This window comes from Primulina eburnea, chromosome 16, assembly GCF_022965805.1.
Source record: "Primulina eburnea isolate SZY01 chromosome 16, ASM2296580v1, whole genome shotgun sequence".
Classification (NCBI taxonomy): Eukaryota; Viridiplantae; Streptophyta; class Magnoliopsida; order Lamiales; family Gesneriaceae; genus Primulina; species Primulina eburnea.
In genome coordinates, this window is record NC_133116.1 from 27,348,902 (window position 1) to 27,420,990 (window position 72,089).

General features: G+C 37.9%; 2 protein-coding genes across 2 annotated transcripts; one reads left to right on the forward strand and one right to left on the reverse strand.

Annotated features, from left to right (window-relative positions):
* The first annotated feature begins 23,114 nt into the window (after positions 1–23,114).
* LOC140816386 (probable prolyl 4-hydroxylase 12) lies at positions 23,115–25,446 on the forward strand. The gene is made up of 7 exons (XM_073175614.1): positions 23,115–23,282; positions 23,655–23,774; positions 24,008–24,065; positions 24,154–24,216; positions 24,413–24,470; positions 24,594–24,766; positions 24,854–25,446. The coding sequence occupies exons 1-7, from the start codon at positions 23,212–23,214 to the stop codon at positions 25,199–25,201; spliced, it is 891 nt and encodes a 296-aa protein (XP_073031715.1). The 5' UTR covers positions 23,115–23,211; the 3' UTR covers positions 25,202–25,446.
* An 894-nt stretch (positions 25,447–26,340) lies between these two features.
* On the reverse strand, positions 26,341–26,850 carry LOC140816143 (uncharacterized). Its single transcript, XM_073175215.1, has one exon. The coding sequence runs from the start codon at positions 26,848–26,850 to the stop codon at positions 26,341–26,343; it is 510 nt and encodes a 169-aa protein (XP_073031316.1).
* Positions 26,851–72,089: the final 45,239 nt, after the last annotated feature.

Consider the following 72,089-nt stretch of genomic DNA (forward strand, 5'->3'; position numbering starts at 1 on the left):
AGCAAATGGAGAGTCTGTGACGATGATGGCTTTTGGTTGGACCAGATAATGGAGCCACTACCAGGTTAGATTTAAGTACTTGAAATTTGACTTGGAGATTTTTTGTTGGGTCCTTGAAAATTATTGAAGATTAGAGCCTGCATTGGAAGAAGAATAAGGAAAAAGCGGGATACAAGAATTTTGAATATGATTGTTTTTTCCTAATATCTGGACCCAATTTTGAAAGCAGCATGGGCTTCTCTCTTCATGGGCTTCCAGTTTTGTGGGCTTGACTTAAATAAAAAAAAAATTAATATGGATTAAGGATTTTTTAACAATAACCACGAACCATTGGTAATTTCTTAGAAAATCTACAAGTTTCAAAAGCATTCATATTCTTCATTACTAACTTATGACCCAAAGAGTATAACATCAGTATTTACTAACAAAAAAAATCAAAACAGTCAAATCATTATCAACCTTTTCTAAAGCCCAATAGCCAAATTCTTAATCACATCCAATTTCAAACATAGCCACCATGCAATCCAATCTATTTTTTAAAATATTTAATCTTCAAAACATAAAAACAGCTCAACATGTATTGTAAAATATATATCATGTAAACATGCAAGTGATAGCATTAGAAACATTTAAAACATGTAAACTTACAGACTTGAGGCTTGAAGACTGAGCTGCAGTAGCTGGCGGTGGCACAACCCTATACAGGAACCTGGCTCTGATACCAACTGAAACGTCTATTTATTTAAAATGCGGAAATATTTTTTTAAAAAAATCACATTTCGAAAATCCTATTTAATATTTTGAATGCATGCAACTCTACTGAAAATATATCATTTAAAAATAATAGTAAATATTTGAAAAAATAGAGCAGTTTAAAATGGCCCAGCCCATCCAAAAAAATATGCGTAAACATAAACGAGTAAAAATCCTAAAAATAAACTGAATATAAAACCAATGTATAAAAATGCTCATGCTCGCTCAAAACCCATAAAAACATCATGTGCGGAAGAAATGTGGTCCTCGGGTCGTGCATGCACATCTAGTCCTCCGATTCAGAGTTCTGCACCTCCAGTCCCCTCAAAAACATGCTCACCTGCATCACACACGCCTAGTGAGTCTAAAGACTCAACACACCTGTACCAGGAATAACAAGTACATATGCATAGCACACATCAGTGAAAATATACTGTAATTAACATACCTTTCATGCACTTAAAAAGCGTAAATGCAGACGTGCTATATGAAATCATTACATGTCAAAACACCTCGTCATTATCATCATTCATCATTATATATCATTCATTATTGTATATAATTCTTTTTGGTGAATTCAGTTCATTAGTTGGGATTCTCGTACATCATTCATCATTTACGATGGATCTATCATACATAGAACCGCGGTACCCAGCGGTTGTCGGACATCAGTGACAGTATTACCCATCTATTGTGCCTAGGCCTCATCATCATCATTTACATGTACATCTTAAGCATTTACAGATACATCGATAGCCACAAATAATTCTCATCCTTCAAAACATCATCATTTTCATCACTTATCAAAATCAAGAACATGCGTAACTTTTCTTAAAATCAAGCATGCAACATATATTTCATAAATTAATGAAAATCGTGATCATGATGCATAAACATTTAAAAAATGATAAAATGTGCTCAGGGTGCTGTCATGACAAAAATCTCGACTCGGGTGAAAAATGACCATTTTTCCCCTGGAAACCCAAAATGACCATTTTACCCCTAAACCTCTAAATTTCGACCAGAATCTTACCAAACTCCATAAATCATCCCAAAAAATTTATAAAAATGTTTCTTAGACGTAAACTCGAGCCCGACTTAAAATTTAATCGATTCGTTTTAAAACATGGACCGGAGTCCCGGTTTTACCCGAATCGAACCGAAACTTAACCAAATTTCTCTCAACTTAACCCATGCATAAAATACATCCTACCAGACTCTAAACCTCACGTTCCAACCCCATAAGACCCACGAAAATGAGGCCACAAGCTACTGAAATTTCCAGCAAGTGCCAAGTTCGAACCATAATGCAACCAAGCCGCGGTTTTATCGACTCTAGTTAAAAGCCAACATGTCCAGCACCTATCCAGCTTTTCTAGAACCAAGACCAAACTCAAGATACCCTACTTGAACCATCTTAGCTGACCCTAATGCCCAAACAACTAACTACATGTTGTATACCCAAAACCCTTCAACAAAACCAACCGAGCCACCCCTTCAATCAACTTCTGAACCAAGACCAGCAGCTCACGGCTCTCTCCCAGCCCCGTCAGGGACCCAAGAGGGTCAGCTTCTTGGCCAAGATTGAACCATGCACGGCTGCACCACCCATAGCCTTCGTACTAGCCAAACCCAAACCCCTCCTTGACAACAACTCACAGGCTACATCATAACTCACCAAGTCTCGACTCCAACCTAATTTTTACATAATCAACAATGTGTTATAGACCATTAATAACAGCAGACGACAGCGCCTTGCACAACCACACAAAAATTCATGAGTTGCAAAAGAAAAGCATGCGTGAGCCAAGAACCGTAGCTACAATGGAAATACATGCAGGGACCGAGATATCTACGTATAAAGCACACATAACAGCGGGTATATAGCGTGAATGATGCAAAAATAAGGCGTGCCTTAGCGTTTATAAGACCAAAAGCTTGAAGATACGCGTGTGGGACGTGAATGATCGTTTGTAGAGCACCTTGAGGTGCTATAGAAAAATATTCTCCAAGAGCTACAATAGCTCGTGTTCTAAGAATGTATACACTGATTAATTAGTTCGAGTTTGGTATAGAACCAAGCGGAAAACACTCGAAATGATCATTCGTTAAGAAACACTGATATATTTGTATATCTTGTGTAACTGAATAACCAAAAGACTATATTAGTTTTTGCATTCATTAGTTCAGTTATGGTGAGAACTGAACCGACGAATGCTCTAACTGGTTAAATCACTTTGAAAATAATAGTTAAACAGTTAAATATACAAGATATTTTTATGGATGTTCGGAGACTTCAACTGCTCCTACGTCACTCCTTCTACCACCTCGGGTAGGATTCATTAAAAGACTTTGATTTATACAACTACTTGTACAAACTCACCCAGCTTAGGACTTACACTACTGCCTAACTGAACTACTAAACTAGACTAAAAGCACCACCTTCCAGTCAACACTTCTTTAACGTCTATGTGAGAAAGACTACAGGCACAAGTTTATTGTCTTTGTGCAAGACTGTTTTTGAGTGGTGGTGGTGTGTGTGTGAGAACTAATAACTGAAAACTAACCGAAATTGTTCTCACACACTGAGAAAAATATGCTTCTAAACTAAGCTGATAACACGTTCAAGTGTTCCCTCTGGGCTGATTGCTTCTCTCTTGTAAGCTGATATGCAATATGCGTGCCCTTCTTCTTTTCACTTGACAATTTTGATCTCATTTTCTTCACTGAGCTTCGGCTTTTATTTATAGGCGTTTGGCTGAACGTACAGTGAGACTCAATTATTGTGACCGTTGCATTTTGAATCTGTTCCTCGAAATCCATTCCGGAACTTTTGGCGTTAAGCTCTGATGCAACGTCTCTTATTATACCTTGATACTACAATAGTTTTTGTACCTTTGTGCACATCTGAATTAAGCTTGTCGTATCTGAAAACTGGTTCGCTCCTAACTGATGGTTTGAACTGATCAGTTGAACTGGTCTTGAACTGGTGAGGTGAAATCAATTGACTCGTTAGCTGAACTGATTTCACTGATTCAGTTGAACACTTCATCAGCTAGCCGGGCTTCTGAAGGTCTTCTGCTGAACCACCTATCAACTGGATAATAAGTTGAACTGCTCTTGATACTTCAGTTGTACTGGTTCAGTTCGATCAATCAGTTGACACTTTCAGTTTGCGTCTTGATAGCTTTAGTTTAAGCTTGGTAACTGATCAGTTCGAAGTGTAAGGCCTGAGATAATAAAGATGATATTATTTTAACCCGAGAATATGTAATTGGAAACTTTTGGAGTGTTGAATTATATTCCAAGATGTTTGCAATTTTTTTAGGATTGAAATGGAATTATTTAGGATTGAATTGAATTTAAAAGATTGAGCGGGGGTTAATTTGCAATTAGTGAAAAGTTGAGGGACTAAAGTGCAAATATGGAAAATTGAGTGGGACACTTGTCTTGGTCACCCCATTAACGTGTCATTGTGCACTTTAAAATTCAGAATTGCATGAAGGAAAAAACCGAAAGCTTCCATGGAAATTCTCAAGCTTTTATTTTCTTTAAAATTTCGATTCGGCAAGATCCGTCTATCAGAATTTGAATCCGACTTCAGTTTTGAGCTCCTCTCACCAAGAGCTACACAAGGACGTAAGTTTTGTTACGTTTAGACATGATTTGAAAATATGATGTTGCTAGAATCGAATATGATTCAGATATGGTGTTTCTACTATCGTAGACATTGTAGAATTGAAGTCAGATTAAAGAACAGACTGTTTCTGTAATTGTTATGATTTTTGAAAGATATTGACTGAGATTCGATATCAGATTTATGTTATCAATGAGATTATGAGTTATATCAGTATTGATTATACGTTCTAGAATTATATCTGTGATGTTCAGTTTGACGGGGTTATTCAGATCATATTATTATGCCGTCGAAAACATCAGTTGATTGATATTGATCAGAGTCGGTATTGATTTAGATCGTATTATGATACTGTATGTCGACTGACATTGATCAGAGTATATTTTGATTTAAATATTGATCAGAGCATGTTCCGGATTGGGTTATTTATTGATATTGTGACTGTTCAATATTGTGATTACCATATTTGGGAATGGACCGAGATAGAGTCGGGAATTCTTCTTCATCTTCTGAACGAGAAAAGAAAGGTATAAGTCAATGTGGTATTGGGAGATCGACTTGAGTCAGTTTAGACTTGGGTTTCCCTAAATCACATACTTTACTTTATGCATTGATATTTGCATTGATTGATTGATATACTTGTTTTCTTGAGTTATAGATTACAGGTATTAGAAGAGTAATCTTATGACAGAAGTGCCGGTAGTGGTGGGATCACCACGGGCACATTGCACGATGTCATAAGATGGTGTATTGGCGGATGTGCCAAAGACGGTCACTGGATGTTGGTTATCGATGTGGATAGATTGATAGCTTCTTCTATTACTGTTAGTTGATATTATATCGATGTGGATAGATGTATAGCTTATTCTATTACTGTTGATTGATATTATATCGATGTGGTTAGATTCATCGTTCCTTCTATTACTGTTAATCGATGTTATATCGATGTGAATAGAATCGGACTTTGTTCTATTACTGGAAATCGATATCCTATCAATGTGGATAGAATCAAGGCTTGCTCTATTACTGTTAATCGATAATATATCAATGTGGATAGAATCAGGGCTTCGTCTATTACTGTTAATCGATACTGTATCGGTGTGGATAGAACTGGAGTCTTTTCTATTACTGTTAATCGATACTATATCGGCGTGGATAGAACTGGAGTCTTTTCTATTACTGTTAGTCGATATATGCATACCAACTTCTGGAATCGGGATCCCTAGACTAGGATTGAGTCTAGTCTGAATTATGTAGCTACGAGTATTATTGACAATGTTTCAGATTCGTTACATATGGTTGATACCTGATTACATGTTTTATATTTGTTTATATGATTGCATGTTTCATTGATTTATACTGGGAGTTATTCTCACCGGTTTATCCGGCTGTTGTCTTGTCTGTATGTGTACTTGACAACAGGTGGGACAAGATAAGGGTCAGGAAGAGAACGAGGCTGGACTAGATAGCGTGGAGATCCGGGCTTCAGAAGCAACTTAGGATTCAGTACTGATATGTAATTGAACCTAGTTGGATTATTGTAGATCATACAATAATTATATGTTATGTTTAATATGTAATTGGAATTTAATTACATTACGTTTCCGCTTTGCATTTAAAAAAAAATAAAATTTTTAGACCCTGTTTTCTAATAGATTAATTAGTCCCAAAGATGATTAAGAAGAAGATCAGCGTCCGGGTCCCCACAACAGGTGGTATCAGAGCCATAGTTCCTTTAGATTGAGATAGTCAGAGTTGATAGATTCTTGAGACTGAGATAGAAGAGGATGAGCGGGGTAGATTGAGTTTCTTTCCTTGCATGTGATTGCTAGCATGAGAATTATTTCTGTGTTGACTTACATTGTGTGTGCTAGCATGATTTATTGCTTTCCCTATTACATGTTGTTTGTTATCTGAGTATATTGCAGCATGTAATTGCCAAGCCTGAATCAGAACCGATTCTAGATCAGAGGTATATGATCAGAAGAGGGCTGAGACAGATTGTATAGATTGTGTACTGATTTGTTTGATATTCAGATATACCGCCTCGGAGAATTCCAGAAAGGGGTAGTACTTTGTATGATCAGACAGATATACCAGAAACTCAGATAGATAGATCAGAAAATCAGATAGAAACACAGATGAAGAAGTTTCAGTCGTACAAACCACCGATAAAGGGTACTGAGACGCCAGCAGATTGTGAGAATTGGCTTGAAGATATAGAAATGTTATTTGAATTCCTTGGCTTTACAGATGAGTGCAGAATTACACTGATTGGGAATCAGCTACAGGATATTGCAAAGAGTTTGTGGATGGTAACTAAGGAAAACTTAGAACGGCGTAGTTTAATGATTCTGTGGAAGACCTTTAGATTTGAATTTTATCAAAGATTCTTCCCTACATCATATAGACAGGACAGAAATGCAGAGTTTACAAACCTAAGACAGAATCAGGTGAGTATTGATGAGTACTTGGCACAGTTTTTCACCTTGTTACGTTTTGCCCCTCTTGTGGCTAGAAATGATGATGTTATTTCTAGTCAGTTCATTCAAGTATTGAATCCAGAAATACGTACATTGGTGAATGTGAAGCAATCAAGTAGTTTTGCTGATACCTTGAATAGGGCCAAAAGAGCAGAAACAGTTCTGACAGTACAACAGGAAGCATCGTATGATCTTCCAGCTCCGAATCCACAGCAACTGCCTTCTAGAGTCGAGATTGGCAACAGCAGTGATAAAAAGAAAGAACCATTGAAAGCTCAAAAGAAGCCGTTCAAGAAATTTGGAAGTGGTTCCTCTAGTTCCAGTGGTTCCAGCCCGAGCTATACAGGAGTATATTGCAGAAATTGTGGAGGGAGGCATTCCACAGAGAAATGCCAAGGAGTGCTGAGTAGATGCAATATCTGTAACCAACTGGGACATTTTGCTAAAGTTTGTTGTAGTGACCCGTTCCAGAATCACCTACTAATTGAAAACTAAGCATGCAATTAACTTAATAATTACTAATCAGAGATAAAAGCGGAAATAACTAACAAATGATAGTTATACAACCCAAACGAACTCTAGAACAACTCAAAATAAGGTAAAGAATATCTGGTACAACCATGTCGAATCAAATGATACCGAAACTAAACCAACCGGCTACTCAACGTCCTCCTCCTGCTCCTCCGGAACCATCCAACCTGAGACCTGCCCCGTGGGAATGGGGTGTCCAAGATAAACAAAACCGAGGACGTGAGCGATAAGAACGCCCAGTACAAAAGTATGAGTATACAGACCTATATGAAATGCACATGCTATGATCATGATACCGGGGTAGTCAAGAAACAGGAGTCACAAAAGGATCTCAACAATGCTCAGTCTAGAGGCGCCAAGTGGATAGTGCCGCGCGGTCCAACCTCTGGGTCACTGCATCCACTACAAGACAGACGTGGACCTAAAATGTCCCGGACCACCGAAGCCCTCCCGACCCGTCGGCCACTGTGTACTCTCGGTGTCCATGCGTCCACAAGACAGGGCTGAGCGGCCCCAAGATATAGCTTATCTCGAAAGAGATACAGCTCAACAGCAAAGGCTATCTCGAAGGAGATACGGCTCAACATGAAATGCAATATGCATCATAACTCGTGACATAATAGCATGCATCAAATGACATATATCAATGCACCACATAATCATGCAACACATATATGAATGTATACTCAACCAGGATATCTCGGATAGTACTTTCGTACCTCTATCACAGCAATCCTAATCCACTGGAACAACCAGACAACAGGTCTAATCCAAGCCTATTCATCAAGTGAAAACCATCACTAAACTTATCTACCAGACTTAACTAGATAATCCTGAGATAAATACTGATAAAATTCCAAACCTTCGTCCGTCGCTAGCCCGCTGATGCCGCTAGCTTCCAACTAGAGCACAGCTCTGCTACAAGACCAGCAGCTCCCCGCTAGTGCCCAAATCTCGGAACACGACTAGAACCTGTCAGAAACGACTGAAATGCTATGGAACTCTCTGAATTGGCGAGTCAAAATGAGGAAATCCGACCACTATTTATAGGCCATGTTCGGATCCTCCGAACACCACTTCGGAACGTCCGAACGCTACGTGTCCACTGGCTCTTGACAGCTCATGATCGGATCCTCCGATCATACACTTCGGACCGTCCGAACATGCACGTGTCCAGCTGCTCTTGACACCTCATGATCGGATCCTCCGATCATACACTTCGGAACGTCCGAACTCCCACGTGTCGATCAACTCTTGACACCTAATGATCGGATCCACCGAACTCACTTCGGACCTTACGAACTCTTCGGTGCTTCCGAACCATCTTCGGACCTTCCGATCATGATTAATCACCATTAATCCGTTAATTACCCAATTCGGCATTCGGGCTACTACATTCTCCCCCCCTTAAAAGATTTCGTCCTCGAAATCAGGCTTAGAGAATGAACAAAACGAAATAACAACATCGCTATTATATCTCAATTGTTGTTGAATACAACTGATCTCTCGATTACAATTGAAAAAACACAAACATATACAAAGCACAACTCAAAAGAGCTCTGGATGTTCTGAACGCATACGACTCTCTAACTCCCAAGTGGCTTCTTCAGTGCCTCTGCGCTGCCACTGTACTAAGACAAGAGGAATGATCTTATTCCGCAACACCTTGTCTTTGCGATCGAGAATCTGAACTGGTCGCTCCACGTAAGACAAATCTGATTCAAGTTGAACTTCAGAGGGATGCAAGATGTGAGACTCATCTGCTACGTATCGTCTCAACAAAGATACGTGGAACACATCATGAATACCGGACAAATACGGAGGTAATGCTAACCTGTAAGCTAAATCTCCCACACATTCTAGAATCTCAAAAGGACCAATGAATCTCGGAGATAGCTTACCCTTGAGACCAAATCTCAAAATCCTGCGAAAAGGCGAAACTCGGAGAAACACTTTCTCACCTGGCTGGAAATAAAGAGGTCGCCGCTTGGTGTTCGCATAACTAGCCTGTCGATCCTGGGCAATCTTAATCCTCTTCTTGATTACTGCAACTTTATCAATAGCCTGCTGGACTAACTCCGGTCCCTCAACATGTCGTTCACCAACTTCGTCCCAGAATAAAGGAGTACGAAAACGTCGCCCATACAACGCCTCAAATGGTGCCATACCAATACTACGATGGTAGCTGTTGTTGTACGCGAACTCAATCAAAGGCAAATGATCCTGCCAAGCGGGTCCGAAATCCATAACACAGGCTCGCAACATATCCTCAAGCGTACGGATAGTCCTCTCTGACTGACCGTCAGTCTCCGGATGATAAGCAGTACTCAGACTCAGTGTAGTACCCAAAACTGACTGGAAACTACCCCAAAACCGTGAGGTAAAACGAGGATCTCTGTCACTGACAATACTGACAGGCACTCCATGCAAACGTACAATCTCCTGAATGTACAATCGAGCCATACGATCGAAAGTGAAATCCCGGTTATAAGACAGAAAATGAGCAGACTTGGTGAGTCGATCCACCACTACCCAAATAGCGTCACTATTCCTCGACGATAATGGCAAGTGAGTAATGAAATCCATCGCGATATGCTCCCACTTCCATTCAGGAATAGGTAGATTCAACAATAATCCTCCAGGTCGACGGTGCTCTGCCTTAACCTGTTGACAAACAAGACACTTGGAAACAAACTGATAAACACTGCGCTTCATCCCTTTCCACCAAAATCGTGTCCTCAAGTCTTTATACATCTTATTACTTCCTGGATGAATACTCAACTTACTTCGATGAGCATGAGATAATATCTCCTCCCTCAAATTATCATCTTCTGGTACTACAACTCGATTAGACAAACACAGAAGACCATTAGACTGATAATGGAAACCGCTATCTCCACCCGCTAACCGAGCTAATCTCTGAGTCTTGAGATCAGACATCTGAGCATCTCGAATCCGAGCGAACAAGGCTGGCTCAGATAAAATGGTAGCAACACGAATGCTCTCCATACCTTTCCGATGTTTGAAATTAAATCCCAACGAACAACAATCCTGAATAGTACTAATCATAGCACTGGTCTGAAGTGCAGAAACTCTCACTTTGCGACTAAGAGCATCAGCTGTGAGATTTGCAGATCCTGGATGGTACTTGATCTCGCAGTCATAATCTTTCAGCAAATCCATCCAACGACGTTGCCTCATGTTCAACTCAGCCTGAGTGAACAGATATTTCAGACTCTTATGATCAGTAAAGATTTCAAACTTAACCCCGTACAAGTAATGACGCCAAATCTTCAGCGCGAACACAATAGCTGCCAACTCTAGATCATGAGTAGGATACTTCTCCTCGTGAGATTTCAGCTGTCTGGAAGCATAAGCAATCACATGACCGTTTTGCGTCAACACACACCCTAAACCTTGAGAAGAGGCATCGGTGTAAACACTGAAACCATCAGATCCTGACGGTAACGCCAAAACAGGTGCAGAAGTCAGAAGTCGACGAAGCTCTCTGAAACTATCTTCGCACTCAGATGACCACTCAAATGGAACATCCTTCCGAGTAAGTTGCGTCAAAGGTCTAGCTACCTGGGAGAAATTCACGATGAAGCGACGATAATACCCTGCTAGACCTAGAAAACTACGGATCTCAGCCACCGTCGTAGGTCGTGACCAATTTAGCACTGCCTCAATCTTGCTGGGATCCACAGAAATTCCTTCCTTGGAAATCACATGACCAAGGAATACTACACGATCAATCCAGAACTCGCACTTACTCAGCTTAGCATACAATTGCTTCTCGCGAAGAATCTGCAACACAATCCTCAAGTGCTGGACATGCTCTTCCACACTATGAGAATAGATCAAGATATCGTCAATGAAAACCACCACAAACTGATCCAGAAAATCTCGGAAGACTCGGTTCATCAGATTCATGAACACCGCTGGCGCATTCGTCAATCCGAATGGCATAACTAGAAACTCGTAATGCCCATAACGAGTACGAAATGCAGTCTTGGAATATCATCATCTCTGACTCTCATCTGATGATAACCTGATCGCAAGTCGATCTTGGAGTAAACAGAAGTACCCTGAAGCTGATCGAACAAGTCATCAATACGGGGTAATGGGTACTTGTTTTTGATCGTCACCCGATTCAGCTGGCGATAATCAATGCACAACCGCATCGATCCATCCTTCTTCTTGACAAACAAGACTGGAGCTCCCCAAGGCGAAACACTCGGGCGAATATAACCCTTATCAAGAAGATCCTGCAATTGCTGCTTCAGCTCTCTCATCTCTGACGGAGCCAGACGATAGGGGGCACGAGAAATCGGTGCAGTCCCTGGCATTAACTCAATGCCAAACTCCACCTCTCTAACCGGAGGAAAACCAGGAATCTCTTCTGGAAATACATCAGGAAATTCACAAACCACTGGAATATCCTCTATACCAACACTACCTGTGGACGTATCAATTGCATAGATGAGGTAGCCTTCCCCGCCCGCCTCTAAAGCACGACAGGCTTTCAGAGCAGATACTACTGGCATCGGAGGTCGCGCTCCCTCACCATAGAAAAACCAACTAGAGCTCTCAGTCGTACGAAACTGAACAAGCTTTTGGTAACAATCCACAGTAGCTCGGTAGGTAGTCAAAATGTCTATACCCAAAATACAATCAAAATCTTCCATCTCCAGAATCATAAGATTCGCAGTCAACTCGTTACCCTCAAAATCTAAAGGACAACCCATCACTAGACGCTTGGCTAAAACCGAATGACCCATCGGGGTAGAAACAGAAAGAATGACGTCTAGAGAAACATACGGTAACTTATGACGTTTAACGAATCGTGCAGAAATGAATGAATGAGATGCTCCGGTATCTATAAGAACAAAAGCAGGAATACCGCATAAACAAAAAGTACCTGCTATGACTCTCTCGGTCTCGTCTGCAGCCTGATCCTGGTTCAACGCAAAAACTTGACCTTGGGCACGAGGTCGAAGATTCGAACTACCCACTGCCTGACCCTGCCTCCTCTGCTGAACAGTCGCCTGAGATCCAGAACCAGATCCTGCTCCACCTCGCAACTGAGGACAATTCTTCTTAATATGCCCCATCTCTCCGCACTGATAACAAGCTCCTGCGGCTACTCGGCATTGCTCCGATGGATGGTTCTTCCCACAATGCGCACAAGACTCCTTCTTCTTACCAAAGCGGAAAACACCGCTAGATCGAGATCCAGATCCAGAAGAAGACGAACCAGATTTCTTGAACGACTGAGATCGAGGCCTCAAAGTACTCGGAGGTCTAGAAGAAAGAATAGCCCTACCACGCTGGAGACTGATCTCTGCTTGACGACACCGGTTCACCAACCCATCGTACGAAGTAGGATTATCACAGACAGTGACTCGATCAAAGATCTCCTGATTAAGGCCCTGGAGGAAATGATCATACTTGGCCTCAGAACTGCCACTGATATGAGGAGCGAAGGGTAACAACTCAAAGAATTTCTGCTGATACTCATCAACAGACATACTCCCCTGCTTAAGGTTCAGGAGCTCAATCGTCTTGGCCTGGCGAAGGGCTGGAGGAAAGTACAGCTGCATGAACGCTGCACGGAAATCGGCCCAAGTCGCTCTACCCTGAGACTGAACTATCGGCGCAGAAGTCGATCGCCACCACCTGCGAGCACGGCCCTCAAGAAAAAAACTAAGGGTCTCCATCTTCTGCTCATCGGTGCACTGGAATGCGCGGAAACAACTCTCCATGCGCTCTAACCAATCCTCCGCATCATCGGGAGTCTCACCGCCAACTAAAGGCTTAGGCCCCATCTGCATGAAACGATGCATATCGAAACGCCTAGGACCATCCCGACGATGACGATGCTCATGGTGACGCCTATGATCATCCTGGTCACCCCATCGACCTACACTCCCCTGACTACTCCCGTCATCAAAATGGTCAGCCATCGCTACAAGATAGAATAGGGAAAATGGTCAACGGAAATCCCAAAACAGAATCTATATCCCAAAATCATACGCATGCTCTGATACCATAAATGTAGTGACCCGTTCCAGAATCACCTACTAATTGAAAACTAAGCATGCAATTAACTTAATAATTACTAATCAGAGATAAAAGCGGAAATAACTAACAAATGATAGTTATACAACCCAAACGAACTCTAGAACAACTCAAAATAAGGTAAAGAATATCTGGTACAACCATGTCGAATCAAATGATACCGAAACTAAACCAACCGGCTACTCAACGTCCTCCTCCTGCTCCTCCGGAACCATCCAACCTGAGACCTGCCCCGTGGGAATGGGGTGTCCAAGATAAACAAAACCGAGGACGTGAGCGATAAGAACGCCCAGTACAAAAGTATGAGTATACAGACCTATATGAAATGCACATGCTATGATCATGATACCGGGGTAGTCAAGAAACAGGAGTCACAAAAGGATCTCAACAATGCTCAGTCTAGAGGCGCCAAGTGGATAGTGCCGCGCGGTCCAACCTCTGGGTCACTGCATCCACTACAAGACAGACGTGGACCTAAAATGTCCCGGACCACCGAAGCCCTCCCGACCCGTCGGCCACTGTGTACTCTCGGTGTCCATGCGTCCACAAGACAGGGCTGAGCGGCCCCAAGATATAGCTTATCTCGAAAGAGATACAGCTCAACAGCAAAGGCTATCTCGAAGGAGATACGGCTCAACATGAAATGCAATATGCATCATAACTCGTGACATAATAGCATGCATCAAATGACATATATCAATGCACCACATAATCATGCAACACATATATGAATGTATACTCAACCAGGATATCTCGGATAGTACTTTCGTACCTCTATCACAGCAATCCTAATCCACTGGAACAACCAGACAACAGGTCTAATCCAAGCCTATTCATCAAGTGAAAACCATCACTAAACTTATCTACCAGACTTAACTAGATAATCCTGAGATAAATACTGATAAAATTCCAAACCTTCGTCCGTCGCTAGCCCGCTGATGCCGCTAGCTTCCAACTAGAGCACAGCTCTGCTACAAGACCAGCAGCTCCCCGCTAGTGCCCAAATCTCGGAACACGACTAGAACCTGTCAGAAACGACTGAAATGCTATGGAACTCTCTGAATTGGCGAGTCAAAATGAGGAAATCCGACCACTATTTATAGGCCATGTTCGGATCCTCCGAACACCACTTCGGAACGTCCGAACGCTACGTGTCCACTGGCTCTTGACAGCTCATGATCGGATCCTCCGATCATACACTTCGGACCGTCCGAACATGCACGTGTCCAGCTGCTCTTGACACCTCATGATCGGATCCTCCGATCATACACTTCGGAACGTCCGAACTCCCACGTGTCGATCAACTCTTGACACCTAATGATCGGATCCACCGAACTCACTTCGGACCTTACGAACTCTTCGGTGCTTCCGAACCATCTTCGGACCTTCCGATCATGATTAATCACCATTAATCCGTTAATTACCCAATTCGGCATTCGGGCTACTACATTTGTCCCCAGAGATGGTCCCGAAGATCTTAGGGAACATCATTTAATTGAGAAACAGACCCAGAATCCACAACATGTACTATTCTTTATGATTTTATTGCATATGTATTGATATATACTAATGCATTTGTTAAGAATATCTTTGACTAAGTTGCATGGAGATATGCTGTATCTGTTGGGTCTGTAGGTACTGTAGTATTGATGTCCTTGCTTGTTGAGGAAATGTTAATATCAGAGATTTCTGTAACATCTTGTATACTACTGTAAGATGAGAAGGAAATAGAAATAGATTATGATGTACTTGTGTTTTCTGATTTGAACGCATTATTGATATGTATATGCTGAACAAGTACAGACATATTGTAGAATTTTTCCAGAAAGGGTAAGATTCAGACCAGAGATGATTGATCAGTGGAGAAACCACGATAAGGATTCTAGATTTAGAATTCCTTTGATATCGGTATTGTATATGACTCGATTAATACAGAAAGGAGCAGATTGCATCCCTATGTATTCAGTAGACCTACTGAGATCGAGCCTAACATTGACAGATATGTCAATGATGTATGAGTTGGCAGACATTAGCCAGATGAGATTTCAGATTGTGTGTTATATCAGAAAGATAGATTTCAGAAGTGAATTTAGATCAGATACTGATTGTGTTTTAGAATTTAGTACAAAATGATACTGAATGTATAGAATGATACAGAATGAATTGAAAGATCAGTAGAAGAGTACCAACCAGGAGTTACATCTGATTTAGTGTTTCTCTTTGTCATGTTTCAGTATGTTCAGAGATATTCTGATGATTTCATGCTCGTTGTATCTATGAGATTTTGATATATTTGCAGCATCTGATTGATTGAATCGAACATCTGAAGATTTTATTGAATATTCTGATAACTGTGATGATTGTATACAGAAATTATTCAGATAAGAATCCTGCTTGAAACAGATGGTATTCAGAGTATGCGTTATCTGAAGTCAGTATACCGATTGATCTTGACACAGTTGAGATTTCGATCAGTGGATGATAAGATACCGATATCAGAAATGTCAGAAATGTCAGAAATATCAGAAATGTAGTTTGTCTGATTTGGCAGATTATTTTCGACTGTTGCTTTATATCTGCTGAGTATTATTGTTCTAAATCAGTATTTGAGACATCTTATATTGTTTTGTGGAGCATATTTTATTGCAGATGGGATATAACAGTTGATCAGAATGACATGAAGATGTTTATCAGAAATCCTTGTTTTATGAGTTCACTGAACTCACTAGAGCTGTATAGGATATTGATATTTTGTATCTGATTTGATATTACTGTTATTTTGAATCCGTATATGCTACAGATTATTGTGAACAGTTGAGATTATATACAGTTCCAACTGAAACAGAGTTGAATTCAAGAGTTACAGTAATTCAAGACTGTGATCAGAATGTTCAGAACTTGATTGTAATAGTCAGATCAGAGTAACAGATATGTGATTTTGTATTTTATATGAGATTGAATATTCTGTGATGTCAGATGTGTCAGAATTGTACAGCAAAGCTTGATATCGATAGTCAAAGCCGAATACCAGGTAGGTATATTTTCTCTCATCTATGTTATTAACTGATTTGTTTATGTTAGTAGTTCGAAGTTGAAATCACAGATAATGGCAGAAATGCGCTGTAGTGACTTCAGTTGTTATGTTTGTGACTGAGCATGTATGATATTCGAACAGATAGTTTTGATATAAACAGATTTGATCAGTGATGACAGAAATTATATTGAAATGTTAGCAGAAATTATACTGATATGTCTGAATTGCTAACAGAAAAGACAGAAAAACAGAAATCAGAAGATTTATTACAGAATTGTATAATTTTAAATAGAAATGAGAGTACATTTCTATGACTTTCGTAATGACATTATTGTCATTTTCTATAGATTATGATATGATATGATTAAGATTGACAGATTGTTCAATCTATATCTAATAGTTTGTACCAGATAACGTACAAACATGACCAGATGACACAGATCGATGTCAGAGAAGTGGTCAGAAAGATCAGAATGTCACCGTAGATGATATCAGATTGTGATTTATTGTATACTTGTAATAGAATATATCATGAACTCTCTCTTAGATGATTTTACAGATTGACAGACCGTCAGAATGTATTAGCCAGGGATTGGAAGATTTTTGTACAGTTATAGAGTGCTGGATGTTAGCACTAATTGATATGACTTATTATCATGACATGACAATAGCTATCAGCTTATCAGATGGGTAATGAGATAGTTTTAGTCAGGACAATATACAGTGAATACTACAGATTTCTAATTCTTTTGAAGAAATTCGAAGGAAGATGAAGATAGTTCAGAAAAACAGATGTCATAAACCAACATCGGATGATGATGATTGGTATTTGAGGTCGAGGATTGAATATGTCCTAGATCGAGAGCAGCAGATTTAACGATGGTTGGCTGTACTGAATCATTATAGACTATGGAGTGGTTTATACGGATGTTGTATAACCCACATGGTGAGATTGATTCTGTCAGAAGGACTGGAGAAGTATTATGACATTATACTTAGTGAATTCTTATTCCAGACTGGAATCAGATATTTGAGTTTTGGTTTAAACTCTGTTATGCATTTCTTCTGATATCTCTGAATTGATTATTTATGAGTTCGAGGACGAACTCAAATTTCAGAGGGGGAGAAATGTAAGGCCTGAGATAATAAAGATGATATTATTTTAACCCGAGAATATGTAATTGGAAACTTTTGGAGTGTTGAATTATATTCCAAGATGTTTGCAATTTTTTTAGGATTGAAATGGAATTATTTAGGATTGAATTGAATTTAAAAGATTGAGCGGGGGCTAATTTGCAATTAGTGAAAAGTTGAGGGACTAAAGTGCAAATATGGAAAATTGAGTGGGACACGTGTCTTGGTCACCCCATTAACGTGTCATTGTGCACTTTAAAATTCAGAATTGCATGAAGGAAAAAACCGAAAGCTTCCATGGAAATTCTCAAGCTTTTATTTTCTTTAAAATTTCGATTCGGCAAGATCCGTCTATCAGAAATTGAATCCGACTTCAGTTTTGAGCTCCTCTCACCAAGAGCTACACAAGGACGTAAGTTTTGTTACGTTTAGACATGATTTGAAAATATGATGTTGCTAGAATCGAATATGATTCAGATATGGTGTTTCTACTATCGTAGACATTGTAGAATTGAAGTCAGATTAAAGAACAGACTGTTTCTGTAATTGTTATGATTTTTGAAAGATATTGACTGAGATTCGATATCAGATTTATGTTATCAATGAGATTATGAGTTATATCAGTATTGATTATACGTTCTAGAATTATATCTGTGATGTTCAGTTTGACGGGGTTATTCAGATCATATTATTATGCCGTCGAAAACATCAGTTGATTGATATTGATCAGAGTCGGTATTGATTTAGATTGTATTATGATACCGTATGTCGACTGACATTGATCAGAGTATATTTTGATTTAAATATTGATCAGAGCATGTTCCGGATTGGGTTATTTATTGATATTGTGACTGTTCAATATTGTGATTACCATATTTGGGAATGGACCGAGATAGAGTCGGGAATTCTTCTTCATCTTCTGAACGAGAAAAGAAAGGTATAAGTCAATGTGGTATTGGGAGATCGACTTGAGTCAGTTTAGACTTGGGTTTCCCTAAATCACATACTTTACTTTATGCATTGATATTTGCATTGATTGATTGATATACTTGTTTTCTTGAGTTATAGATTACAGGTATTAGAAGAGTAATCTTATGACAGAAGTGCCGGTAGTGGTGGGATCACCACGGGCACATTGCACGATGTCATAAGATGGTGTATTGGCGGATGTGCCAAAGACGGTCACTGGATGTTGGTTATCGATGTGGATAGATTGATAGCTTCTTCTATTACTGTTAGTTGATATTATATCGATGTGGATAGATGTATAGCTTATTCTATTACTGTTGATTGATATTATATCGATGTGGTTAGATTCATCGTTCCTTCTATTACTGTTAATCGATTATATCGATGTGAATAGAATCGGACTTTGTTCTATTACTGGTAATCGATATCCTATCAATGTGGATAGAATCAAGGCTTGCTCTATTACTGTTAATCGATAATATATCAATGTGGATAGAATCAGGGCTTCGTCTATTACTGTTAATCGATACTGTATCGGTGTGGATAGAACTGGAGTCTTTTCTATTACTGTTAATCGATACTATATCGGCGTGGATAGAACTGGAGTCTTTTCTATTACTGTTAGTCGATATATGCATACCAACTTCTGGAATCGGGATCCCTAGACTATGATTGAGTCTAGTCTGAATTATGTAGCTACGAGTATTATTGACAATGTTTCAGATTCGTTACATATGGTTGATACCTGATTACATGTTTTATATTTGTTTATATGATTGCATGTTTCATTGATTTATACTGGGAGTTATTCTCACCGGTTTATCCGGCTGTTGTCTTGTCTGTATGTGTACTTGACAACAGGTGGGACAGGATAAGGGTCAGGAAGAGAACGAGGCTGGACTAGATAGCGTGGAGATCCGGGCTTCAGAAGCAACTTAGGATTCAGTACTGATATGTAATTGAACCTAGTTGGATTATTGTAGATCATACAATAATTATATGTTATGTTTAATATGTAATTGGAATTTAATTACATTACGTTTCCGCTTTGCATTTAAAAAAAAAAATAAAATTTTTAGACCCTGTTTTCTAATAGATTAATTAGTCCCAAAGATGATTAATAAGAAGATCAGCGTCCGGGTCCCCACAGAAGCCTGATCAATTTCAGTTTCTGCGCACTTAGGTAAACACATTAGAAACAAATAAACAAGTTTTGTTAACATCAAAATCAAGATTGCGAACATAAAATGTTCCAACACCGAAGCTTGCTGGAATCTTTGCTGAATAAAAGGTGAGAGAAGCTGCTGAAAGGTGGGGGTGGGCTGCTGATGATGTAATTTAGGTTTAAGCTTTAGTTTAGGTGGTAATTAAGTGGATTATTATGCACCAATGGACCTTCTTTTAAAATTAAATGGTTTTAAAGGGTTTTGAATCATTAAGCAATAAAATAAACTCATCAAGCCCAAAAAAACCCCGAAAAATATTTCATTTAGGTACATTTTTGAAAATGTTGCACGAGCCCTCAAAAAGTCCACCGTATCGTTAAAATTTGCGTACCAGTTAAAAATATAACCCGGCGAGTAAAAATATCCAACCAAGGCCCATTTTTAAAAATCATACTTAAAAACACCTCATATTAAATAATTAAAATAATTATTCCATAAAAATATTTTTCCTGATAATTCCCTGATCTTCGTTCCTCATTCGAGCGCGAAATACATCTTAAAAGCCATTATGCATGAAATTTAAATAAACCATGAATTAAAACAAAAATTAATGAAATAAACATGCATTTAATGTTTTAAAAAATTTAATAAAATACCAAAGAAATTTAATAACTTACATACATGTGGTTTACGTGGACCTTCAAATTTTTGGGACGTTATATATTTTGCTCGTTGCATCAACCCTCCACTTAAAATATTTGGAATGACACGAATTCGACTATGCGAAGGAATAAATCCCTTTGCATATGGAATCTTCGCCATAATAATTCATGATCTCAATTCAGATACCTTATTTTATGTGTTCCGACGGAAGTTTTTTGAGCCAGCTCAAGTGGCATTTGTTATTATTGAATTATCAATGACAACATTTCCCCATCTGTACTATCTATCCACTCTTCTTTAAAGAATTATATCGATGGTGAAGTCATTTGTGCTTTCAGATATTTTGGAATAAAAAAATGAAGCAAAAAATCCTTGACAAATCAATGATGCACACCTCAGGCTCAGTTCGGTAAAACTGAGTATGGAATTGCTTCCCCATATCTTGCCAACTTATGATTGAGTTTCGGGGAGTGCGGCATACCACGAAAATGTCGTGCCAGTAAGAGTATTTGGGAACAATCTCTACTTCAAACTAGTAAAGTTTCCCAAGTTCACCATTTCTCCACACCTTATAGTGAACCTAGCAACGTGCTCAAGGCTAGATTGACTATCTTCTCCAGAAAATAGGCTGAAATTTGGTATTTTTAACCTCTGGGAAATGGATCGTTGACATCTATGTGGTTGGGGTATGGCTTGTGACACTCTGGGAGGCCAATTTGTCTCAAGGCCGGCCAGTACATTTCTGGCACAATTTCTCTCACCATATCACGATGGATCATTGCTGAATTTTTGGTGGGGAGTAGATGGTGATAATATTTTGCCCCCCGAGCCTGAGACTCTGAACTGTAACCAGCATTCCATCCTTGGAAATTTCCATCAAGTCCCTGATAACCCAAGTGTGGTATATCATCATACTTTCCTGTTTGATATAAATTATTAGTAATCGCATAGACTTGTTTGACAGGTTGTTTCGAACTCCCTGCCCCATCTGTACGTGGATATGACCGAAATCTTCCACCTAAAATTTCCTCCTTTTTACGTGGTGGTGTGTTCCTTCCTTCCTGTTGGTTTGGGAGTGCGAACTCTGAGCGGCGGGGATCACCAACCCCTGAGTTTCCTACTCCCTGGTCAAATTCATGGACTTGGTTTCTTCCGTGGTTCCCTTCTTTTTCACTTGCATTCTGCTCTTTGTTGGTTGATTGGTTTGGTTTATCCAATACTGTTCTCAAGCAATCAGACACAGCTTTGGACAGTGCTTGTGATATTCCTTCAATTTTCATCGTAGAACTTTTGAACCAAAGGATTTGAAATATGAGCATATACCTCTGGAACATAACTTGGAAGGAAATCCAACTCTCTGGTCGGCTCTTCAGCAGCCGGTTGTTCTGTCTGCCGAGCATAAATAAGTCTCTTCCTGGCTTGGTAGAGACTGCCCATTCCCTTGATTGACGTTTTTTTCCTAATTGGTGACATAATGGTGCCCTACCGGACGTGCCAAAAATTGTTTGCATAATATTGATATTTGTGGGCATGCCATGTGCGAAGTTGAACCAACTTGTGTGAAAAAAAATAAAATCTAACTTCTAAATATTCAAGTGACGTGAATTTTAAATTCGACCGTCGGTTCTAATCTCCTAAAACAAATGCAATGCCAAAAATGAAGAAAACTATTGGAAATTTATGGAAATAAATTCCTAACACAATTTTAAATTTACAAAAACTGTAGGAATTTATCAAAACATTAAAAATATACTAAATTATTGCTGAAATCTAAAACGAGAAGATCTAGAATGCTAGAACAACTACTGGAAAGCTTGAAAATTAATGCTTGAAGACTGAAAATTAGCAGAGAGCTTTTTGCAGATTTTGTGTGTGTAGAATTGTGTCTGTTCTATGTTTGTCGATGTCCCTTTTCTTCCCAGCGCCTGTGCGGTTTTTCTTCACTCTCCATGATCCACGTTCTTCCGTTTTTCATTCCACGATTCTCTCCCTCCTCCCACGATTTTCTACCTCTTCAGTGCCTTGTGATCAATTTGAATCGATGGAAATTGTCCGCCACGTTTGATGGACTTGTATAATTAAATTGAGCTTTATAATTAAATTGGGCTTCACTAATTGAACAATTTTTAACCCAAACAGATGGATTCAATGAAATGGCTATATTTTAGTTACTAAAAATATTTTTTGCAAAAAATTGTGATATTTGTTAATATTCTTCAACATTTCAGTAATTTATTTATCATCACCAAGATACAACATTTACTTCTTGATTTTCACTTCATGTTTTTTTGTAAATTTTCTTAATCAAATCAAATATTTTTTAAAAAAATTATTATGCATATATAAATCATGATATTTAAAATTTCATGCGTGTGATTTAATCACTAATAATAATAAATTGAGAGAAAAAAATGGTAGAATAATGTGGGCATTTTAGGATTTTAAATAATACAGGGTTATATGTAAGACATACTATTTTTAAAAGTAAAGATTTTAAATGAGTTAGTTTAACTAAATTATCTATAATAAATTCAACCACTTTAATTAAACGTATTATTAATTACTTTAATTATAAATAAAAAATATATTGTTTTTTTACATCTTTTTTAATTATATTTTAAACAACAAATCTATTTAAATTTTCATATAAGTAAATAAACAAGAGTAAAAACACGTGTAGATTCCTCTCCTACTACAGAAAAAAGAGAAATTGGTATTCCCAGGAGCTGATCGCTCTCTTTCGGTTTGCCGAGTCCATCAATGGCGACCCGCCTACCAATTCTCCTCGTACTTTTGGTGGCAACTTCTTTTGGTAGATCTTCATCTCAAACGTAAGAAAACCCTTTAAGCTGTCGACTTTATTTAGCTTGTTTTGATGCAAAATGCGCGATCTGGAGTTGCCTTCTGTAGTAAGCGGTTTGTACTCTCGCGGGTGCGTGATTTTTGTTTGAGTACGTTTCACCATTGTTGTTGCGAAGAATTTAAAGACGGAAGTAGTTTTTATTCACTGATTTTAATTGTAATTAGCGTCATATTCTTGGAGGGCAGTTGAATTATGGCTGGAGTTATATTTGTACGTGATTAACATGTTGAGTTTGGATGATTTTGTTGAATTTGTGGCACTTCTCTTCCAAATGAATGCTTTAGGAGATGTTTATTTTGCATTTTCCTTTCATGTATCTTTGTTTTGTTTGCAATTTCAGCGGTCTAAGAGAATTGAGATCCTTGGAGATTAACCAACAGAAAGGAGTTCAAATGAAAATTTCAATGCATCCAAAAAGTATCGACCCATCACAAGTCATTCAACTCTTACGGCAACCAAGGTCAGGCAATCCAAATAATTGGTGACTCCATTGACATGGTATTGCCACCATGTTCAGAAAATTTGATAAAATATGCATTTTATTGTTCGGAAAATGTTAAATATTATCTTGGTTTCGTGGTTTGGTTCTAATGGATATGGTTTGGAATTTTAATTAGGTGATTATGGCTTTATACTTTTATCTGTTCTGAAATTGAAATTTCTATTGGATTGATGACACTGTTCTGTGGACAGGTTTTTCCTCTATAAAAGCTTTCTATCCGATGACGAGTGTGATTACCTGATTTCTGGGGTAAATCCCACTTGTCTTACTTATGTTACCATTGTGATTTTTTGCTTTCTCGTTGTTCTTAAAGTACGCATGGGATTATACTGTACAGGGTGAATCAACATCGAAAGTTGACAAGATTAAGGTCAATTTGGATGTTTCGTCAAACTCAAATGTAAGTTTTTCATCTTTTGAGATCTAGGAAGTTATGGGCTGTTTATGCACTAAGAGATCTTATAACTTCTTTCCATGTAAATTATTCAGATGAGTTTGCCTCTTATCTGTTAAGATAATTTGCTGAAAGAAGTTTAAAATATTGTGCCGAGTTTTTGTCGCGTTCCTTCGAGCATTATCATTTGTATGGCTTGTAGGATGAAATTGTTTCAAGAGTTGAGGAAATGATCTCTGCTTGGACTTTCCTTCCTAAAGGTATATTCATATGCATGTTGGTGGACACTTTTTGTCTTGCAATCTTTTTTTGTTTGCTCTTTGTATGTCCACCTTTTCAACTGGTTTATGGTTTGCATAACAGGCTGTCTTTAATATTTTCAGAGAACAGTAAATCTTTGCAGATTCTGCACTTTGGGCCTGAAGACTCAAAACAAAGTTATAATTATTTTGATGTTAAATCTTCAGAGAAATTTGGTAATCTTTTATTTGCCACAGTTATATTGTATCTCTCAAATGTCGATCACGGAGGTCAGATAATTTTCCCTGAATCAGAGGTAAGAGAAAATTCCCAGTCACTTTCATTTTCACTATGTTGGGTTCTATTTTTTCCAGTTATGCAATCGGTTGTAAATTTTCTGCAGTACAAAATGTGGTCCGACTGTGTGAAGAGTAAAAATATTTTAAAACCTAGCAGAGGGGACGCCATCTTATTCTTCAATCGACATCTCAACACCACCCTTGATCGGAGTAGTTTCCATGCCAGATGTCCTGTCCTTAGTGGTGAAATGTGGTGTGCCACAAAATTATTTTATTTTAAAGGCATAACCCTTGAAAAGGATACGTTGCAATCTGACGATGCTGATTGCTCCGATGAAGATGAAAATTGTCCTCGGTGGGCTGCTGCAGGAGAGTGTGAAAGGAATTCGGTTTTCATGACCGGATCTCCTGATTACTATGGTACATGTAGGAAGAGCTGCAATGCATGCTGATGGTGATATTGAAATCAAGTATATAGATCTCATAATCACTTGCCATGTATCATGTTTGAAACTTTACTTTGATGTAGAGTAGAATTTTTCAGTTAACGATGATCTCTGTGTACATTCCTCACAGTATGGTTCACCTAAAGTTGACAGTTTTCTTGTTCTTGTAAATTTTGTTTATTTCTGTAACTACTAGCTCTGAAACAAGTTGCATATACTAAATAAAAAGTATGAACTAGTCTTCCCTATGATGCAAGGTGAAAAATTGTTCAAGGCATTATCTGGTTTTTCTTGAATTATATCGACATTTGTCAAGTTAGGATTAAATTCTGAAACTCTTGATGGTTGAAAGAATGGCAGCAAAATATTCTATTAATTTTTTGTGGGAAGCATTAAATGCTTATATGTAAGGTTGTGTGCATGACATAAAAAAGCTGACTGCGGTGAGATTAAAAGTTTACTTGCTAGAGGGAAACTTGCATTGCTTGCTCCTATTTCTTGGAAAATGACCAAAGCATGGTCAATGATACCATGATAGCACACATGGGAAACATAGAAATAAAGTTAGCTAAAGTATTGGTTTGTAAATTTCATGGGAGAGCTCTGAAGAACTCTGCAGAAGCCAAAAAAAAAAAAAAAGAAGCTTACTTGTGGACTCTTGTAGTTAGGCAAGACGATGAAATATGTTTTTACAGCTGATCAAGTACCAGCTTTTTGTTCATCTGTCAAGGAAGAGTAGATAAAAGCTAAATGGATTGTTATCACGCCATATTTGCATTTTTTACATTTTCTTTCTGTATAGAGGGTATGATCCCGGGACAACGATGAATATTGACAAAATCCAATATTCTTAAAGACCCAAGTCTTTAAGTTTTTAGCATGAAAGCAATAATAGAGACCCCCCGAGTCTTAAAATTTTTTCTCTTCCGTGAATCTTGCTGTGTCAATGGATTTCTTTACCCTGTTCAGATTATTTTTTTTTAATGAACATTCTCATTAAAATTGGGTAAAAATTTGAAGTACAGAAAAAGGCAGGCATCTCAAATGGGACTCATAAAAAGGTACTAGAAATAAACTACAAGTACGTCACCATCTTAGATACATCAATAGAACAAGAAACACAGCGAAAAACAGTAATCTTAACCCTACGGGACAATATCTTCAATTTGCGGCTTGACTTCATCAAACATCATCTTGTTCCTAGCGTTCCAAATGTAGTAAATCGTAGACGCAAGGGCAGTAATCCTCATCCGAGACAACGTCGAGTTCCCTCGGTAGTAAGATCTGAATGCTTTCAAAATAGCAGATGGTGATCCCATAATTTTCTGCATATCCAACCAATTACGAATCTCGTTCCAAATAGCTGCCGAGAAGCCGCATTTGAAGAACAGGTGTTGAACCGATTCATGCTGAATATTGCACAACACACACGATTTGTCATTGGCAAAGGGTAAACGATCTCTAGTGAGGAGTTTCGCATGGGCCGTGAGCCAAAGAGTAAATCTGTGCTTGGGGAGAATGAAAGAACGACTAAGTAGTGGTTTCCATGGCCATTTTCCGTTTGAATTACTAAACCAATCATAATCACGAGATAGCCCCTTATCATCCACGAACCAAGAGTGTAAGATGGCAGAAGCACCGGAGACTGAACCCATTTTCTGTAATAATGTATCTCTAATAGATATTATCTCCAATTCCAAACATCTCCGAAGTTACAATATTGATGGTTAACCCATTTGATCCATAAGTTGTCTTTCTTCAAGTGAATCTTCCAAAGTGTTTTCGCAATCAATGCCAAATTCCAAGCCCTTAGATTTTTCAATCCCAATCCACCGTCTGAAAGAGGCTTACAAAGAGTGTCCCAAGCAATCGGAGGCCGTTTAGATGGCCAAACAAACTTTCGGCACAAAGAGTTGATCGAGTCGATGACACAGTTTGGCACGGGTAGAATTGATAACCAAAAGCATTCAATACTTTGTACGACAGATCTAATCAACTCAAGCTTCCTAGCATAAGAAAGTGAGTGCCTTGGCCAAGAATTAATCCTAGCAGCAATGGCATCAACAAGTTTGCAGTAATCTGATGCTCTCATCTGTTTGGCAGCTAGTGGTATACCAAGATATCGAAAAGGTAATGTACTTTGACAGAAGCCAGTAATCTGCAGAATTTCCTGTCTGGTTCTATCTTCCATCCCAGCCATGTAAATGTTCGATTTCAACATGTTTACACATAACCCATCCATGTCCCCAAAAATGTTCAAGCAATTCATCACCGAAAGGAATAATTTATTCCTTTATTATTTTGCTAAATTGATAATATCAATTTAAGATTTTGCCTTTCTAGACTATAAGATATTTATTGATTTATTTCTAGATTATAAATTTGTTTGATTTATTTTTAGGTGATAAGATCGGGGTTGATTTATCTCTAGATATTATAAGATTTGTTTTTAATATTACTTTTATATCTAAGATATTTTATCTTTGTTTAAAAGAGTTTAATATCTAATCAAATCTTGTTTCCATATTTTTTGTAGGACTCTTTTATGGAATATCTTTTAGGTCAAGCCATGGATAAAAAGATATATAGCCCTACAGCTGTACTAGGGAGTTTCAAAGTGTGCTTCCAAAGACTTTTCAGAGAGTTGGTAGAGAGGAGGCTTTTGAGAGACAAGTGGGGTAGTAGAAAGAGAAAGGCTTTGGAGAGAGAAAATGTGTGGTAGAGGGAGAATTGGACAGAGAGTTTTTTGTTGAGAAGAAAATCATTTTGCTCTGTAGATTTTCTGTGATCGGTGATCACTTTTGTAGGAGCTTTTCATGTGAGCCTTTTGGTGTGACTCTTTCGTGAGGTCGGCAGAGGAGCGCATACACAGAAGAAAAATACGAAAGCCGAGCCTATTTTGATGAGACGCTTTTATTTTATGCATCTAGTTTTGAGTATTGGTTTATTTTGATGCATGTTAATTCCTTGGAGTATCAAGGAATTTAGTTTTGTTATTTTCACTAGTATTGTTTTTTTGTGTAAACGATTTACATATTTTTCTAGTGAAATTTTTGCCATGAGACATCGCACAAATATTCGTACTTGTGCATAATTTAAATCTGGTGTTAATTTATTAAATTTATATTTGTGTGTTAAATAATTAATTTCCGCTGCCGTGTTGTGTACAGTGTTGACAACACCGGACACAACACTAACTTCTGATACACACATTATAACATTTTAATTTATTTCATGTACAACAATTCCTTACAAGTGGTATCAGAGCCAACGCTTGATACACTAAGTGATTGATTCTGGTTTATTGTTTTTTTTTTTTCAGGAAATTTAACAGAATCCCGATGGACATATTATCCAAGAACACTGATGTTTTGAAGGAAAAATGCTGGCTGCAAGTCAACCCGCACGGTGTTGCCGCTGGTGTTGCAACACCAGGCCGCAACACCACTTCAAAATCCTTGTGTCTCAATGCTAAATCTCACGGTGACTCGGGTAATCATGAAATCCAGGATAATGATATCGATGAACTCACATTTGAATGTGTGCAGGCTATGTATGAGGAGCTATACGAAGATTGGATCAAACGAAATAAAATAAATTCAATCCCCTCTAAGGATAATGCTGATCTGAAAGAATCTGTGTCTCGACTTGAAGTTGTGCTTAGCAAGAAGGATCTTGAATTGTGCGAAGTCAAGGAGGAGCTTGAGAAGGCCTCAAAGACTCTTGCAAAATTCAACTCAAGTTCGTCAAAACTTGATTCAATGCTAACTATGGGAAAGGACAACAGAACTGGTCTTGGATATGGTGAAAGCACATATGAACATGGTGAAACTTCCAATTCTAAATCAAAATCAACTTTGTAAAGGCAAGCGAAGACTGCTCTGTCCCCTTAACAGTGAAACCTCCCATGAAGACTCTATCAATCTCAAAGCAAGCCTCGGAACAAATGTTGAAACAAAACAGAGCTTCCTCTTTTCATTTGAAAGTTGACCCACCAATGAAGATGTCACAAACCAAGAAGCAAGTGTCAACTTGTAAATCAAAGCAAAGAAAGCGACATTTTATTTGCCACTACTGTCATAAACCAGGTCACATCAAACCTTTCTGTTTTAAACTGAGAAATGACTATATGAATTGGCATGCAAATCTGGTGTTGCCCACTGTGTTGCCCACGGTGTTGCCCAACACCAGGCGCAACACAACAGTCAAGAAACCTCCTGTGAAAAAAGTTTGGGTACCTAAAACTGTTATTCGATGCAATATCATTTATACTTCTTTAAAAACTAACATTGCAGGTGCATGGTACTTCGACAGTGGGTGCTCACGCCACATGACCGGATCTAAAGAACACCTCACGGATTATGTAGAAATAAAAAGTGGGCGTGTAACCTATGGTGGTGGTTCTAAAGGAAGAATTGTAGGCAAAGGAACCCTGAACGTTGATGGGCTTCCTGAACTTCACAATGTTCTACATGTTGAAGGGCTTAACTCAAACTTAATAAGCATAAGTCAACTTTGTGATGATGATTTACATGTTAAGTTCAATAAAAATAATTGTGAAGTTTTTAATGATGCCAATGTTTGTGTAATGTCAGGTACTCGTTCAGCTGACAATTGTTATCAATTGGGAGAAGGTAATGGTTGCCGAAGTGCCAAGGTGAGTGAATTAGACGTATGACATCAAAAACTGGGACACGTGAGTATCAATACCTTGAGGAATATGCGTAAGTTTGATGCTGTGAGAGGTATGCCCAATTTAAATTTAGGTGTTGTAGAACCCGTAAATTGGACTGCGTATAAGCCATGCATAATCCTAGTATTTAAATTAAAATGATTTTTATTGTATGAGTATTTAAACTCTTTCTTTAAATTTATTTATTTATTTATTGTACGCAGTAGTTTAATCGTCATCTTTTCAGTATATAAGTGAGGCCAGACTGGAGATGGAGTATTGAGATAAGTTAATAAAGTCATGTTTAATTATTTTATGCATTTTATGCATAATTCATGCATGATAGGATTTGCTTCACGAAATTTTAAAAGTTCACGCATTAGGATTTCTAGGTGCATTTCACGTTCGAACGAGGATCGGAGACCGGGGAATTTTCAGAAAATTATTTTGTTACACGATTTATTTTTAAAATTTATTTAAATCATTTTTAAATATATATTTTTCGAAAATAGGAATTTTTGGGTGTTTTTACCCGTAAAATTTTATTTTTAATCGGTACGCAAATTTTATCGAATCGGGGGACTTTTTAATGGTTCGGCTATTATTTTCAAAATCTTTCCAACTCGAAATATTTTTCAGGAGTGCGTTTATAGTTAATGGGCCTACTTCTAAGGTCGTTGGGCTTAAAATCCTTTTAAACTCTTAATTATCAAAATTTGGCCCATTAATGGATGGTTAGCTATTTATTTATTGGCTAATTATCATCTTAACCTAAACCTAAACAATTGCCACAGCCGACACCCTCCTCCAACCAGAAATCTCCTCGTGAATTGCTGCAAATAAACCTTCGGTGTCACCGTTTCTCCCTTAAGCAAAAGCTTTTCCCTTCGGCCATGCATTCCTCGAGCGTTTGTTCAAGATTAATCTTCTTAAGGCACGCTTTTACTCTTTTCCTCCATCATTCACGTTATACTACTGATGTACATGTATTTATGCATTTAAACTTCGATCCACACCGGAACTTGCAAAGCTTCGGCTTTTACATGAGTTTTGACATTGTAGGCGCTGTTCTCACGTTTTCTTTCCTGTATGTGTGCAAGGGGCGACTGTATATTGATGTTAAGGGGCTGTACAGGTGGTGTACTATGTAAATTAGTTGCTGGAATGGAAAGCGTAGGCAAGATCGTGGGATGTGCGAAGGCTAGTCGGTTGTGGTGATTTGCACGAGTAGGGGATCGGGGTAGAGGTGGTGCTGGTGGTGTGGGGACCTAACTGGGGCTAGGACCAGACCCTGGTGGGTCTGAGTCACGGCCCAGGGTGGCGCGATCACTACTGGAGACGTTGGTTGTAGCAGCAGCACGAGGAGAGGAGAACGAAGCTCGGGTAGTGGGAGTTTGATGGTTGTCGTGATGTGGCTTGCCTATGCTGCATGGAGTCGGTTGGGTGGTTAAGGAGGATACATAAAGGTCTGGTCTAGGTCTATGTTAGGTGGGTTCAGGGCTGGTGCATCGTGGATTAGCGGTTGGAGCGAATTTTGGTGAAGGTGTGCACGAGGTGGTTATATGTGAGAGGACCGTGAGTTTTATTGGGTACTGGAAGCTTCAGCCGTGAACTTAGAGGATCAATGACAGTGTTTTAGGAGCATTCTAGTGGTTGTAAAATATGGTAAAAAGTTGGGGAAAAGTTTTAGTAAATTTTTGGTAAGGTTCGGGTAAAAACCGGGACCCCGGTCCAAGTTTTGAAACGAATAGATTAAGTTGGTTTTTGGGCTCGAGTTTACGTCTAGGAATGTTTTTAATAATGTTTTGAGACATTTTAAGGAGTTTGGTAAGTTTCGGGTAAATTTTAGAGGTCCAGGATTGAAATGATAATTTTTGGGTTTCCAGGGGCAAAATGGTCATTTTGCACCAGGGGTGAGATTTTAGTCCTAGCAGCGCCCTGAGCACAAATCATGATATTTTTAAATTTTCATGCATCACATTTACGATTTTTACGCTATTATAATAATTATCATGCATGTTTGGTTTAAAGGAATTAAGGAAGAGCACTCCGTCTCCACCGCGCCGCGTCAGTATTTCGTTTGTTTTCTGTCAAAACAAACCCAGGCATGTTTATATCTCCTTTGACTCTTCAATCAAGTCATATAGATATTTTTAAATTATCGCAAGTAAATGATTTTAATACAGGAGATTGAAATTTTTCAGATTTGCTGATGCCATTTAATTATATTACGTGCATAGAAATTTAAAATGTTCATTTTTGAGATTTATGCGATATTGCTTGTGGCCGTAGCACTATCATGGGAGACTTTGTAAATCCGGTCGCCAGTTACCGGTCAGTTTCAGTTTGTACCACCCAGTATACTGTGGCATTTTGTCTGATCAGACGAGCATATTTAAATCCGATCGCCAGTTATCGGTCCGGTCGCCAGTCACCGGTCATTTTGCAGTTTATATTAGTGCAGTGGCCACTTGCGGATACCATAATCTCACCAGAAAATTATTACAAGTTATTTCATGACAGGGCTTCGAGGAGCAAACATTTTCACTATGATTTTCAGTTCAGTTATGCACGTATTATAATTGCTCATGATAAATTATTTTCACGATTATGCCTCATGACATGATAATTTTACTCCCATGCAAATTTTACTATATCATTTACTCGTTATTTACGATATATGCATGCTGAGTCTTTAGGCTCACTAGACTTGATTGTTGTAGGTACTGATGATGTCAGGACCGAGGGCGGGGACCAGTGAGCCAGCTCGATTCGGCAGTAGTGGGACCCGAGGACCTCATTTTCTGCACTTACGATTTTATGCTCAAATATTTTATCTCTTGTTGAGTTATTTTAAATTGTTACTTTGCAAAACATTAAATTTCTTCCGCTGCTATTTTGAATATCAAACATTTTTATCAGTTTAACTTATGATTGAGACATTTTAATTATTTAAAAAGAAAATTTTTAATTTTCCGCAAATTTTCAAGCGCAAATTTTCGGGCCGTTACAGTTGGTATCAGAGCAATGATTCTGTAAAGGGTTGTACTACTACTGACCTCGAGAAGCTCACAAAGCCACGTCTTCGGTCTGTAAGTTTTACATTTCAGCATTTTATTTAAAGCATGAATTATTTTAACAGCATGTTTCCATGAAATATTTTACGTTCAGATTTTTAATTGTTCAGTGTTTATTTAAATTTAAAAATAAATTATGGAATTATGCATGTTGGGTACGTTTGGAATTGGACATGTCTAGGAATTCGAATATTGGGCTTTAGAAGAGGTTGAAAATGATTTGACTTTATAATTTTTAGGTCAGTAGTGTTGATGTCCTCCTTATAGGTTATAAATTAATCTTGAAATTATGAATGCTTTTGAGACTTGTAGAATTTATAAGAAATTATTAATGGTTCTTGGTTGCTAGTCGAGTAAATTTTTGAGGATTTCATATAAGCAATAGCGATCCGAAGACTACGACAATCTTTAGGATTATAAATGTACAATTTGAGGATTTAAAGTATCTATGGAAATGTAAGATTAATTATGAGAATTTATTTAGGATGCATGCTCTACATAGTTGGATTTAATGATTGAATTGCATGAATTGAGAATTTTAAGGACCTAATTGTAATAACCAATGATTTGAGGACCTAGGTTCAAAAACAAATTCTAAGGGACTATTTTTGAATTTACCAAATTTTAGGATTTAATTTTGAGTTCGAGAATTTAAAATTTTAATGAGGTAAAGATGGAAAATTTTATGGGGACAATGATGCAAATTTCGAAGAGTTGTAGGGCCAAAATGTAAATTTGGAGAACTGTAAGGGCTAGATTGCAAGTTTCAAAAATTTTAAGGATTAAATGCGAATTTTGAGGAATTGGAATTTTAAGTATTTATAGGAATGTAAGACGTGTTATGGGAATTAATTTTTGGTTTAATAAACTTAAGACTATTGAACCTTATGATGCGGGAATCTATAAAATGAAATGGGAATACTGAGGACTAATGAGTAATTGTGGAATTTTCGAGATTTAGGGAAAAATTGGACGATATTCGAGGAAAGTAAGAATTAATTTTACAATTTTAAGAAATTTGAGGACCTATTTAGTAGTAAGTGAGAATTTAACGGTTCAAATGGCATGAATTTTCGGTTATTTAGGCTCGAAGGAAATATAGAATATTTAGATATTTGGGTTATAATGTTATAATGAATGGTAACCAAAGACATTGTAGGATGAATCAATCTTAGGCGTGAAAATTTAAGCGTTAGTGAAATAATGTTGTGGTAAATTAAGAATTTAAAGTGATGACGATTTAAGATAAATTTGATCGGTTAGTTAAGTTATAAGAATAAACATTGAGTTAATAAAATTTTGGGAACGTAAGTTTGATGTGTCACATGTTTTAGTCATGATCTTAACAGTTAAGATTATACCTTGTGAGAATTTAAAATTTTTGAGAGTTTGGTACAATGAGGGTTAGTTTAATCGATAGACCAACGCAAGAGGTGAGGTAGACACCTAGTCTTGAGAAGTGTTGGAAGTTATTAACAAACTTGGGACTAAACGGATATGTGCATTGAGATTATTTTATTCAAAGCTATTTGGATTAGGTAAGTTTGAATTTCAAATTTATGGGATATTTGTTCATACGGAAATTTTGGGTGAAATAAAAACAAAAGGGAATTTGTTGTGTTCAATATAAGTTATCAATGGATGAATATTAAGATTTTTATCAAGTAAGAATCTAAAAGCTTGATATGGGGATTCTAGATTTTTATGGGTTATAAGTGAAGTTGATTTATTAGATTTAGTCCAACATTAATGTGGGATGATTTAGTAAGTTTTATACGCTAGTACTAATTAAGAATTAAGGATACGTAAGAATGCGACATTTATTTCAAGGAGAAAGGTCCAAGGGTCTTAGGTCTCAACTTTAATGTAATTGGGAAGATAATAGTTTAAGCATGTAATTGATACTAGAAGGATTTTATTATTAAGGTAGAAGAGCGATATTGTATAATTGGGTTTTATGAATTAACGTTACTCGAGGTTTAAGAATGTGCAACAATTTTACATTCGGGAGGTACTCGTAAATAATTAAGTTATGTGAGTTTGGTGCTGTAAGATAAAGATCGATTCAAGAATCTTAGCATAATATTATTATGAGGTTGAGATAAGGTTTAACAGTTAAGTATATTATCGAGTATAAGAATCGATCAGTAAATTCTGATGCAAAGGTTTCGTAGGGTGAACTGCATAAATACAAATGTAAGAGATCAATGAACATTACAGGTACAGTGTAAGAAAAGTAAGACGCAATAAAATTCGAAGTGTCATTTTTTTTAATATTGAGAATTTTGAGAAAAGTCAGAATTCGAGGCCTGATCCGGATAGAACTAAGTCACCATAAGTTGTTTTAAGTTGCGATTCACAAACGAGGACTTTGGTAGACAAATTTATTTAGGTTTGAGAAGACGTAAGGACAGCTTAATATTTGTCTTATCAGAGTAGCGCATCAGAAGCGTAGATTATTGAGATACTAGAATTAAGAGTCTAAACTTTTTGTTTATCAAGGATAAGCGAATTTCGAGGACGAAATTTCTTTTAAGGGGGGAAGGATTGTAGAACCCGTAAATTGGGCTGCGTATAAGCCATGCATAATCCTAGTATTTAAATTAAAATGATTTTTATTGTATGAGTATTTAAACTCTTTCTTTAAATTTATTTATTTATTTATTGTACGCAGTAGTTTAATCGTCATCTTTTCAGTATATAAGTGAGGCCGGACTGGAGATGGAGTATTGAGATAAGTTAATAAAGTCATGTTTAATTATTTTATGCATTTTATGCATAATTCATGCATGATAGGATTTGCTTCACGAAATTTTAAAAGTTCACGCATTAGGATTTCTAGGTGTATTTCACGTTCGAACGAGGATCGGAGACCGGGAATTTTCAGAAAATTATTTTGTTACACAATTTATTTTTAAAATTTATTTAAATCGTTTTTAAATATATATTTTTCGAAAATGGGAATTTTTGGGTGTTTTTACCCGTAAAATTTTATTTTTAATCGGTACGCAAATTTTATCGAATCGGGGGACTTTTTAATGGTTCGGCTATTATTTTCAAAATCTTTCCAACTCGAAATATTTTTCAGGAGTGCGTTTATAGTTAATGGGCCTACTTCTAAGGTCGTTGGGCTTAAAATCCTTTTAAACTCTTAATTATCAAAATTTGGCCCATTAATGGATGGTTAGCTATTTATTTATTGGCTAATTATCATCTTAACCTAAACCTAAACAATTGCCACAGCCGACACCCTCCTCCAACCAGAAATCTCCTTGTGAATTGCTGCAAATAAACCTTCGGTGTCACCGTTTCTCCCTTAAGCAAAAGCTTTTCCCTTCGGCCATGCATTCCTCGAGCGTTTGTTCAAGATTAATCTTCTTAAGGCACGCTTTTACTCTTTTCCTCCATCATTCACGTTATACTACTGATGTACATGTATTTATGCATTTAAACTTCGATCCACACCGGAACTTGCAAAGCTTCGGCTTTTACATGAGTTTTGACATTGTAGGCGCTGTTCTCACGTTTTCTTTCCTGTATGTGTGCAAGGGGCGACTGTATATTGATGTTAAGGGGCTGTACAGGTGGTGTACTATGTAAATTAGTTGCTGGAATGGAAAGCGTAGGCAAGATCGTGGGATGTGCGAAGGCTAGTCGGTTGTGGTGATTTGCACAAGTAGGGGATCGGGGTAGAGGTGGTGCTGGTGGTGTGGGGACCTAACTGGGGCTCGGACCAGGACCCTGGTGGGTCTGAGTCACGGCCCAGGGTGGCCCGATCACTACTGGAGACGTTGGTTGTAGCAGCAGCACGAGGAGAGGAGAACGAAGCTCGGGTAGTGGGAGTTTGATGGTTGTCGTGATGTGGCTTGCCTATGCTGCATGGAGTCGGTTGGGTGGTTAAGGAGGATACATAAAGGTCTGGTCTAGGTCTATGTTAGGTGGGTTCAGGGCTGGTGCATCGTGGATTAGCGGTTGGAGCGAATTTTGGTGAAGGTGTGCACGAGGTGGTTATATGTGAGAGGACCGTGAGTTTTATTGGGTACTGGAAGCTTCAGCCGTGAACTTAGAGGATCAATGACAGTGTTTTAGGAGCACTCTAGTGGTTGTAAAATATGGTAAAAAGTTGGGGAAAAGTTTTAGTAAATTTTTGGTTCGGTTCGGGTAAAAACCGGGACCCCGGTCCAAGTTTTGAAACGAATAGATTAAGTTGGTTTTTGGGCTCGAGTTTACGTCTAGGAATGTTTTTAATAATGTTTTGAGACATTTTAAGGAGTTTGGTAAGCTTCGGGTAAATTTTAGAGGTCCAGGATTGAAATGATAATTTTTGGGTTTCCAGGGGCAAAATGGTCATTTTGCACCAGGGGTGAGATTTTAGTCCTAGCAGCGCCCTGAGCACAAATCATGATATTTTTAAATTTTCATGCATCACATTTACGATTTTTACGCTATTATAATAATTATCATGCATGTTTGGTTTAAAGGAATTAAGGAAGAGCACTCCGTCTCCACCGCGCCGCGTCAGTATTTCGTTTGTTTTCTGTCAAAACAAACCCAGGCATGTTTATATCTCCTTTGACTCTTCAATCAAGTCATATAGATATTTTTAAATTATCGCAAGTAAATGATTTTAATACAGGAGATTGAAATTTTTCAGATTTGCTGATGCCATTTAATTATATTACGTGCATAGAAATTTAAAATGTTCATTTTTGAGATTTATGCGATATTGCTTGTGGCCGTAGCACTATCATGGGAGACTTTGTAAATCCGGTCGCCAGTTACCGGTCAGTTTCAGTTTGTACCACCCAGTATACTGTGGCATTTTGTCTGATCAGACGAGCATATTTAAATCCGATCGCCAGTTATCGGTCCGGTCGCCAGTCACCGGTCATTTTGCAGTTTATATTAGTGCAGTGGCCCACTTGCGGATACCATAATCTCACCAGAAAATTATTACAAGTTATTTCATGACAGGGCTCCGAGGAGCAAACATTTTCACTATGATTTTCAGTTCAGTTATGCACGTATTATAATTGCTCATGATAAATTATTTTCACGATTATGCCTCATGACATGATAATTTTACTCCCATGTAAATTTTACTATATTATTTACTCGTTATTTACGATATATGCATGCTGAGTCTTTAGGCTCACTAGACTTGATTGTTGTAGGTACTGATGATGTCAGGACCGAGGGCGGGGACCAGTGAGCCAGCTCGAGTCGGCAGTAGTGGGACCCGAGGACCTCATTTTCTGCACTTACGATTTTATGCTCAAATATTTTATCTCTTGTTGAGTTATTTTAAATTGTTACTTTGCAAAACATTAAATTTCTTCCGCTGCTATTTTGAATATCAAACATTTTTATCAGTTTAACTTATGATTGAGACATTTTAATTATTTAAAAAGAAAATTTTTAATTTTCCGCAAATTTTCAAGCGCAAATTTTCGGGCCGTTACAGGTGTTGTGTATATCTGTGGTCCATGCCAGAAGAGTAAACAAACCCGTGTTGCGCACTCGGTGTTGCAACACTTTGGGACAACACAGTGCCTTGAACTCTTGCATATGGATATACTGGGTCCAATGGATGTTGAGAGTTTGGGTGGTAAGAAATATTCGTTTGTTTGTGTTGATGATTTTTCGCATTTTACTTGGGTAAGTTTTATTAGAGAAAAATCGGATACATTTGATGCTTTTAAGAAGTTGCATGCTAGGATAACAAATCTGTATGATATGAGGGTGGTTAAAATAAGAACCGATCATGGTGAGGAGTTCGAAAATTCTCATTTTGTTTCTTTGTGTCATAAGAAAGGTATCAGTCATGAATATTCATCTCCGAAGACCCCTCAAAAAATCGGCATAGCTGAAAGGAAAAATCGAACCCTCCTAGAAATGGCTCGGGTCATGCTTAGTTCTAAAAATGTGTCAAAATGTTTTTGGACCGAAGCTTTAAATACGGCATGTCACATTTCCAACCGTGTTTATTTAAGGAGTGGTTCTACAATGACCTCATATGAGATTATAATGGGAAGAAAACCAAACCTTAAATATTTTCATATTTTTGGATGTGTAGGTTATGTGTTGAATGATAGAGATCATCTAGCTAAATTTGATTCAAAAAATGATAAATGTCTTTTTCTTGGATACTCTACAAATGGTCGTGCTTATCGTGTATTTAATCTGAGAACTAGGACTACAATGGAATCAATTAACGTTGTGTTTGATGATCTTGCAGATCTAACAGTTAAAACACCAGAGGCTGATGTAGAAGAATGGCTGGATATAAGTGAGGCACTGACCAGAAACAGTGTTGAGTCTGGTGTTGAGACCAGTGAGGCAACACCAAGCACAACACCGCCTCTGAACCGAACAGAAACTGTGGATAATGATAACAATGATAATGATGATGTGGTGATTAATTGTGAAAGAGAAATTCTCAGCAAGATTCAGAAGAATCATCCATCATCACAAATCATTGGTGAATTAAATGATGGTGTGCAAACAAGAAACAAAGAAAATGTGGACTACTGCAAAATGATTGGTTTAATCTGTATGAGCTCCACGTTTTCCAGATAAGTCCTCGTGTTTTGTGTCTCAAATTGAACTCAAGAATAATAATAATGGCATTTTAAATGAGGAAGCCTATGTGAGTCAACCTAAGGGATTTGAAGATCCTCACCACGTGGATCATGTCTACAAATTGAAGAAGGCCTTGTATGGACTGAAACATGCTCCACAGACATGGTACGGTAGGTTAGCTGACAATCTGATAAACCTGAGCTTCAAACGAGGTGAGATTGACAAAACTCTTTTCATTCAAAAACTGAAATATGATATTTTGATCTATCAAATGTATGTAGATGATATTATTTTCAGTGCTTCATCTCAAATGCTTGTGAATAACTCTGTGGATTGCATGTCATCACAATTCGAAATGAGCATGGTAGAAGAACTAACTTTCTTTCTTGGATTGCAAGTTAAGCAATTGCATGATGGTATATTGTGACAACTCAAGTGTTTTAGACATTTCTAAGAATCCTGTTCAACACTCTCGAACAAAACACGTAGACATAAGACGTCACTTTATTTGAGATTTGGTTGAAAAAAGGCATAATTCACTGGAATTTGTTAGGACTGAGAATCAACTGGCTGATATATTCACGAAACCTTTGGATTTTGAGAGATTTTCCAATATTCGGAAATCTCTCAGCATGTGTGTACTTTTAAAAACATTTGTTCAGTGTTGTCCGCGGTGTTGCCAACACCAGAGACAACATCCGTTTGTGCATGACCATTACTAGGATATTAGGCATACTGCATATTCATAATCATCCTATTTATTTGTGCAATGACTGAACAGTGAAGGCAAATTTCTGAAAGGTACCCCTGAGTGTTCATACTTCCAATCGTATGTTGAGAAATAGATTTTGCTCAAATCCAAGGCATTGAGTAGTTGAGGACATTCATAAAAATCGTGATCTTGTCTAAAGTGAAAAGATGACTTGGAAAATGTGAGCAAAAGGAGAAAAACAGAAAAGAGGTAAATAAAAAAAATTGTTTAGAAGAAAATGGAAAAAGCTACCTAGAGGAGTCCATTGAAGACCGTTCTTCTAGTGTGGGAGCTACCACTTCTAAGTAAAAAATAATAATGGAAAAAGCTACCTAGGGGAGTCCATTGAAGACCGTTCTTCTAGTGTGCGAGCTACCATTTCTGATCAAAATAAAATTTTATGGAAGTTTGAATAAAACTCAGTGGTGTTGCCAGGAGGTGTTGCCAATACCATGTTCTGACACAGCACAGTTTATACACTGCCTGACATTTTGATAATTCATCATATTGGAGGCATATTTAGGGCATGCATACTGATTTTTGTTTCGTGAATTCATCATGTACAGTGACATATCAGTATTGACTCATGATGGTTGATGAAAACCTTGATTACCTAAATTTTGAATTTATGTGACTACTTGTGTCAGTGGGTTATAATCGACGTGGGTTTTCACATGATATTCTTTTGAAATCGTCGTAACACGAGTTTGAATCAATTTTTCTATTTTTTTTATAGAACCGTAATTAGTGTTTTGGGTAAATTTCGAACATATTACCTTCACCAGTGCAATTCTCTGGAGCTGAAGGATTGAATCGATTTTTTTTTGTAAGAGTAAATATGTTAAATGCCTGATAATTACTCTTGCTTGTTCTCATTTACCCTCACAATCTTTCTTTGCTCTTGTAATTTCTTTGTGGGCTTTTGTGCATAAATCCTGATCTACCATTATAATTTTCTCTCAAATTTTACAGGTGGCTGAAGATACTGCTGATGTTGAGTCCGATGTTGTCAACACCGCTGACAACACTGACTCTTTTGATAATGATAGATCGCGGAGTGTTTGCTACTGTCCAAATTGACTTTGATCCACAGTAGATTCAAAAGTTCAAAGAACTCATTGCTAACTACATGACTGAGTATAGTCTGTTTTTGGAAGTTGGCTTACATTCTGGCCAAAAAGGGGGAGAAGGAGAACAAAAATGACATGGTTCTATGGATGGTGCTGAAGCATCTCGAGTTGCTAATACTCTATCATTAATGCTGTTTTTGGGTTGCTTTGCGTAATTAATTAATTTCTCATTCGCATGTCATCTTATGTTTGCAGGTGTTTTAATGATGGTGTGGACAACACTGTCAACAACATCAGTGCTCTAACATGTTTAATTCAGGGGGAGATGAGCTTTAACTCAGGGGGAGACACACACTAATGCAGGGGGAGCTTAACTGACTGTGATGCTTATCAAGATTATCATTTTTGGATGTTTTGTCCAGAAAGACAAAAAGAGGGAGATTGAAAGAATAATTTATTCCTTTATTATTTTGCTAAATTGATAATATCAATTTAAGATTTTGCCTTTCTAGACTATAAGATATTTCTTGATTTATTTCTAGATTATAAATTTGTTTGATTTATTTCTAGGTGATAAGATCGGGGTTGATTTATCTCTAGATATTATAAGATTTGTTTTTAATATTACTTTTATATCTAAGATATTTTATCTTTGTTTAAAAGAGTTTAATATCTAATCAAATCTTGTTTCCATATTTTTTGTAGGACTCTTTTATGGAATATCTTTTAGGTCAAGCCATGGATAAAAAGATATATAGCCCTACAGCTGTACTAGGGAGTTTCAAAGTGTGCTTCCAGAGACTTTTCAGAGAGTTGGTAGAGAGGAGGCTTTTGAGAGACAAGTGGGGTAGTAGAAAGAGAAAGGCTTTGGAGAGAGAAAATGTGTGGTAGAGGGAGAATTGGACAGAGAGTTTTTTGTTGAGAAGAAAATCATTTTGCTCTGTAGATTTTCTGTGATCGGTGATCACTTTTGTAGGAGCTTTTCATGTGAGCCTTTTGGTGTGACTCTTTCGTGAGGTCGACAGAGGAGCGCATACACAGAAGAAAAATACGAAAGCCGAGCCTATTTTGATGAGACGCTTTTATTTATGCATCTAGTTTTGAGTATTGGTTTATTTTGATGCATGTTAATTCCTTGGAGTATCAAGGAATTTAGTTTTGTTATTTTCACTAGTATTGTTTTTTTGTGTAAACTGATTTACATATTTTTCTAGTGAAATTTTTGCCATGAGGCATCGCACGAGTATTCGTACTTGTGCATAATTTAAATCTTGTGTTAATTTATTAAATTTATATTTGTGTGTTAAATAATTAATTTCCGCTGCCGTGTTGTGTACAGTGTTGACAACACCGGACACAACACTAACTTCTGATACACACATTATAACATTTTAATTTATTACCTGTACAACAATTCCTTACAATCACCATCGTAACACTCTCAAAATCTCCTCGGGATAATAACAAAAGATCATCCGCATATGCCAAGTGATTTATTCGAAGATCTCGGCACTTTGGGTGGAAGCCGTATCTTGGTGATCTAGACATCTGTCTAATAAAGCGTGAAAGTACTTCAACACAAAGTGTAAATAAGAGATGAGATAGTGGATCACCTTGTCTCAGTCCCCGCATTCCTTTGAAATGACCATGGAAATAGCCGTTGATAGCAATCGAGTAGGAAGTGGTTGTCACGCATTCCATGATCCAACTTATAAAATTAGATGGAAGTTGTATCCAATTAGTACCACTTTCAAAAAAGACCAATCCACCGTGTCATATGCTTTTTGGATGTCAACTTTGAGAATACATCGTCATGAAACTCTCTTTCGAGCATACTTCCTCAAAAGTTCTTGAGCTAAATGTATGTTGTCAACAATGGATCTCCATTTAATGAACACAGCTTGGGCACTATCAATCAAGTCTCCCACAACAGCAGATAATCTGTTAGATAGAATTTTAGCTATTATTTTGTAAAACATAGTAAAAAAGCATATAGGCCTGTACTCATGCACCGAAGATGCATCAGCAGACTTTGGTATCAATGTAATTACAGCGTGGTTCCACTGTTTAAGCAATCGGCCAGTGGAGAAGAATTCAGATGCAGCAGCTATAACATCGTGCTTAATGATATCCCATGTTTTCTTGTAGAAAAACGAGCCAAAACTGATATGAATCTAGCCGGGCATGACATGCTAAATATTGCGATTCGAAGTTTCAAAGAATTCGGCATGCATAACAATGAAGTTAGAAGATATTTCAATGTTATTCAAGTGCTAAATGATGAAGAGGAAGCCAAATCAAGACCCGGAACCCGAGAGCCCCGCGCTAGAGCGGCCAAACTTCACCGCCCCAGCGCCAAAGACAATGTCCAGAAGGTGAAGTCCAGAGAGTCTCGCGCTAGGGCGGCCAAACTTCACCGCCCCAGCGCGCCTAGTCCAGCAGAGTTGGCACTAGGGCGGCCAAACTTCGCCGCCCCAGCACGCCGCAGCCGAGAATAATCTTTAGTTTCTTATTTTAGAGTCCTATTTGTTTTGGTAATTAGATTTTCATATCTTCTGATTTTGTAACAATATATGGACGAAAATTTGACATTATTATGGAGTTTAATAAAATTTGTGAGTTTTTCTCTCAATTTCAAAGCGTGGCTTTGTATACACATTCGTGTGATTCTCAAATCAAACTTATCAAAGTTTAACACTTTGTGGCATTTGTCGATTGTTCTTCACTCGGATTGTCAAAGACGAATTATTTGAAGGTTCGCTTGAATTTCGATTGTTATCTTCGTTAATATTTGTTGCTAAATTCTTCGTAATTTAGAAGTGAATATTACACCCTTACTTGTTCAAAAAGATCGGGAGGACACAACTGTTTCTTTGTTTCATCAAATCGAGGGCGTGACTCCGTTTTTGAGCGCATTTGCTTTTTTGTGGTCGAAGAATCGCATCATTTGGTATCAGAGCTTTAGGTTCCCTTTGATTCAAGTAAGTTTATCCTTTTTATTTTCAGATCTGTAGTTATCCTTGTTTGTTATTAGATCTGTTTTATCCGTTCGTTCTTCGTCTTTCGTGAATCGCTGATTCTCGAAATTATAAAAAAAAAAGATTACAAAATTTCGAGAATTGGCTATAGATTGGTTTTGCTATTTTGTTCTATTCTCTTGTGGGAGCCATATTCAAGTGCCTCTCAAAATCAAAAAAAAAAAAAAAATTATCGTGCTATTATTTACATTGCATCTTGTTCTTTTTTGTGAGTTATATTCAAGTGACTCACAATAAAATAAATAAATAAATATTTCAAATTTCTTGTTTTACGCAGTCCGTGTAAGTTAGTTTCCAAGTGTCGTGAAGTTTGAACTTGTGAGTTTGATGCACACAAGCTACAAAGCCTGAAAGCATACCCTACGAGAGAATTCTCAAAATCAAGTGAACTACTTGAGTGCGAGCGTTATTTCTTGGAGTGACGTGTGAGGTCTTGTAGTGAGGACAAAAAAAAAAAGGAGAAAAAAAGAGTGTTGAGTGAATTTTCATTGGAGTGACCAGTGAGAATTTGTTGTGAGGAAACTTTATTCTTTTATTGTTTTATACTAACATTTTATTATAGGTATAATGATTGACGATAGTCAATTTGAAACAATGTTAATGGGGTTGGATAAAATGTGGGAGAAGGAGTTTAAGCCACTACGTGAGAGGTATAGGCGATGTGAAGGAGAGGAGACCTATGATAGACAAGGTGATGAGAGTAGTCGAGATAGTGGGGTTGAAAGAATTAGAGCATTGCCTTTGCATCATGATGATGATAGGCGATGTGAGAAGAATAGAGGAGTGGGCAGAAGAGGTGAACGTGATGTGCATAGAGAGTCATTGACATCCACGTGGAGGACGAGCTTGGGGGAGAAAATCATTGCTAGTCCAATGGAGCCGTCGAGACGTGAAACTACAAGATATGAATATAAAGGTACATTTAAAATTTCAATTTCTCGTACTTGTGATATTATATGTTGTTGGTGTTTTGAGGTTGGGCATGATATCAGCCATTGCCCACGTGAGGAGGTAGAGTCGTCGGTTGAACTTAAATCTCAAGTGGAGGTTGAGATTGTTGGAGAATTTGGACATGAAGATGAGGTTGTTATGAGTCTAAACTAGCAGTTGAGGTTGTAGTGGAACATGAATTTGAGGTTGTGGATAATAGAGTTGACGATGGTATTCCTCGAGTGGGTGAGCTGAATGTTGTTGAACAATATACAGTGGTGGATGAATCATTAAATGGGGGAGAAGTGTTTAATTTGCCTACTATGGAGGTAAAGAATATGCAAGGAGGGACTATTGTACATAAACTCCTTGATGAACTAAATGTTTCATTGGTTCAATTGAATCCAAATGTCCTTGAGGATCAATTGAAAGTTACTAAAGAATTGAGTGAAAAAGAATTTAAAATGGCCGAAAGAAAGAGTGAACAAAAGAGTGAGATGTCCATAGAAAAGAAAAAAGAGAAAAAAGATGAAAAAGAAAAAGAGGCCAAAGAAAAGAAAAAGAAAAATAAATTAAAGGCCAAAAAGAGTGAAAAGAGTGAGGTTGAGAGTTGTTTATCCTTGAATAAACCCTTTCATGTACCTTTGTACAAAGTGATTTATTATCATTATGATGATATAGCCGGTTCAATCCCGAGCACAACTTCTTCTTTGCAGGATGATGGTGATGTCATGATGAGGAGGCGAGCAAGTGTTGCTGGTGTAAAAATGCAATGGGATGATCCAAATGACATTGGGTGCAATCAAGGTGAGGTAAGGTTAGTTGCCAACGTAACAACCATGAGGTATGATTTGCTTCCTTACCTTAATTCATTGATGTGTTATTTTCAAAATTTAAGAGGAGATGTTTAAAGGGATGATTTTAAGAGAGTTGATCGTATCTTATCTTTTGTCTCTAAATTTTATGAATGTGAGAACTATGAGAAGTTTCATGCATTGAGTTTGAACAGTGTTGCTTTTGGTGTCTCACGAGTTGTTAAGTTGGTGGGGATTGGTGGCTTCAAAATTTTATATGCATTAGACTTCAATTATTTTGATGTGGTAGATGATGACATATTGAATAGATCAAATTTAAATGTTGGTGATTGTGATTCTTCAAGAATTGTCAAATTGATGAGTTTTTGTTATGATAATGAATTGTATGCATTATGCTTAAATCTTCATGAGGTGTTAAATGATTACATGGATAGTACATTTAGTGTGTTCTATTTGCATGATTTATATTTGTGTGGGGATGGTATTGAGAGATTGATGGTTGGATATGATATTTGTTTCGTTCTTGATGAATATATGTTTAAAGAGAATAAATTCTTCATTCTATATTCATTGCATGAGTTACGTGCTAATGAGGCATATCTTGGTGGTTTAATTGCTGATAAAATGCATGATTATATGTGTTGGTTGCATATGAAACGACATGTTGAGGGTCATTGTGATACATGCATTACATATGGGAGAATGGCATGTCGACTGTATTCCTATGTCATGCATCAGTTATATCTTATTCCTAGTGAACTCTGGTCGTACATTATGGATTTTGTTATGTTGTTAACTAGGTCTAAGAAGGGGAGGAACTTAATTTTTGTGATACCTAATGGTATTTTATCGTTTAGTGTCATTTATTATTTGGTGTATGTTGAGGTTGATGAGTTGATAGTGAAAGCAACCGTGGAGTTAGGGATCAAAATGTTGATAACGCATGTGGCGATGGCATCTACACCCTTGTGTGAAAGGTAAGCATGTTGATAATTTAATTCTTTTTATTACTAACTTGCTTCGTTTTTGTGTAGGTCGCCAAGATTTGAGGACAAATCTTTTTGAAGAAGGGGAGCATGATATGAATCTGGCCGGGCATGACGTGATAAATATTGTGATTCAAAGTTTCAAAGAATTTGGCATGCATAACAATGAAGTTAGAAGATATTTCAATGTTATTCAAGTGCTAAATGATGAAGAGGAAGCCAAATCAAAACCCGGAACCCGAGAGCCCCGCGCTAGGGCGGCCAAACTTCACCGCCCCAGCGCGCCTAGTCCAGCAGAGTTGGCGCTAGGGCGGCCAAACTTCGGCGCCCCAGCGCGCCGCAGCCGAGAATAATCTTTAGTTTCCTATTTTAGAGTCCTATTTGTTTTGGTAATTAGATTTTCATATCTTCTGATTTTGTAACAATATATGGAGGAAAATTTGACATTATTATGGAGTTTAATAAAATTTTGAGTTTTTCTCCCAATTTTAAAGCGTGGCTTTGTATACACATTCATGTGTTTCTCAAATCAAACTTATCAAAGTTTAACACTTTGTGGCGTTTGTCGATTGTTCTTCACTCGGATTGTCAAAGACGAGTTCTTTGAAGGTTCGCTTGAATTTCGATTGTTATCTTCGTTAATATTTGTTGCTAAATTCTTCGTAATTTAGAGGTGAATATCTTCGTTAAATGTCCAATAATTAAATCCATAAAATTTCATGAACATTTTAAAAATCATAATTTAACATATCAAAATTCATAATCATCCATAATCATTGCAAATAAACATATTAGCATATAAAATAGCATTTAGGACACTGCCGTGACGTTTACTAATTTCTAGGTGTAAAAAATCGTTTTACCCCTGGATGTAAAATTTCCCGTTTTAGACATTTTCTTAATTTCATTGACACTAACATGTCCCAATAATTATTTAAGCCTACATGAGTTTTTCCATATTTTTATTTGGCTTAAATCGATTACTTTTAATTTATTCCTTAAATATGTCGTATTACTACGTTTTAATCCCGAATTAAACTAAAACTTAAAATAAAATTCCCAAATTAAAAACTTAGGCTTCTAATAATTATTTAAGCTTAAAACTAAATTTTCATAATTTTATGAAGCTTAAAACTAGACTTTTCAATTAACTTGTTAATTAGTGTTTCGTGCGACGATTAAATCCCGAATAAATTCAAAACTCAATATTTTGACCCCAAATTTTAAAAATAACCTTTTTATGATTTATTCTACCCTTCCAAGTCATGATCCACCCCCGTGGACCCTTGGATTTAAATTTAGCTTTATTATTTTCGTTTTGACACTTTATCGAACGCACCGAGCTATCTCCTAATTTACCCGAGCCACGCCCGAGCCGCCTCGGGCCAAAACCAAGCCAACCCATCTAGGGACCCTACTGTGCAAGACCAGCCCGAAAACCCGGCCCATGCTTGCACAAAACCTGCTGAAACTAGACCCCCTATATTCTGCATGTGTGCGTGAGTTTGTATTCTTAGTGTATTAGGTTCCCTTGCCAACTAGGACACCTCCAAGCTCTAACCACTCGACCCTTACGACCCTAACCTTCCCTAGACCATGCCCAGACCAAGACCAGACCGACCCAAGCCCTGGATGCGAGCAGCAATCTTCCTGAACTCTGCACAACAACCTGAGCTCATGGCTTCTCCCCATGGTTTCATGTTCTTGCTCGGCCCTAGCTAAATCAAACCATACTAGACCCTGAACCAACCCCTCTAGCATCCTTCTAGGACCCTAAGGACCTAACCTAGCCCAGCCCAAGCTCCCTGGCCGAGCCCTCCTCCCTGCACAAATTTCTGAAATCTGCACAGCCCCTTGGGCTTTCTCTCGGGTGGAGTCCTTCTCAACAAGGACTCATCCCTAGCCCATGGTCTCGAGTCCTAGCATGGCTAGGACTCTTCCCTTGACCCTACCACGTCCATAGCCAGGCCCTGGTCCCAACCAAGCCAAAGCCAAGCCCTTACACACCCAAAGCCGTGAGCCAAGAAACACTACAGTCCAAGCATGCTTCCAGCTTGTTTTGCCCCATGCTCTAAAACGTTTTTAGTGTGATCCTAGGACTTTATATTTTGTATAAACCATGCTTATTCATAACCTATATCATGGCAGCCCTTTAACACAAATCAAACATGATTTTTGAACCAAAACACAAGAGTTTACCACACACATAGGCATAGTTACGAAAATATCATGATGTGCAATTTGTTTTTCATGCAAAACATAATTAAATAAATACTATGGTGTGATGGATGAGTAAAAAAGGAGAATTATGGCATGCCTTTGCGTTTTTAACGCACGATTTTACGTTGACAAATCGAAGAACGGCGGAGAGAAGACGATGGCTTGAAACCCTTTCCAACTTTTGAACTTTTCTTCAAATTATTTTGTGTGTGTATCGTGTACAAGGGGGCTGGGGAGAATTTGAGTTGATTAAAATTGTGTGGCCGTTTGTAGTTGTGGAAATAATGGGGAGAAATTGCACTTTAAATAGCTAAATAAAAAACTAACCAAGCTTAGGCCCATTAGGTAGTTAATTAGGCCCATTAGGAGGTTAATTAAAATATTGAAAATAGCTTTCTTAAAATAAGTTTGTGAATTAAATAGCCGGGTTGCCAAAAAGCTCGTATTTTAGTTGAAAAACCAGCACCGATAAAATTTACGCCCCGGCGTATAAAATCACCTAAAAATCCCATATTTTCAAAAATAATAAAAAACATCTCCCAAATTTTAAGTAATTAAAAACAACTATTTAATAAAAATCATTTTCTATTTTTCAGCCATCGGTCTTCGTTCCTCGATCGCAATTTGAATAACCTTTAAAATATATTTTAATGCAATCATGTAGAAAAATATATTTTAAACATGTAAATATGCACAACAAAATTAATCCATGCAATTAAAACCATTAATTGAAATGAACAAGGAATTTAATAATTTGCGCATGTGGTTTGCGTGGACCTTTAAATTTTCGTGCCATTACAGCTCAATTGATGAAGAGCCCAGCTGACCATTTCAACTGAAGCAGTGAAATCAGTTCAGCTGACGAGCCAACTGATTTCACAAAACCAGTTCAAAATCAGTTCAACATACCAGTTTAGAACATCAGTGAAGAATCAATCAGTTCGCAAAACACGACAAGCTTATTTAAATGGAATCTAGATGTGCGCATTAAGGAAAATATTTTGTCCATTCAAAGGACAATAACAGACGTTGCAGCAGAGATTAAAGCCAAAACATTCCAGAATTGCTGTCAGAAAGTACAGACATATTTCAAGGAACAGATTCAAATTGCAACGAACATATTTGATGAGTCTTGGTGCACGGTCACGTTGCCTCTATAAATACAAGAACAAGACCATCAAGAAAATATATGAGTGTGTGAATAACATAAGAGAAAAGAAGAAGCGCACATATAATGCACATCAGCTTACAAGAAGCAATCAACACATATTAGAGGGAATACTTCAAAGTGTTATCAGTTTAGTGTAGAAGCATTTTTCCCTTAGTGTGTGAGAACACTTTCGTGTTGTATTCATATATCAGTTCTCACACGCGCACACGCACACCATCACTCACATAAACAGAAAATAGAGCGTATTTATAAGTTGAGTGAGTCTTCACACAAAGACAATAAACTTGTGTATGTAGTATTTAACACATAGACGTAAAACAAGTGTTGGCTGAAAGTGTTGCCTTCAGTCCAGACTAGGAGTTCAATTATGAAGTAGGGTAAGTCCTAAACTGAGTAGGTTTGTACAAGTTGTTTTATAAATCAATGTCTTCTAGTAGATCCTACCCGAAGTGGTAAAAGGGGCGACGTAAAAGCAGTTGAAGTCTCCGAACATCCATAAGCATATCTTGTGTACTTAACTGTATAACTTTTGTTTTCAAACTGATTTGATCATTTCGAGTAGTTATCAGTTTAGTTCTCACCATAAATGAACTGGTACATGCAAGAACTGATCTCTCTCATTTCAGTTATTCAGTTTACACAAGGTAAAAGGCTTTCAAAATAATCAGTTTTCTTAAAAATGAATTATTTCGAGTATTTTTCGCTTGGTTTAAAACCAAACTCGATCTAATTCATCGATGTTAACATTCTTAGAACACGAGCTATTGAAGCTCATGGAGAATATTGTGTTTGAAGCACCTTCACAGGTGTTCGAACCGATCCATCACAAAGTACACAATATTGATCTTTAATCGATCTGAAGGGAAACAGAGTATGTGTAAAACAACTTAAAGATGAATCTTTTGAAGGATGTTGAAACGTCCACTACTTTTTAACTTTAAAATCCTATAAAAAAATTTGATACATAATTTCAAAATTCACCAATTAAAATAAAGTAAAAAATTTCCATAAATCCAAATAATTTAACATTTAAAATCTCAAGTGCATAAAAATACCTAAATCTTCAATTAATAAAAATTCAACTCTAACCTTTAACATTATCATAATAATTTCAAAATAACGCATAAAAATCTTTATTAAATCATTAACAAAATATTTATAATTTTTAACTAACAAGCTAATGCGGAAAACAAAGGCCCTCGAGAGTGTACTGCAAGACTCGATCCACTCAAGCGTCAACGCCTCCCTCAATATCATCATCACATGCATCATTCAATTCTAATGAGTGTAATGACTCAGCACGTTCTAAACAGGAGTAACAAATAATACATATACAAACACGTGCATTAAAATTATAATTTTATTTAAAATAACATTTTTATCATAAATAAATCATAAATCGTAAAATTGTAAAGCTTTCAATCATTTATCATTTTGGATGAAGTTTGATCCTTGAAAGTGATTAGCCTTTATCCTCTGGTCGACTGATCAGTCTTAGCTCACCATTGCACATGGGGACGGGTACTAGCACCGGCGTAAAATAGAAATACAATCGTTGGGCTCCCTCAGGTGCATTTTCCCGTAAACGGGCTCCCTCTAACGCCTTCTCCCACACGATATTCCCAAAAAACATATATCATATCCTCTTTGTCACACTCAATTCACATATTTCATGAAACGTCCACTACTTTTTAGCTTTAAAATTCTACTCAATTTTTTTTAAATGCATAAAAATCGAAAATCAATAATTTAAATAACTTAACCTTTCCATAAATCAAAATAATTTAACATTTAAAATCTCAAGTGCATAAAAATCCCTAAATCGTCGATTACCAAATTCATCTTCCACTTTTAACATGAACCAACTAACTTCAAAATAAAGCATAAAAATCTCTAATAAAAGCATTAACATAATCTTTTAAAACTTTGACTATCAAGTTAGTGCGGAAATAAATATCTTTTGGAATTGTACTGACGAATTCGATCCACTCAAGTGTCAGCGCCTGCCTCAATATCATCATACACATGCAACATTCAAGCCTAATGAGTCTAATGACTCAACACGTTCTAAACAAGAGTAACAAATAATACATATTGATTTGATTCTTCAAACCACGAAAAGCAAACGCACTCAAACACGGAAGAGCAAATGCGCTCAATAACGGAGTCACACCCTCGATTCGATGACATAAAGAAACAGTTGTGTTGTCCCGATCTTTTTGACACAAGTAAGGTTGTATATTCACCTCTAAATTACGAATAATTTAGCAATAAATAATAACAAAGATAAACCAATTGAAATTCAAGAAAACCTTCAAATAACTCGTCTTTAACAATCCGAGTGAAGAACAATTGACAAACGCCACAAAGTATTAAACTTTGATAAATTTGATTCGAGAAACACACAAAGGTGTATACAAAGCCAAGCTTTGAAAATTGCGAGAAAAACTCTATCAATCTGATTAAAATCAAAATGATGTGTTCAAAATTGTTTACAATGAACAATTTTCGCCCATATATTGTTCAAAAGATATTCAAAATTGTTCAAAAGATACTCAAAAATCTAGTTACCAAACTAATTAGATTCTAAAATAGGAAATAAAGATATTGCTCGCAGCAGGGCGCGCTCGGGCGCGAGATTCTACCGCTCGGGCATGGGGTCTTCTAGACAGGTCACGCTCGGGCGGTAAGATGTTACCGCTCGGACGCCAGGTCTTCTGGGCTTCATGTTGTGGACAGTGACTTTGGCACTCTGGCAGTAGGATTTTACGGCTCCGGGCGCCGGGCACGCGCTCGGGTGCGAACTTTTACCCCCCGCCCTAGCGCGGAGCTCTCGGGTCTGGAGTTCTGAATTGACATCGTCTTCATAATTTAGCTCTTGAATAACAGTGAAATGTCTTCCAACTTCATTGCTATGCATGTCGACTTCTTTGAAGCTTCGAATCGCAAGATTTAGCACGTCATGTCCGGCCAGATTCATATCATATATACAAGCACATGCATTAAATCATAATTTTATTTAAAATAACATTTTTATCATAAATAAATCATAAATCGTAAAATCGTAAAGCTTTCAATTATTTATCATTTTGGATGAAATTTAATCCTTGAAAGTGACTAGCCTTTTATCATCTGGCCGACTGCTCAGTCTTAGCTCACCATTGCGTATGGGGATGGGGAGTAGGCACCGACGTATAATGGAAATACGATCGTTGGGCTCTCTCTGGGGTCTTGTCCCGTAAATGGGCTCTCTCTGAGGTTTTTTCCCTCACGATATTTCCAAAAATCATATATCATATATCCTCTTTGTCACAGTCTATTCACATCCTTTAAAAGAATTTTTCCTTCTCTTTTTTAAATCATAAAATATCACGTATTTCCAAAAATAGCATTTTTTTTGCACAACTTTACCATAAATCTTAAAATATCATATTTTCATCAAAACCATCATAATATATCATTTAACACCATTTACGTACTACTCAAGTGTAAAATGACCATTTTGTCCCTAGACGTAAAATTTCGCGATTTTGACATTTTATTACTGTCATTGACTATAGACCATCCCCAGATAATTATTTAAGCTCAAATTTAATTTTTGATATTTTTATTTAGCTTAAATTCGATTCTTTAGATTTAATTTTCTATTTACTAATTCGTGAAGCATTTAATTCCCGAATTAATTCAAACTTTCTTCTTAAATTCTAAACATAGACTTTTATTACCTAAATCACCCTCATCAACCATGAATCGACCCCCGTGGACAAGGTTCAATCCTTTCCTTTTCCCTAGCCCTATTTCGAACATAAGCTTGTTTCCTTCGAGCCATTCCCCTTTTTCTCGAATAACACCCGAGCCACCTCGAGCCAACCCCTGACCAGACCACCTAGGTACCATATTGGCAAGCCCTGACCCATTTAACCAGCCCCTAGCTTACGCCACCAGTTCTAGTATGAGCTGCGCCGAGACTTGGAACTAGGATTCCAACTCAACGAAGACTCTTCACCCGAGCCACCACTCGAGCCCAAAGCCTCCTGACCCTCATTGGACCACCCTCAGACCTAGCTTAGACCACCATAGCCAAGCCCTGACCCTCACGCATCAACCGATCGCGGCATACAATCGATGCGCGTGGGAAGAGTCCATGCGATCATGGACTCTTCCTTATCGACAAACCACAGGTCCTAGCTTTGCTAGGACACTACAAAACCCTTAAAAATTACCCTCACCGAGCCCCAGCCCAACCCTGGCCAAGCCCCCGATGCACAACCCACATAGCCGAGCCATCTTCCCATCAGTTATATTAGGAAACCCTAGGACTCTCCTATCTTGGTCAAGCTCGATTTCCAGCATGTATTTTATCTCTTGACGACTCTTTTCTCGTCCCTTAAACACCTTCTATTGGGAGCGTGTCCTTAGGAATCATAGCGCTTAATAAACAAGCGTAAAATCATTAAAACTTTGAAAATAATCGTTATATTGTTAAACCCATCGAACGTATATATATTTCATGCAAAATAAATAAAATCATGCATAATATTGTTTGAATGACACGTCAAAGGATTTAGATATGCACCTTTGGGTTTTAGAACGCTCGAAAATACGATCGTCGACATGGGGTGCGAGGAAGAACGAACGGGCGACAAAGACTCCTTGTTTTCTTCCCTTAAGATTTTTCAAAATTTAGTGTGTGTATTGTGTGTGAGGATCGGCTGATTATGATGTTTAGAAGTCTGGGTTTTCTATTTTATATATTTTAATTTGCATGATAATGAGTTGGGTTTTGGGCTTTTAAGTTTAGGAGCAATTGGGCCTACTTATCCTAGTTAAATTGTGCCCAGTAACACCTATTTAATTGAAAAATAAAAGTTTATGAAAATTAGTTTTAAAAAATAATGCATTGGATATTTTAAAAGTCTTTCATTTGCTAAAAATCGGCTTCCTGGATAAAATCATGATCGTCTCGTAAAATAATTTGAACTCTATCATTTTTAGAAAAAATAATATTTTTAATCATATTAAGAAGCCTTGAAAATATTTATTGAAAAATATTTATTTTGTCTCGGTCGTCCCCGGTCTCCTTTCCCCAGCCTATTATCGAAATTCGGATAAAATCTACAATTTCTCTTGAAACCATGCCATATAATAATTTAATCATGCATTCATACCTTTAATCATATAATATACATCATGAAAACATTTAAAATTAATTATGCAAAGCAACTAAGCAATTTAAATTGTTTGCATGTATGTGATCTACGTAGGTTGAATTTTGGACGTCACACTTCAAAATATTTTTCTTCTCCTTTTATCAGAAAATATCGTATCATTTCCACCTTTAAAAAATAGCATTTAACAGTAAATTACACAACTTTACCATAAATCATAAAATCTCATATTTTCATCGTAAACATTTTAAAATATCATTTAATATGTGATCCCTTGGGACACTGCCAACGCTTTTCGTACTACCCAGGTGTCAAATGACTATTTTGCCCCTGGACTTAATATTTTTTGATTTTGAATTTTTCTCACTTTTATTGACTCGAGACTATCCCAAATAATTATTTAAGTTTAAATTTCATTTTTTATATTTTTATTTAACATAAAATCGGGATTTTTTATTTAATTTTTTAATTAATAATTTGTAAAGTGTTTTAATTTCGAATAAATCCCAAATTTTAAATTTTCTTCCCAAACTTTAAATATAGACTTTTCATTCCTAAAATATCGTTGTGAACCATGAACCGAGCCCCCGTGGACCATGGTTCGAACCACTTTCTCTTGTAGGCCAAAACCGAACCCTATCCTACATATGTATAGCCACGACTCGATTCTCTCTAACCACCACCGATCCAACTTGGACCAGACCGTTATCAGACCCTCTTGGACCATTCCCGACCTAGCCTAGACCAACGCACCATCCCACAGCCCTCAGCCAAGTCGCGCGCACCCTTGCATGCAAGCCCCTCGATCACGGCTCTTTTTTTTTTCTTCGATTAACCATGTACCAGCCGTCTAGGAACCCAACTAGGACTCTACTAGACCTTACCGGACCAACCCTATATAGCCTCAACCAAGCTGCGAGCCCCTTGCCCGTGGCTTCACCAAGTGCGTATGGGGAGGAGTCCTAGTTCACATGGACTCTTCCCTAGCATGGCTAGGACCTAGCCGCTGCACTCAAGTCCTAGCCATGCTAGAAATATTCCAAACCCTTGATTACATCCAGCCTAGCCCCTAGTGAATCCCTGACTGAGCCACTTGTATCCATGGACCGAGCCGCTCGAGTTATTCACGTGGGGACACTTCGAAACCCTAGGTTCCTCCCTCCTTAGCCAAATCGATTCTAGCCTCCATTTCTCCCTTGAATCATTCATGTTCCACTCATTAAACATCCTACGTTGGCAACGTACACGTTGGAAATCATAACACGTTCATATATACATATAAAAAACTTCAAAACTTTAAAAATAATCGTCAAAACGATAAGCACTTTGAACTCCAATATTTTTCATGCTAAAATAAATAAAACATTCATAATTTGGATTGAATGATGCGTCAAAATAATTTAGAAACGTGCCTTTGCATTTTAGAATATTCGAATATACGATCGTTGGTGTGGGGCGCGAAGAAGATCGAACGGGCGACGAAGACTCCTTGTTTTCTCCCTCTCCAATTTTTCGAAAATTAGGTGTTTGTGGAGTGTGTGATTTTGGCTTATATGTTGTACAAAAGACTTAGTTTTCTATTTTATAGATTTTAATTCACATGATAATGGGCTTGGGTTTTGGCCTTAGAGTTTAGGTGCAATTGAGCCTACTAATCTTAGGTAAATTAGGCCAAGTAACACCTGTTTAATTGAAAAATAAAAGTTTATAAAAATTAGTTTTCAAAAATAATAATTTTGATCTTTTAATAATCTCTCGTTATCTCAAAATTGGCTTCCCGGATAAAATCGAGCTCGTCACGTAACATAATTTGAACTCTATCATTTTTTAGAAAAATTTAATCATATTTAATCATATTAGTAATAGCTGATCGTTCGTTTCATTTATTATGAATTATGGTATGTTATGGTCATGGTTTATGGCTTTATGTTATGATATTAATGTTATAAAATGGATTAGATAATTGATGGGTAGAATAGAAGGTTGAATTTGAGTTAAATAGGTAATGGAAGTGCTGAAACGGTGTGAAATTGTGGCAGTAGTTGTGGTTTTTAGCATAATGTTTTGTATATTGATCCAATTGATGTGAAACCACTTTCATTAGAAAGATAAGATATAAGGCTATAACTTTCATGTTTTGAGTTTGTTCAAATCATTAGGAAAGACGAGCCAAAAGCGCCCCGAAGTGTGTCGTGTGTATCGTCGTTCCTACAATGACACATGTTGGGAGAATGAGAATAATTTTTTACTCAGACTTTCAAATGATCGGAGGCTAATTGGAGATGCAAGCCAAGACAAAGGGCTACAACTTTCCTGTTTACCACTTTTTCTAATTCTGAAGGGAAGAGGCGTTTCAGAAGCAATTTTTACAATAGCTATGCACAGAGCGCGCCCGAGCGGTAAGATTTGACCGCCCGAGCGCGGCTTGTTCTGGATTTTTGGGTTCTCGGCAGTATGGTCCGCGCTAGGGAGGCAATATGTGACCGCCCGAGCGCCCAGCAAGTTAAAAAAATGTTTTGAGGATTTGGAAGGCTTTTAATAATGTTGTGTCACTTTTTCCTCATTTTCTCCCTTTTTCCTTCTCTTCTCTCCATCGGTTAGTGCCAGAGTTCCTCATTTCTCTTCAATCCAACTTCTTCCAAGACATTAATCTTTGATTGAAATCTTAATCTTTGCTTGGAGCTTAGACGTTCTTCTCCTCAAGAGTTTAGGAGCAAGGTAAGAAAGCTATTCCATGGGATAGTGATTGAAAGAAAAATATTGGGTTGTTTGGTTTGAATTTTGAGGTAAGGTTGTTAATATAATGATTGATGGTATTATTAATATTATTGTGTTGTAGGAATCCCTCAAGAGCTTAGCAACCACTTGTGCATTGGGCTGTAAGTATATTCTTGTTTGAATGCATCTCATGAACTATGTATATGAAAAATGATGTTTTAAATGATTTTAGCTCCTTTAACTAATTGAGTATGTATATTGTATGTATTGATAAATTGAAAAGAAATGGAATTGATGCCAAGGGCAAAGTAAAGGAGCTAAGGTTTTAGCACGCACATCACATGTTTGATAAAATGTTTCAATGAATGTTTTTATGGCTTGATGTTTAAATGATATAGTGGTGTTACATTTGGTAATTCTAAACCCACACGATGGAAGTTGATCAACATGATGACATGTACAGTAACTGATTTTGACTTAGACGTAGATGTATACCATCGACGGATGACCTATCAATGCCATGCAAAGGAAAAGAAAGTAATGTTTTATGGAATCCCATCTTATAATTGAAAGCGGACCGGTTACGGTGGCCGGAAGCACAACGGAAGTCAAAAATTTTAATTTTCTACAAGAAATTTTCGGCCACCCCTAGGTTTGTGCAATATTTACAAGATAACACCATACATAGGATGTTAGAAAGATTACCTTTCAACCTCTTGAGGTTGATGTTTGGCTCCAACTTTGTTGGGAACCATTTAGAATATACAGTATTACAAATATGAGTTTCATGATACTCATCATATGAGCATCTCATATTCTTTCTACTATATGTATATTCAAGGACTTTATCTATGCAACTCGAATGGGTATAAAGATAAAGATGCGCCAAATTAATAAATTCAAATATTATTAAAATAAAGATAGTTTATACAAAGAGTTTCATCGTGAACAGTCGGCCAACACTTGGCTCGACGTGCACCTACTCTAACAATCTCCCACTTGCACTAGAGCCAACTACCCATATACTTTAGACCCATTGATTCGCGATGCTTCTCGAATGATGGTCCTGGTAAAGGCTTAGTTAGTGGATCAGCAACATTATCTGCGGAGCCGACTTTGTCGATCGACACTTCTCCTCGTTCCACAATCTCTCTGAGGATGTGGTACTTTCTCAATACGTGTTTGGACTTCTGATGAGACCTTGGCTCCTTCGCCTGAGCTATGGCTCCCGTGTTGTCACACATCACCGGGATAGGAGCAACTCCATTAGGAATGACGCCCAACTCTTGGACGAAATTCCTAATCCAAACAGCCTCCTTTGCTGCAGCCGATGCACCAATGTATTCTGTCTCAGTGGTAGAATCCGCAGTACTGTCTTGCTTGGAACTCTTCCAAGAGACAGCACCACCATTGAGCATGAATATGAATCCGGAGGTTGACTTCGAGTCATCGATATCGCTTTGGAAGCTAGAGTCGGTATAGCCTTCCAATTTCAGTTCTCCACCCCCATAGACCAAGAACAATTTATTGGTCCTTCTCAAATACTTGAGGATGTCTTTCACAGCTTTCCAGTGTGGAAGACCAGGGTTGGATTGATATCTACTCACTACACTTAGTGCAAATGCCACGTCAGGACGTGTAGATATCATCCCATACATGATACTACCAATAGCCGAAGCATACGGAATTCGTGTCATCGCCTCTATCTCTGCATCAGTCTTGGGAGACATAGACTTGGATAGGGACACGCCATGACACATTGGTAGATGTCCTCTCTTGGACTCATCCATCGAGAACCGCTTCACGATGGTATCAATGTATGTGGACTGGGTGAGACCAAGCAATCTTCTTGATCTATCTCTATAGATCTGTATTCCCAATACAAAAGATGCTTCAGCCCAAGTCCTGCATTGAGAACTTACTTGCTAACCATATCTTAGTTGATTGCAACATTCCTACATCATTCCCAATGAGTAGAATGTCATCAACATAAAGAACAAGGAATTTCACAGCACTCCCACTGACCTTCTTATACACACAGGGTTCCTCAGGATTCTTAGTAAAACCAAACTCTTTGATTGTACTATCGAATCTGAGGTTCCAGCTCCTAGATGCCTGCTTAAGACCATAAATAGATCTTTGAAGTTTGCATACCATATGCTCACTTCCGATAGATGTAAACCCTTCAGGTTGAGACATGTAAATCTCTTCCTTAATATCCCCATTAAGGAAGGCAGTCTTGACATCCACTGTCATATCTCATAGTCATACCATGCAGCTATGGCTAGCAAAATCCTAATGGACTTGAACATTGCAACTGGAGAAAAGGTTTCCTCATAGTCAACACCTTGCCTTTAAGTATACCCTTTTGCTACCAATCGCGCCTTGAAGGTCAATACCTTCCCATCCGCCCCAAGTTTCCTCTTGTAAATCCATTTACACCCTATGGGAACAATTCCCTCAGGTGGATCCACGAGATTCCTCACTTGGTTTGAATGCATGGAATTCATCTCAGATTCCATTGCTTCAAGCCATTTGGATGAATCGGCATCAGATAACGCTTCCTTGAAGGTCCTTGGATCACATTCAAGGTTAGGCTCATCATGGCCCTCTTCAAGAAGCAGACCATACCTCATAGGTGGTCTCGAGACTCTCTCGGTTCTTCTAGGAGCTTGTATCTCCTCTCTTGGCTTCTCGGGTGTGGGTTCTACAACTGTGGGTGTCTCTCGAACCTCTTCGAGTTCTATCATCTTGCCTTTTCTATCCAATAGAAATTCCTTTTCCAAAAAGGTTGCGTTCCTAGAAACAAACACCTTTGTTTCTTGGGGATGATAGAAGTAATATCCAACTGAATTCCTTGGATATCACACAAAGTAGCATAAAATGGATCGACAATCCAATTTATATCCCACTGTCTGCTTCACATAAGCAGGACACCCCCATATTCTAAGATAAGAATACTTGGGAGGCTTACCCATCCATATCTCATATGGAGTCTTGTCAACTGCCATTGTATGGACATTGTTCAACAACAGTGCCGCTGTTTCAAGCGCATATCCCCAAAAGGATGGCGGCAACTCCGTGAACCCCATCATAGACCGAACCATGTCCATCAAAGTTCGGTTACGACGCTCCGAAACACCATTCAACTGTGGGGTAGCGAGCGGAGTCCACTACGAGAGAATCCCATTCTCCCGAAGATACTCTTGGAACTCGGCACTCAAGTACTCACCACCTCGATCCGATCGAAGTGTCTTGATGCTTCGTCCCAATTGCTTCTCTACTTCACTTCTGAATTCTTTGAACCTTTCAAAGGCTTCAGACTTGTATTTCATCAAATACACATATCCATACCTCGAAAAGTCATCGGTAAAGGTGATGAAGTAGGCATGTCCATGCTTAGTAGTGATGCTAAGCGGACCGCACACATCGGTATGGATCAAATCCAATAACCCTTTGGCTCGCTCCGCATGGCCCTTAAAGGGAATTTTGGTCATCTTTCCTTTTAGACAGGATTCACAAGTTGTGAGAGCATTAATATCGGACATATCAAACATGCCAACTCCCACTAGCTTGTTCATCCTTCTTGAGGAAATATGTCCTAATCGAGCATGCCATAATTGTGCCGAATTAAGAGTATCTTGTTTGCGCTTATTTGTTGTTGTTATTGCTTGGACATTGTTTAGTGGAATATCTTTCAATTTTAAGGTGTAGAGATTGTTTTATAGTTCTCCGGTACCAACTAAACATTCATTCTTGTAAATATTGCAAACACCTTTGCCAAATAAACAAGAAAATCCATCAATATCAAGCATAGGAATGGAAATAATGTTTTTGATCAAGTCTGGTACGAACAAAACATATCATAATACAATCTTAAAATCATTGTTCAAAATTAAACAAACATCTCCTATGGCCTTGGCAGCAACTCTTGCTTCATTGCCCATTCTCAAGAAGGTCTCACCCTCTCGGAGCCTTCTACTTCTTCCCATCACCTGCAAATCATTACAGAGATGTGAGCCACAGCCGGTATCCAATACCCAAGAAGTAGAGTTAATCGAGATATTTACTTCAATAAAGAACATACCTTTGCCAGAACCCTTCTGCGCAAGATATTCCCTGCAGTTACGCCTCCAATGTCCAGGCTTCTTGCAGTGATGACAGATGTCAACTGTCTTCTCAGCCTTGGCTGGCGCGGCTGCCACTACGGGACTCGGAGTCTGCCTCTTCAAGGGCACGCTCTTCTTGGGGCGCTGGAAAGAACGCTTCTTTCCCTTCCCAGGTGGACCGGTCTTCGTGCCAGATGAAGAGCCCACATAAAGAACCGGCTTCTCTTTTTGATTGTGGACTCAAAGGTCACAAGCATGTTCACCAACTCTTCAAGGCTTGGCTCAAGCTTGTTCATATTGAAATTCACCACAAAAGGATTGAATGAGCTCGGCAGTGACAACAGTAGCACGTCGGTGGTCAACTCCGAAGGCAAGATCAAATCCATGCCAACGAGCTTATCCACGAGCCCAATCAACTTTAGGCCATGCTCATGGACCGAAGCCCCATCTCGCATGCGTAAAGTGATGAGCTCCTTGACTGTGGCATGCCTTAGAGGCCGAGTCTGCTCACCAAAGAGCTCCTTGAGGTGCATATGAATGTCAGCAGCATTCTTAGCATCCTCGAATCGCCTCTGCAGCTCATCGTTCATCGAAGCCTGCATATAACACCTCGCCTTCAAGTGATGGTCGCACCAATCCTTGTAGGTCTGCAATTCCTCAGGAGTGCAGCTAGTCGGAGCCTCAGCAGGGGGCGACTCAGTCAGTGTGTATGCAATTTTATCCGAGTTCAAGACGATCTTTAGATTTCTTAGCCAAGTGATATAGTTAGGTCCGGTTAGAACGTGTTTTTCGAGAATAACCGAAAAAGGGTTGCGAATTGATGACATTGTCAAAGATTTGTACTGAAAAGTAAAACAGATAAATGTTAATGACTATTTTAAAATATTTAATAAGATATAAAGTTTGGACTTCTACTTTATAAATTATCGCTCCCACTGTTTTGACATTTTCACTACCCTCTAGTGAAAACGGGAAACACTTTCCTCAGTAGGTACGTAAGGTCCAATTAGCGAATTGTGATCCCGAATAATATCAGCCAATCACAATTCCTAAAAGGTAGTTTCCAATTGCATCGCCATGCAACCCTCTACGTATACTTTTGTCTCACGTTTGATTAGGACCCAATAATATGACGTCGTTCATCTTTACGTGTCAAGCCTAACCCATCGATATTGAACCTTAATGGACGGTCGCCATGAGTTCCCTCAATAATATGAGCCGAAATCATGGGAGTTCCACGTAGTTCACATCACAATGTCAATGGATGTCACAGCTTTCCGGTACCCAGGGCCCCCTCAATAATATGAGCCGAGCCCCGAGTACGGGTAGCGTTCATCATGCATCCATTGTCGATGGAAGACAAGGAAATTATAAACAAATTTATAATTCCCTTTTTCGGGCTTGATATTAATTTTGAATCTTATTCAAAATGAGGGTTTTTAATTTTGAAAGGTCTCATCATTAATTTTATTTAAAAGCTCGCCATGTTTGATCGTATGTTTGCCGGATTCATGCAACTTTGTTATTATAATAATAACGCACATACTCATTATTTATAACATATCATGCATATATTATAAATAGAAAACAATACAAGGATGATCAATCGCCCCAAGTACTAATGGCCCGTGTGAGCTAAACACGGGCCTAGGTCCAATCCTAGGGTAAATGCACGGGATGCAAATGCAACTATATTATTACATTAGCATCCAATATTACATGTCTTCGATCTTCATAATCACCAAGGCCACCGTCTTCCAATCTTGATCTTCCACTATTCTAATATTTACAATTAAATATCCATGGCACATAGGGATACATCTCATGGGGGTGGGAACGGGCCATAAACCAAGCCCACTTTAAATTGATAATTATTACAATCATACAACACAAATATCCTAGCATACACCTAGCAAATTGGGCTTGGGCTTTTGATCATCCTTCATGCATAATATCACATATCATACACCATCAATTAATTATCACAATAATTAATTGATCCAATATTATATATCTTGATCCAATCACTAACCGCCACAATTATAAATTAAATTAACAAAGTATACAAACACCTTTGTCTACTTTCAAATTAATTTATTTATAATCGAATTTCTTGTAAATCACAATTTACTATAAATAATTAAAGTCCTACTTCAATTATTTATTTTATGAGAAAATATATGCAACAATTGTAAATTTAAACTTAAGGGCCCAAAACTCATTTTTCACCAAAAATATTTTGGCCCATTTAAATTTCACAAAATATGTTGATCATCTAATGGCCCAACAACTCAAGGCCCATGACACTAAGATTGTCCAAAACACTTTTGGAAACCCTAGTCGTCATCGCCGTCGCCGGAGCTCCGTCGCCGGATTCCGGCAACAAAAAATTTTTTTTTTTATTTTAAAATTGAAACTTTCGGGCAGCCCGAAGGCTGCCCCATATGCTACCCGAAATTCTCGGGCAGCCCGAGATTTCACGGGCAGCAACAAGCTGCCCGAAATATTTTTTTTTTTTTGTTTTGTTTCAAAATTTTCGGCCTTGATGATTTATATGCACAAAAATTCTCAAGCGGTTAGAAATCGATCTCAACATAATATTATGCAAATATTACACAAAAACCGTAACCTTAGCTCGGATACCACTTGAAAGCGGAACGGTTACGGTGGCCGGAAGCGCAACGGAAGTCAAAAATTTTAATTTTCTACAAGAAATTTTCGGCCACCCCTAGGTTTGTGCAATATTTACAAGATAACACCATACATAGGATGTTAGAAAGATTACCTATCAACCTCTTGAGGTTGATGTTTGGCTCCAACTTTGTTGTGAACAACAAAGCTCTTGATGGATGAAAATCTACAAGCTTACACCTCCAAAATTAAGCCCACCACTTGCAATGTAAATCCCTTCTTGTTTTGCACTAGAAAAACAAGAAGATTTTTCAAGGAGAAGACTTTTATTCTCCAACACTTGAAGAACAAAAGAGAGAAAAATTTTGTGAGAGAAACTCTCAAAAATTTCGGCCAAGGTGAATAATGGGAGGAGGGAGAAATTTTCTTGGTTTTGATAAAAGTTGACTTGCATGCCATGCAATATTTTATTCAAAAGTATTCTCCAACCCTTGATCTCCCAAGCATGCAAACCCTAGTGGGCTTGCAACTTTTGCAAGGCCCATGGACTTTTAATTGTCTCAAACATTTTGAGCCCAACTAGACATTACTTGATTTTACTCAAGCCCACTAGTTAAATAATTATTTCCAATTGGGCTCTACAAGGCCCAATGTTATTTAATTAATCCAACACTTGAATTAATTAATTATTTGGACTCTACTAGGCCCACTAGTGTTTAATTAATTCCACACTTGAATTAATTTAGTTAAGTCCATAATAATGTTTATGAAAATCACAATTTTCAAATACATTATTCAATTGGCCAAATTTTAATTTAGGAACACTTCCATTAATTAAAATTTATATTTCTCTCATACTTCTATTTTTCTTTACGCTTATAAACACATTTATAAGTCGTTCAACACATTGAACTATTTTACTTCTCATCGGGATTTACAAAGCAAGTACTTGTGTGGCCCTCAATGGTTCATTGATACGACTAGCCGTGGGTTCACATCTCCATGTGATTCGGACTAAACATGTCCTTATTCGAGCATACCCCAATTGCTCCATTCTTACTTATCAACTCCTTGATAGTAAGAACGTCAGAATTCAAGTCTGATAGTACCCAACTAATCACGTTAAACGCCTAGCAGCATCGCTTACGTGATTCCCTAGGTATCACATGATAGTGCCTGCAAGAACCATTCAATTATGGTTAGCGTACAGTACGGTCCCTTCAACTCATATATCCCGACCGATTCGACAACTATTGGTTTATCGAGAGTTGTCAATGAATCGATACTATGTGTCATGTTGTGGTTGCATCGATGGTGTAATCAATGAAACCCCTTTCATCATTACCACCATACTCTGATCAGAGATTTCAACCCACACATACATGGAAAAACACATAGGATATCCATACCCGTAGGTAAGTGGTGAATCCCCGGCTACAATGCATCGACTCCTATATGTTTCGCCGTAACACCCAACCTTGCCACCTGATGACCCCACAAGAGTCGGTAAACAAGTCAAAGTGAAACGCTAGCACATAGAGTCTCAATGTTGTCTCGGGTCATAAGGACTAATGGTGTACAACCATAAACTAGGACTTTTCCACTCGATAAGTGAGAACCGCTTGGAAAGTCCTTTATAGAGGGTTGTTCAGTGCACTCTACCAGGAGCACCTATCTTCATGCTCGGACATCACAATGTCCCCTACCAATGAAACATGGTACTCACATCGCAGATACCAGTCTCTAACTCGAGCGGCCTATATCCTTCTTAGTGGCGGCTGAATCGACTAGGAACCGTTTAGAATATACAGTATTATAAATATGAGTTTCATGATACTCATCATATGAGCATCTCATATTCTTTCTACTATATGTATATTCAAGGACTTTATATATGCAACTCGCATGGGTATAAAGATAAAGATGCGCCAAATTAATAAATTCAAATATTATTAAAATAAAGATCGTTTATACAAAGAGTTTCATCGTGAACAGTCGGCCAACACTTGGCTCGACGTGCACCTACTCTAACAATAATTGTTATATACGTATTTTATTGATGGATGGCATATTATGGATAAGAAATGATGCATATTCTCTTTACACTATGGTATATGTATTTGTTATTACAATGTCTACTTACTGAGTTTTTATAATTCATTTCAGTTATGTTCATGAGATGCAGATGCAGGTAACCGAGATTGATACGACGGGGTGTCGAGATGGAAGAAGGAAATGTGCCAAGCTTGGAGGAAGGATGCAATGATTAACTTGTCTATGGATGGTTAAGAATTTATTTTGTTTTGAAATGGTTGAAGTGGTGAATATCTTTTGTTGTTAAACATTTGATATTTTAGGAGTTTAAACTTGAATCAGTTATTTTGGTAATCAAATGAAATACTTTTGATTTTGTATATCTTTATGTATTAGTTGTGGGAATTTTTATGATGTATTGATTTTATTGCTTGAGACAGGTGGTGAGTTCCTTTTTACTAGGAAACTCTGTCAAATTTTTAAAGCACATACTTTCCTCCAAGTCTTTTTTTTAAACCTTCCGCATTATAGATTTTATTTTTTTAAAACGGGTTAGGGTGTCACATTTAGTGGTATAAGAGCTAATGATTTTTGGACCAATGAATTGGCACATGACTCCTTCTGTTTACGACACTTCGGTATGTATATTTCTGCATCTCATTGATGTACTGATATGATGATAAGTATCTTTTATGGTATATATATGATTTAAAATTATTTAAACTGAGATGCAATGTAGGAGATGCCACCTAAGAGGAAAGCTGTAGAGGGAGAAGATAGTTCCTCATCACGAGTTGTTGATGAGTTTAGTAAGTTGCTCAAGGAGAAAGCTAAAGTTCATGGAGAACAGATGCAACAGTTATTGAGATTGCAGAACCAATTACAAGGAAGAGGTAGAGGCCTTGTGAGACAGGAGCCTAGTTCACAGGGATCGTATGAGAGATTTAAAAGAATGAATCTACCTGAGTTCATGGGAAGTGCGGATCCTCTTGTAGCTATGGAATGGGTTAAAGTTATTGAAGCAATCTTTGACTATTGATATGTGTGGTTTTTACGTGTTTTATTGCATTAGTTTGTGTGTGTTTGCATTGTGCATGCGTACATTTCATTTACATTTTGTTCATTTTAGAGTAAGCATATGAATTTGATCATTTCTCACTTGTGCATGATGAATTTGCAGGAAAAATGGCCGGAAAACTAAAATCGGAGCCAAGTGCCAAGCCAAGAAGATAATGTGCAGAACAGGCGACACTCGGGCGGTAATTTTATACCGCCCGGGCGCGAGAAAAATCACGCAAAGTAGATGATGTCCAGAAATTATGGCGCTCGGGCGGTAGTTTTCTACCGCCCGTGCACGAGATTGATCTTCCGAAGAGTCGAATTACAGAAAGTTCGGCGCTCGGGCGGTAACTTTCTACCGCCCGAGCGCGGGATGCCGCATGTCCAAAGCAGATTACAGAAGATGTGGCGCTCGAGCGGTAATATTCTACCGCCCGAGCGCCGTTTATTTTTGGAAAAAATTCATAGCCGATTCCTTACCTTATGTGCTGAATGGGGATGATATGGAAAGGGAGGTTGGACGTTTTGGAGGACATTCAGACGAGATTTCAGAGCCGCCACAAGCTTTGGAGAGACTTTTGCGCTTGGATTGAAGATTCGAGGATTTTCGGGCACCGTTCTTCGCATTTTTCATCAATTCTAGTATTTCTAATTTAGTTTTCATCTTTTAAACATTGTTTTGTTTATTTTCAATATGAATTCGAGTAGCTAAAACTTTATTATTTGTTGGGATTTAAGGGGATTCTACCCCAAACTTTGATCTAATTAATTTATAGTTCGATTGTTGCGTTATTCTTGATTATATTACTATCTTATTGTGTTGTTAAAGCGTAGCTAACTTTAATAATGATTTTATATTGTGAGTGAGTTCGAGAGAATAACTTGTGATAGGAACGAGTAGTATAATCCGTGGATCTACAATTTGCATAGACATATGAGGTTGGATATGCGCCGATAGTCATAGTCCTAAGGGTCGAAAACTAGGACATTTCATAGATCTAAATACAATTCACTCTTGATAAATAATTAAAGACATTTAATTACTTCATTGAGTAGAATTAGTTTGGCATAGCTCGAGAGAGTGTGTTCAATTGAATTGAAAATCCTGTCGGAAGTATAAAATCAACATCGAACGAATTAATTAATTAATGAGGGGTAAGTGAACCGAAACTCCCAACAAATTCATTTCTTATTGAATTTTACTCAACCATTTTAGATATTAATTCTCATTCTTTAATTATTGAAACATTTTATTTGAATGTTTATTTAAGAATAGTAGTAATAAAACAACTAATCAATTTTCGTGGTTAAAGATTTAATAATTGGAAATAATAATTGTCAAATATAGTCCCCAGTGGAACGATACTCGTTCTCACGTACATTATACTATTACTTGACATCGTGCACTTGCGATTAATTTTTGAGAAAATAAAACCATACTTTTATTGAAGATTCCATAGTGCAAGTTTCGCTCGATCAAGTTTTTTGGCGCCATTTCTTTTTCGCAGATATCTCTCTTGTGCATGCCAAGGTCTCTAGAGTCTGAACTAGAGACATTCGATCCCGAGATTGAAAGAACCTTACGTAGAAGACGACAACAACAAAGACTAAGAGACATAATGAACAGGAACGAACATGAGGAGAAGCATCACGAAGATCCACGGATTGAAGAGCCAAGGCGCATACCCATGCTTGAGTATGCGCAACCATCGCTTGATGGAGCACGTCCAAGCATAGTGCGACCAACTGTTAGGGCAAACCAGTTTGAGATCAAGCCAGCAATAATTCAAATGATCCAGAACACTGTCCAATTCAGGGGCAACGCACTAGATGATCCGAACACTCACATCGCCGACTTTTTAAAAATTTGCGATATTTTTAAATTTAATTGAGTTTCAGATGATGCTGTTAGACTACGTTTGTTTTCGTTCTCTTTGCGTGATAAAGCTAAGTCTTGGTTGAACTGTTTGTCTGTAGGTTCAATCACAACTTTGGAGGATATGGCCAAGGCATTCCTCTTGAAATACTTTCCTCCATCAAAAACCATGAAGCTGCGAGCGGACATAACCACCTTCTCTCAATTTGAGCAGGAGTCACTCTACGAGGCTTGGGAGCGCTACAAAGACTTATTGCGAAGATGCCCACATCATGAACTGCCTCTTGGGTTAGTGGTCCAAACTTTTTACTATGGTTTAATTTCATCTAATCGAACCATGATAGATGTTGCGGCCTGCGGATATCTGTTGAGGAAAACGGCCGAAGAGGGGTATGAGTTACTAGAGGAGATGGCTGCTAGCAGCTATCACCCTCAATCTGAAAGGAACACTCAGCGAAGGAATGCAGGAGTACACCAGGTAACTGACTTTTCAGCTGTCACCACACAATTAGAAGCACTCAACATGAAAATAGACAACATGAACGTAAACGGGACAACGATGCGCCTGCAAGAGATATTTTGTGAAAAATGCGGAGGAGAGCACTATGTTAAGGACTATCAAGACAGTGGTCCTTTCTATGTAAATGAGGAGGTACCAGTGAACCAAGTGGGAGTCCACAACCGTCCGAGGAATGATCCGTACTCAAACACATACAATCCTGGATGGGGGCAACATCCCAACTTCTCATGGGGTGGAAAAAACAGTCAGAATCGACCGCAAGGAGGACAATTATATGGGAAACAACCGATGTATAGATCTGATTCTCCTAGAGAAGAGAAGTCCAACCTAGAGCAAATGATGTCTAAGTTTATTTCATCCATTGAAACTAGACTTCAAAACCAAGATGAATCAATAAAAGGGCTCGAGAATCAAATTGGACAGTTGGCCAAGATGATAGCAAGTAGAGTGCCGGGCACCTTGCTAAATAACATAGAGACAAATCCAAAAGAGCAAGTGAAGGCCATTGAGTTGAAGAGTGGGAAAGTTTTAGAGTCAAGAGAAAAAGAGAAAACTCAAAAATTGGATGAGCATTTTGAAACATCAAAAGGTAAGTCCTCTAACTCTACACCAGCACCCACTGCACAACCTAAAATTATTATTCCCCCACCTTTTCCTGCAGCACTGAAAAAAGCAAAACTAGATGCAAAATTCGGTAAGTTTCTTGAGGTATTCAAAAAATTGCATATCAATATTCCTTTTGCCGATGCTTTGATGCAAATGCCTAGTTATGCTAAATTTTTTAAAGACATATTGGCAAATAAGAGGAAGTTGGATGATCACATGACGGTGAATCTTACTGAAAATTGCTCTGCTTTGGTACAAAACAAGATCCCACCGAAACTTAAGGATCCAGGGAGTTTTTCTATTCCTTGCATGATTGGAGATGTTGTTTTTCATAAAGCGTTATGTGATCTTGGTGCAAGTATTAACCTGATGCCTCTTTCTGTGTTTAGGAAACTTGGATTGGGAGAACCTAAGCCAACGCGGATGTCTTTACAACTAGCTGACAGATCTGTCAAGTACCCCCGTGGAGTGATTGAGGATGTGCTAGTGAAAGTGGACAAATTTATTTTTCCTGCGTATTTTGTGGTACTTGACATGGAAGAAGACAGAGATGTTGTTGATTCTTGGGAGACCATTCCTTGCGACTGGCAATGCCCTGATTGATTTTCAAGAAGGGAAGTTGAGATTGAGAGTGGGCGAGGAAGAAATCACTTTTGATGTTTTAATGCACTTAAGCACACACTACACTCTGATAGTTGTTATAGAATTGATGTTGTTGATGCTCTCGTGTTTAACTATGTGCAAGATGCTCTTGGAGACCCTTTAGAAGCCACCCTCACAACTGAATTGGAGGATGACGACTTGGACGAAGAAAAAGATGAAATAGTGGCATACTCTAATGCCAACCATCCATGGAGAAGG

Coding starts and splice junctions, on each gene's coding strand:
- LOC140816386 (XM_073175614.1), top strand. CDS start 23,212: ATGGCGACCCGCCTACCAATTCTCCTCGTACTTTTGGTGGCAACTTCT. Junction 23,775..24,007: donor CAACTCTTACGGCAACCAAG/GTCAGGCAATCC, acceptor TTCTGTGGACAG/GTTTTTCCTCTATAAAAGCT. Junction 24,471..24,593: donor TTGGACTTTCCTTCCTAAAG/GTATATTCATAT, acceptor TAATATTTTCAG/AGAACAGTAAATCTTTGCAG.
- LOC140816143 (XM_073175215.1), bottom strand. CDS start 26,850: ATGGGTTCAGTCTCCGGTGCTTCTGCCATCTTACACTCTTGGTTCGTG.